The sequence below is a fragment of the Phocoena sinus genome, chromosome X (assembly GCF_008692025.1).
Source record: "Phocoena sinus isolate mPhoSin1 chromosome X, mPhoSin1.pri, whole genome shotgun sequence".
In the NCBI taxonomy this organism is placed as follows: domain Eukaryota; kingdom Metazoa; phylum Chordata; class Mammalia; order Artiodactyla; family Phocoenidae; genus Phocoena; species Phocoena sinus.
In genome coordinates this window covers 63,488,085-63,545,843 of record NC_045784.1, presented here as the reverse complement: position 1 = coordinate 63,545,843, position 57,759 = coordinate 63,488,085, and the positions used below count along the sequence as shown (strand labels likewise).

At 39.8% G+C, this 57,759-nt stretch overlaps 1 long non-coding RNA gene across 6 annotated transcripts; it reads left to right on the top strand.

The window, feature by feature from the left end:
• Positions 1–21,812: 21,812 nt before the first annotated feature.
• Positions 21,813–52,131, top strand: LOC116747609. Of its 6 annotated transcripts, none has more exons than XR_004348082.1 (9): positions 24,654–37,556; positions 39,010–39,097; positions 41,260–41,356; positions 41,466–41,603; positions 42,690–42,831; positions 43,104–43,426; positions 43,817–43,948; positions 45,073–46,672; positions 51,769–52,131. It is a non-coding gene; the product is annotated as an uncharacterized LOC116747609 (long non-coding RNA). The 6 variants fall into 6 exon arrangements; XR_004348079.1 differs by having other exon boundaries at positions 42,625–42,831; XR_004348081.1 differs by lacking the exons at positions 24,654–37,556; positions 41,260–41,356 and adding an exon at positions 21,813–22,557 and having other exon boundaries at positions 37,617–39,097; positions 42,625–42,831.
• The last annotated feature ends 5,628 nt before the right edge of the window (positions 52,132–57,759 follow it).

The following is a 57,759-nucleotide window of genomic DNA, read 5'->3' as shown; positions in this document are numbered from 1 at the left end:
CTAAGTTTTCTTCTAAGAGCTTTACAGTTTTAGCACTTACACTTAGATCTTTGATCTATTTTGAGTTAATTTTTGTATATTGTGGGAAATAAGGATCCAACTTCTTTTTTTTAAAAGCAATTTTTAAATTTATTTATTTATTTTTGGGCTGCATTGGTTCTTCGTTGCTGTGTGCAGGCTTTCTCTAGTTGTGGTGAGTGAGGCTACTCTTCTTTGCAGTGCACGGGCTTCTCATTGTGGTGGCTTCTCTTGTTGCAGAGCACGGGCCCTATAGTGCACAGGCTCAGTAGTTGTGGCTCACAGGCTCTAGAGCGCAGGCTCAGTAGTTGTGGCACATGGGCTTAGTTGCTCTGCAGCGTATGGGATCTTCCCGACCAGGGCTCAAACCCATGTCCCCTGCATTGGCAGATGGATTCTTAACCACTGTGCCACTAGGGAAGTCCCAAGACTAGTCTTTCTTTGTTGAAAATTAGTTGAACATAAATGTGAGAGCTTATTTCTGAACTTTCAATTCTATTCCATTGATGTAAATACATGTCTAACCTTACATCAGTACCATAAGTGTTTTTTTTTTTTTTTTTTTTTTTTTTTTTCGGTACGCGGCCCTTTCACTGTTGTGGCCTCTCCCATTGTGGCGCACAGGCTCTGGACGCGCAGACTCAGCAGCCATGGCCCATGGGCCCAGCCACTCCGCGGCATGTGGGATCTTCCTGGATCGGGGCACGAACCCATGTCCCCTGCATCGGCAGGCGGACTCTCAACCACTGCGCCACCAGGGAAGCCCAGTACCATAAGTCTTAATTGCTGTAGCTTTGAAGTAAGTTTTAGAATTAAGAAGTATGAGTGCTACAAATTTCTTTTTCCCCAAAATGTTTTAGCTATTCTGCTCTCTTGCAGTTCCTTATGAATTTTAGGATTAGCTTGGTAAGTTTTGAAATAATCAAGTTGGAGTTTTGGGGTTTTGATAGGGATTGTGTTGGATCTGTAGAAAATTGGGGGAAATATTGGCATTGTCTTCCAACCCATGAACAGGGAATGGATGTCTCCCCGTATATTGATCCATAGGTCTTCTTAATTTTTTCAATGACATTTTGAAGTTTTCTATGTACAAGCTTTGCACTTTTTTGTTAAATTTACTCCTAAGTGGTTTTATGCTGTTTTATTTATTTTTTTAAATACTGGTTTTTAAAATATTTATTTATTTGTTTGGCCACGTTGGGTCTTAGTTGAGGCATGCAGGATCTTCATTGTGGCATGTGGGATCTTTAGTTGCACCACACGGGATTTTCAGTTGTGGCATGCGAACTCTTAGTTGCAGTATGTAGGATCTAGTTCCCTGACCAGGGGTCAAACTGGGGCCCCCTGCATTGGGAGTGCAGAGTCTTAGCACGGGACCACCAGGGAAGTGCTGGCTTTATGCTATTTTAAATGGAACTTTCTTAATTTCACTTTCAGAGTTTTCATTGCAAGTGTATAAAGCTACAACTCATTGTTGTATATTGGCATTGTATTTTATGACTTTGTTAAAATGGTTTATTAGTTCTAGTTCTAGTAGTTCTTAAGGATTTCTTAAGATTTTCTATATACAAGATTATGTCATTTAAAAATAGATATAGTTTTATTTCTTTCTTAATATGGATGGCTTTTATTTCTTTTCCTTGCCTAATTGCCCTGAACCTCCACTACAAGGCTGAGAATATACATCCTTGGCTTGTTCCTGATCTAAGGAAGAAAGGGATTTCATAGGAGCTCTATTAGCTTCCTATTGCCACTATAACAAATTATCGCAAAGTTAGTGACTGAAAATAACACAGATTTATTCTCTTTACACTTCTGGAGGCCAGAAATCTGAAATCAGTTTCACTTAGTTAAAATCAAGGTGTTAGCAGGCCTGTGTTCCTTCTGGAGGCTATAGGGGACAATCAGTTTCCTTACATTTTCTTGCTTCTAGAGACTGCATGCATCCCTTGGCTTATGGGTCTCTTCCTCCATCTCCAAATCCAAGAGTGTAACATCATCTCTAATCTCTCACCTCTGCTTTCTGCCTCTCACCTTCTCTCTTTGACTCTGATCCCCTGCCTTCCTCTTATAAGGAACCTTGTGATTACACTGGGATCATCTGAATAATCCAGCATAATCTCCCCATCTCAAGATCTTAATCACATCTGCAAAGTCTCTTTTACCGTGTGAGATAACATGTTTACAGGTTCTGGGAAATAGGACAAGGACCATTATTCAGCCTACCAAAGATGCCCTTTTTCAGTTTGGGTAAGTTCCCTTCTATTCCTAGTTAGGTGTTTTCTTTCATAAAAGAGTTTGGATTTTGTTAAAGGTTTTTTTCTACATTTATTGAGATGATCATGTGTTTTTTGTGCTTTTTCTATTAATAGGGTGATTGATTTTCCTATGTTGAACCAACTTAGCATTCCTGCAATAAATCCCACTTGATTATGACATATGATTCTTTTTATATTTCCAGGTTCAGTTTGGTAGTATTTTGTTGAAGACTTTTGTGTCTATATTCTTAAGAGATATTGGTCAGTAGTTTCCATTTCACATGTTTTTACCTGGTTTTGGTATCAGGGTAATTCTGGTCTCAGAGAATGAGCTGAAAATTGTTCTTTCCTCTCCTGTTTTTGGGAAGAGTTTGTGAAGGACTGTTAATTCTTTAAACATTTAATACAGTTGACCAGTGAAGCCACCTGGACCTGGGCTTCTCTTTATGGGCTTTTCTTGATTACTAATTCTCTCTCTTCACTTTTAAAGGTCTATTCAGATTTTTTATTTCTTATTGAGTCAGTTGTTGACAGTTTTTCTCCTTTTTCATGCTACTTAACTATTTCAGATGAAATTTCTACAGGATTTAAGTCATCAGAATAGTTATGAGCCAAGTCATTGGATGCTTTTTGTAAGTCAGAAGTATTCATAGAAAATAATTTTTCTCTTCTTAAAAATGAAAATTGTGAGGGTACTTCACTTAATTTTTCATATTTCCACTTCAAATGTGAAATTAGGGCATCTATAATTTCCTCAATTTCTATTTGATATGCATTTTCTCCACAATAATTGATGCTCTCATCTGGTGATATGAACATTTACAATTTATTTCCTTTTTTTACATTTATTTTCAAATTCAGGAAGAATATTCATATCTGTTGATAAAGTTTTACATTCATAAAACATACTTTCAAAGTTGATTTCTTTCATTAGCATTAAAAATATATAGAAATATGTATATGTGAGCACACATATTTTCTTTTGCTTCAGGCTCTAATATGGCTCAGCACAGCACTGCCAGTTTCTGTCTTTACTTAAAATTTCAGTATTCTGTTCATCATGGATCTACTGCACTAACTTTAATTTTTTTTAAATATTGCATTTACAACTTCATGTCCACTAAGGATGACTATAATAAAAAAGTCAAGCGTTTGTAAGATTGTAGAAAAATTGGAACTCTCATATATTGTTGGTGGGAATGTACAGTGAGGGATAGTTTGGCAGTTCCTCAAAAAGTTAAACCTAGGGTTACCATATAACTCAACAGTTCCACTCCTAAGTATATGCCCAAGACAAAACATATGTCCACACAAAAACTTGCTCATAACTGCATTATTCATAACAGCCAAAAAGTAGAAATAACTCAAATGTCCATCAACTCATGAATGGATAAATGGAATGTAGTATATCCGTAGAATGGATGAACCTTGAAAACATTATACTAAAGAAGCCAATCACAAAACTACACATATTGTATAATTTTACTCACATGAGGTGTCTAGAATAGACAAATCCATAGCGACAGAAAATAACTTTGTGGTTGCCTAAAACTGGGAGGAAAGGGGTTGAAGTTGAGGGGAGTGGGGACTGACTCCTAATGGGTACAAGGTTTCTTTGTGGGGTGATGAAAATGTCGTAAAAATATATTATGGTTGTGGTTGCGCAACTCTGTAAATATACTAAAAACCATTTTATTGTGCACTTTAAATTTAAAATAAAGCTATAAAAAAGTAAACAAATACATTAAAATATTATTTATCTTTATTACTGAGTTTTTGATGCTTTCTTAAATTTTGCATCCAAGGCAAGTGCCATACCTTATCCTAATCCTGGCTCTGACATTCTTTTTTTTTTTTTCCGTCATTTTATTTTCTTTTTTTAAACATCTTTATTGGGGTATAATTGCTTTACAATGGTGTGTTAGTTTCTGCTTTATAACAAAGTGAATCAGTTATACATATGCATATGTTCCCATATCTCTTCCCTCTTGCATCTCCCTCCCTCCCACCCTCCCTATCCCACCCCTCCAGGCAGTCACAAAGCACCGAGCAGATCTCCCTGTGCTATGCGGCTGCTTCCCACTAGCTATCTACCTTACGTTTGGTAGTGTATATATGTCCATGCCTCTCTCTCGCTTTGTCACAGCTCACCCTTCCCCCTCCCCATATCCTCAAGTCTGTTCTCCAGTAGGTCTGTGTCTTTATTCCTGTCTTACCCCTAGGTTCTTTGTGACATTTTTTTTCTTAAATTCCATATATATGTGTTAGCATACAGTATTTGTCCTTCTCTTTCTGACTTACTTCACTCTGTATGACAGACTCTAGCTCTATCCACCTCATTACAAATAGCTCAATTTTGTTTCTTTTTATGGCTGAGTAATATTCCATTGTATATATGTGCCACATCTTTATCCATTCATCCGATGATGGGCACTTAGGTTGTTTCCATCTCCAGGCTATTATAAATAGAGCTGCAATGAACATTTTGGTACATGACTCTTTGAATTATGGTTTTCTCAGGGTATATGCCCAGTAGTGGTATTGCTGGGTCATATGGTAGTTCTATTTGTAGTTTTTTAAGGAACCTCCATACTGTTCTCCATAGTGGGTGTACCAATTCACATTCCCACCAGCAGTGCAGGAGGGTTCCCTTTTCTCCACACCCTCTCCAGCATTTATTTTTATTTTATTTTTTTTTTTATAAATTTATTTATTATTTATTTATTTATGGCTGTGTTGGGTCTTCATTGCGGTGTGTGGGCTTCTCATTGTTTCAGAGCACCAGCTCTATGTGTGCAGGCTTCAGTAGCTGTGGCACGCGGGCTCAGTAGTTGTGGTTCACGGGCTCTAGAGCGCAGGCTCAGCAGTTGTGGCACACAGGCTTGGTTGCTCTGCAGCATGCGGGATCTTCCCGGAACAGGGCTTGAACCCGTGTCCCTTGCATTGGCAGGCGGACTCCCAACCACTGTGCCACCAGGGAAGCCCCTCCAGCATTTATTGTTTCTAGATTTTTTGATGATGGCCATTCTGACTGGTGTGAGATGATATCTCATTGTAGTTTTGATTTGCATTTCCCTAATGATTAATGATGTTGCTGGCTCTGACATTCTTGCATTAAATCATGCATTGCCCACAAGCTACTGATCCCTGAAGTTGCAACCATTAGAAATTGTTACTTTACCCTGAGGCTTTCATTCCTATTAGAATGTTAATTTCCCAAGAGAAAGAGAAGCAGAGAATATGCCAGTAAGTAGTGTCCACCATTTGCATCTTGTAAGTGAAGTTATTGGTTCTTTTCCACAGAACATTTTTTAATGGGAAAATGTGAGACATTAGGGCTCTGAAACAAAGAGGGAACTGGGGATGAGAGAAGTCCAGAAAAAAAAATTGAGGGCAACAGAAGCAAATTGTGCCTTTTTAATATAAGTTTCCTATGATTAACTTATCTAGTATTTATTGAATACCTACTCTGTGTCAGGCTCTGGGGTAGGTACAGGAGTACAGCAGTGAACAAAACAGATAGGTTCCATGCTTTCAATGACTTCACAATCTGGTAGGTGAGATAGACCAGTAAAGACTTGATTTTGTATAGTGCCAAGTACTGTGATAAAGGCATGAGATAGTGCACAGAGGAAGGAAAGTATTAGGGTTTGCACAGTGCTTTATAGTTTACAAAGCACCTTCTCACCCATGATCTTGCTTGATCTTCACAACAACCCTCTGAGTTTTTCAGAACAGAGATTGGTATTCTCATTTTACGCATGAAAAAAATGAGGTTAAGCTGAATGGTAGTCAAGACTAGGATCCAGGTTTCACGATCTTTTCACTATATCCTGCAATTCTTGCACACAGAGGCCTGTCTACTCTCCTCAGGTCATTGTACTGGAGCTATAAGAGGAGTGACTGAATGAGTTTAATTTTCTATCTTCCTTCACACCCTCAAAATCTGCTCTCACAGATATTCCCAAAGCCTTACCCAACACTAGAAAAGGATGAGGGAGGCAGGAGTGAACAGGTCCCTAGCCAAAAGATATATACACATCGTACTTGGATATACTAGAGTTCCCCTTCATGAATTTTGTGCCAGCCTCTTGCTCTTTGCCAAGTAGACTAATAAATGGCATTATTGATCATCTCTAAACAAACACCTCAATCTATGCAAATGTGAACTGAATCTGTCTGCCTGTTACACTCTCTGTAATTTCAAGGAAATCCAAAACATGTTTCTGGTTTATTTGCATTTACCTCATAAAAATGTTTATAGAAAGAGCTATGTGCTAGACTTCCCTGGTGGCGTAGTGGTTAAGAATCCGCCTGCCAATGCAGGGGACACAGGTTCAATCCCTGGTTTGAGAAGATCCCACATGCCACAGAGCAACTAAGCCCATACACCACAACTACTGAGCCTGTGCTCTAGAGCCCTCGAGCCACAACTACTGAGCCCACATGCCACAACTACTGAAGCCCATGCACCTAGAGCCCATGCTCCACAACAAGAGAAGCCACCACAATGAGAAGCACATGCACTGCAACGAAAAGTGGCCCCAACTCTCAGCAACTAGAGAAAGGCCACGTGCAACAATGAAGACCCAATGCAGCCATAAATAAATAAATAAATAAATAAATAAATAAATAAATAAATAGCTATGTGCTGCCCCAATGGCTTTTTTGGCTTCTTAATAAGCCTAAGTTATCTTTTGCTATTCTTAAAACTGGACCCTTCTGTGCCAAGGATGGCTATTTGATTTTGATACGCCAGAATGCTGCAGTATGACTCAAATAGGCTATGCAATTTGAATTTTAGGTTCAAAAGCTTTGACCAAAGATTGAAAAGCAAAATACTAAGTTTAGTCATAATAACCTCACTCAGATCTCAGGCTTCCCAATCAGATCACCTTCATATTTTGAACTTAGATTCTAGGCATACCCTCGAGACTGAGATTTTAAAACTCACCTCCAGGTTCACTCTCCTCATCTTTACACTCTTCTACTTAAAACAAACAAACACACAAGAATTGTTCTTCCTCGGTGACCACACAAAAAGATGTTGAGCTTCTACTGAGTTAGATAGAATTTGGCCTTAGACTAGAGAAACTTTGGCTGGTATGGTATAAGGATGCCCCTTATATTCCAAGACTGTAAATGCCTGGATGCTAAAATAGCTAAAGTTTTAGAGATTAACTGAATTACATTAGCTGGTAAGGCTAAGGAAGCTGAGGGGCAAAAGAGACTATAAAAAAAGTTTCTGAGGATTTATAACAGTAATAACTAACGCTTATGTAGTACGCCAGGTATTAGTTTAAGAGCTTTACATATATCTGCTCTTTTATTTGTGCAGCAATCCTATGAGATTAGTACTATAATCACATTTTATAGATAAAATCCAGAGGTTAAGCAACTTGCCCCAAGGTCACACGACTAACAAGTGACAGAGATAGGGTTTAAACACAGGCAACTAGGATCTAGATCCATGATATGCTATGATATATATGGCTTTGCTAAGAAACTGGTCCCTTCACCCTCCCAAATACCAGCTCTCAGGTACCTGGAACTCTACAGATAGATATAGATATAGATATCTTCTTTTAGCTTAAGGCTTTATATTCTATTAAAAGGAGTACAGTCTGTTTTCAGAATGAATGGGTTTTGCTTCAAAGGCTTGCTTTTAAGTTCTTGGGAACTCAGAATGCATTTTCCCATAGAAACAACGTTATACATAATAGTTAAGTTCTCAGGCCAGACTGTAGAAATCTATTTAACTTTTGGAAAACTGAAAAATAATATAACCGATCTGAGCCTTAGGTATTAGAAGAAGAAGGTCCTGTTGTTCATGGGATGGAGTATAGGGGGAGGAAAGGAAGAGAGTTACCTTCCCTTTCTTGAGCAGAGAGTCAGTCCATTGGCAAAATATTCAAATAGGTTGCTTTTTGTAGCCCCTTGCTTTATAGAGCCCCTCCCTCCAGATTCTTGAGTGCCAAAACCCTCAGGCTCATCCTAGGAGATCACATATGTACTTTTACCACACAACAAAATAACACAAACATAGAGGCTTAAAATATTAATTACAGCCATTTATTAGCTCACAGTTCCTGTGGGTCAGGAGTCTGGTATAGCTTAGCTGGATCCTCTGCTCAGGGCTCACAAGGTTAAAATGAAGTTATTTTGAGAGTCTGCCTGCCGATGCAGGGGACACGGGTTTGTGCCCTGGTCCGGGAAGATCCCACATGCCGCGGAGTGGCTGGGCCCGTGAGCCATGGCCGCTGAGACTGCGCGTCCGGAGCCTACGCTCCGCAACGGGAGAGACCACAACAGTGAGAGGCCCGCGTACCGCTGAAAAAAAAAAAAAAAAAGAAGTTATTGCCCAGGGCTGCAGTTCTCATCGGGAGCTCAGGGTCTTCTTGCAAGCTTACTCAGATTGTTGACAAAATTCAATGCCTTGCATATGTAAGACTGAGGTCCCTGTTTTCTTGCAAGCCGTCAAGCAGGGGCCACTCTTGGCTCCAAGAGACTGTTCACAATCCTTTCCACATATCCTCTTCCATTTTCAAACCAACAACAGAAAACTTCTCAATGCATCAAATCCCACTAGTACTTCAGTCCTCTGACTTCTTGTTCTGCCACAAGGTGGAAAAGATATTCTACTTTTAAAGAACCCATTGATTAAATCAGGCCCAACTAGATAATCTCTCTATTTTATGGTCAAGTGATTTAGGACCTTAATTTCATCTACAAAATCCATTCACAGCAGTACCTAGATTAGTATTTGATTGAATAACTGGCAGAAGGTGTGTGTACACCAGGAAACCAGGAATCATAGGAGGCCATCTTAGAATTCTCTCTATCATGCCACTGAAGTCGGCTAGGCCTCACAGAGTGACCTACCCTCTCTACCAGAACCCAAAGTCCCAGTCCCTTAGATCCTAATATTTACATGTCATGGGGAAAAGTAAGCTGATTATTAGCTTGTATGCAATGGGCCTTTATTTGGCATAGCAATACTAATAAGTAAAGGTCAAGTGGCTGCCCTAATCCTCCTAGAGACATTTGTATACATAGAAAGAAGGTGCTTATTAATCTAAACACGTTCCCATATAGTTTATTTTCAGGCAGTATAACAAATTTATGAGAAAAATTCAGGCCATTTGGTGAAAGGTATTTTGGGGCAGAGGGCCATCATGAAGTCAGGTAAGACCTATTTGGGAACTTACTCCTACCCTCTTCATGTCCCCTAAGTTGTTTTTATTTATCACAGCTTTGTTCCCTCCTCCCACAGATTTTCTGCAAATTCACTTTATTTTCTTCTTTATGGCTCAACTGCCAGTGGCATCAGGAGCCTTGGAGAAGAGGGAGAGAGATAAAAGAAAGGAAGGGCAGAGATGGCAGTAGATGACTTCATGAAAGTGTCATTTGTGAATCAAGCATTTGTAAGTTAGAGATTGTACAAAATATGATTTCAGAGGTTGCAGGAAGGCTCCTTGCCCTACAATGGCTTCACATAACAGTTCACAAATGCCCAAGAATAACAAGTCATAAGACCTTTAGTTAGGGCCTTGAGAGCAAAGTTTGAATTCCTTAAGGATACTTGTCATTCCCTGAAGAGGCTTTGATTTCATACGAAGGCAAGGGATCTCTCTCTCTGTCTCTCTCTTGCTCTTGCTCTCACTCAAAGTTCAACTCAATTTTTCAGTTGTTTTTCACTTACCCTGAATTTTTGAGCGGATAGTAGGACGTATTTCTGTTTCACATACCTAATTTAACATATGGCGCAAGCAAAATCAGGAATTCAACTCATAAACCAACTACCAACTCCTCCTTCATATTTCTCGTACTTTTATTTACACTGCTAAGCACTCTGGAGTTATAAAGAGATAGAATACCATTCTCACTTTAAAGTAGCTTAGAGTTCAGTAGAGGAGGCAGAATATATATCAATAGAAGCAATAGTGCAATCTAGGCTGTAAATACCAAACAGCTGCCATTGCTTCCTGGCACAAAGTCTAAGCTCTTTAGCCTAGAGGTCAAACCACCTCTGTGTACCTATGTGTGTTCCAGTCTCATCTCTTTTTACTCTCTCTCCACTTCACCAAAACCAGTTTACACAGTATCCTGTCATACCTATTCTATGTATCTTACTTTTGCCTGGGCAGTCCTTGCCTCCCACTCATTCTTCACCACTCTAAATTTTACCCATCCTTCCAGACTTACATCTTGAAAACGTTTGTGACCACAGCAGTCTTTCCCTTCTCTGAACTGTAGCATTGATGATCAGTACCACTCATTTCACCCTTGGAATACAACTGCTTTTCATGGAACCTCTTTTTTTATATTCGATTTAGTCTTTTCTCCCCATAAGATCCTAAGGGGATGGAGCCTAAATTTTTAAATCTCTGTATTTCTCATAATGTAGCCTGGCTCAGTACTCAGTTAAAACTTGGTTAATCTACTGATCAGAGTCAGGAGAGGGAGTGAGAGTGGTGGGAAATGACTTTTTTATTTGATTTTGTTTTATTATTTTTTTTTGGCTGCATCGGGTCTTAGTTGCGACATGCGGGATCTACGCTGAGGCATGTGGGATATTTCACTGCGACATGCAGGCTCTTCTTTGCAGTGCATGGGCTTCTCTCTGGCTGTAGCTTGTGGATTTTCTCTTCTCTAGTTGTGGTGTGCAGGCTCCAGAGTGCATGGACTCTGTAGTTTGCGGCACGTGGGCTCTCTTGTTGAGGCACACAAGCTCGGTAATTGTGGCATGTGTGCTTAGTTGCCCCGCGGCATGTGGGATCTTAGTTCCCCCACCAGGGATGGAACCCATGTCCCCTGCATTGGAAGGCGGATTCTGTACCACTGGACCACAGGGAAGTCCCAGAAATGACTTTCTAAAGGACCCTGAGGCCTCTTAGAGAAGAATATACCCACTGCTCATGAAATACTCAGTCTAGGTAGCTATTTTAGATAGAAAAACCACAGCAGGATCAAATTTTTCTCTCAGAAGAATAAGTCTGTCTCTATAGTACGTCTGTACAGGCTGTCCTGAGGAGGCTATATTTGCTTAAGGCCATGTCATTTCTTGACTCCCCACTTCCATCCATCAGGAAAGACGAAGCCTAGATCTTAAAAAGCTTATTTCTAGAAAGAAAATAACTTTAATAGAAATTTAAAACTTGTGCTGCTATCATAGTAACTTTCAGAAATGGGTCCAATCTGATGTTTTAAATGAAAGAGAGAAGATAGAGTCATTTCCCTGTCAACGTCCCAAGTGCCCGATACAATGAAAGAGAAGCGCTTCCCAGTGGCAACCTGGGAGGAGGACTCTGCCATGGTTTGATTCCCTAGGTATTTAATGGACTGGTCCCTGAAAGAACAATTGTTTCTGAAACTACTAAAAGAGAGATAGTGAGTCGAAAGCCACATATTTAGGCCCAGATACCTCAATATTAAGGCTGAATACTGAGCAGGAAGTCCAGAGATTCTAGATGGAGAACAGGAGATAATTCCTGTTTGAAACTTCCTTGGCATTGTTTATTCATTATGCCTATCTCACAAAGTGTAAAAATGGTACACCTCCCACATTTCTGAATAAGGCCTTCAGATTTGTGTGTGTATTTTCACTCCAAGAAGTCAGTTTCTCCATTACTTGGAAAAATAAAACAAAATCAGAAAACTTTGAGAGACCTCCAAAACCACATAGAATCCATGTAATGCCAAGAAAATCAGATGGGTTCTTTTCATTCAAGTATTTTAGTGTTTATCTCCACATTGATCAACTAACTGCCTATGAAAACAAATTCTGTTTACACCATCCAAGTAAACTCATGGCCAGTTGTCCCATCAATGTTATATAATAATTAAATCATCTATTTCTCAGGCATTTGCTATGAGAATGGTATTATATTTAACACCAAGACTTTCAAGACATCGTATTTCAGAGACTCATAATGTCTCAGTCATCTTGAGAAAATTCCTTTAGATAATTCTTCTAGAGTTGAATCACTGTAGGTAAGATTTAGTGGAAAAAATGAATGTAAATATATTTGATTAATAAATTTAATTTCCTGTCAAATGTATAAAACTAATACACAGCATCCTGCTCAAAACAATGCTAAATATTCAAAGATATTTCAGAAACATCTAGGAAAATGAATAATAGCTTGTTCATTTTATAATTAGTTCTAAGGCTGCTCTGAAAGCCTTTAGTCATTAAATATCTGAAATCTACTTTTTAAAATGGTACACCTCATTTTATGAAAGACAAAATAACCTCCCAGAAAGTTTCAGTATATTGTCTATAGATACTGGATGAGATTGCAATTCCTACTGAATCGCAATTCACATCACACTTTCCTCCAGGCTTACTTACTAATTTACTCGTTAAAAAATTTACTTATTACTCATTAACCGAAAAAAAAAAAAAAAAGCCTGAGGGGCTTCCCTGGTGGTGCAGTGGTTGAGAGTCCGCTTTGCCGATGCAGGGGACGAGGGTTCGTGCCCCGGTCCGGGAAGATCCCACATGCCTGGGAGTGGCTGGGCCCGTGAGCCATGGCTGCTGAGCCTGTGCATCCAGAGCCTGTGCTCCGCAACGGGAGAGGCCACAACAGTGAGAGGCCCGCGTACCGCAAAAAAAAAAAAAGGCTGAGATGCATGTCTGGGTGTTTGTTCTACTATCCTTAACTTCTATTTCTCCAGCTATTTCTTCACTTGGCTTGAGTGGATGGGTCATAATTTTCATCAAACGACCTTTGACTGTTCCTTAGTCTTTTTTTTTGACTGCACCCTACGGCTTGTGGGCTTGTGGGATTTAGTTCCCCAACCAGGGATCGAACCTGCACCCTTGGCAGTGAAAGCACGGAGTTCTAACCACCGGACCGCCAGGGAATTCCTTGTTCCTTAGTCTTTAATGCCACAACCTTGATTTTAACAAATAATGCCACTTGTAAATGAGACCTGGAGAAGAAATGCAGAGGAGAGAAGATAAAAGGAAAGGAGACTGAGTTTGAATTGTGTTTATCCTTCTTCTTGGATTGATCTTTTTCTGATGAAGAAGAAAATTGCTACTCAGTTCAGGTCCCACATAAGGCTAGAGATTTGGGATTGTGTAGTGGGGGAAAGTAAGGGATGACAGAAAAAAGATAGGAAAGAAAAGAGGAGTGAGTGAACATAAGGGGTAGGTGAGTGCGGGTGCAAGTGTGGAGAGTGAGCAGGATCCAAGTATCAGGGTAGAATGATAGAAGCAAGTGCTGAGGTGAGTGTCAAGGAGTAGGAAGGGAGGTGGGGAGCAAGGAGAGATAAGTGTTGAAGGAGAAGCCCTAAGGTTTTAGTCCCAAGCACTGCACATTTGAGCTACTGCAGCTCAGAAGTATGTATGTTCGTGTGTGCGTGTTTGTGTGTGTGCTTAAGAGCTGGCATCTCAGAATTCTGTGCTTGATGGCACACTCAAAAATGAATCTCCCTTCTGTATAAAAAATAAATAAAATTAAAATTTAAAAAAATGAATCTCTATTCACCTGTTTCCCCAAGAACCAAAACAAGAGAAAATGAGTTAGACGGATATTTGCAGTTTTTGAATAGAGATTTACACTTGAGATTGGCCCCAAGAAATTCCAAACGATGCACAGCTGATCAGAGTATTAGTGGTGGAAAATACTCTATTAGCAAATGTAGCCTTAAGGACTTTTCAGAGAAGTTGTTCAGTGTTTGTTCAGAGCAGCAACTTCTAATCTTCTTCAGCCAAGGAATTTGGAAGTGGAGAGTAAGCAAGAACATGAATATGGACCTGTAAGATGTTTTTCTTCTTCAATGTGGTAAGGGTAAACTCAGCTTTGTCCTATCAACAGATTTTATTCCCCTCACTATTGCCACCCAGGTTACCCCTACCTTCAGCTGAAATTTTCCAACTCAGGTATTTGGACACTTTTGCCTATAAGAGCTCCAGGCCAGTATTGTGCTGCCCTCGGGTTTCCCCGTACAAACCAAACTATCTGGAGCTCAACCATATTTCATTCTACTTCTCACTCTCACCTCCTTCTATTTATGCAGGAGAACAGTAACGGTGTCATCTTCCCGGAGCAAATCAATTGTTCCTTCTCATAGGCTGGTGGCTTTGTTTGTGTCTACTCTGTCACTGACCATAAAAGCTACCACCTCATGTACCTCCTGTTCCTTGATTGACATGAGTCTCAACATCCCCATGCTGCTGGTAGCCAACAAGGATGACCTGCTATGGAACCACCTCCTGTCTTCAGAAGACATTGTGCAGGTTTCCAGTAACTTGGATAGCAAGCTCTCTGCCAGGGAGTATGTATCATACCTTCCAGAAGCTATGTCAGGAAGAGGACCACAGGCATATTCAGCTTGGTGACAGGGCCAACCACAGTACTCAGGTCAGTGGGGATCAGGAGGCAGTAATAACAGTGTGAACAGCAGCAATGAGGGCAATGCAGAAAAACATTGGTTCCTGTTGGTTCCTTTCTCACCTCAAGTCTCCCAACATACAAGCAGGCAGGCACTGACCTCTAACAGCAGGGCATCTACTACCCATACTTGAAGAGTCAGAAGTAGTGGGCTGAGAATTGGAGCATTTTTTTTCTTTCTCTTCCTATATTACTGAACTTCTTGATTTTGAAGTTTGTGGTTTTCTGCTCTCATTGATTATTTCTTATGGAAGCAGAAACTTTCTGAGAAGATCCATCCCTTCACACCACCGGTTGCCTCTTCATCAGACTACATCTGCCCTTAGCTCAGAAAAGGTAGAATTGGGTTCCCTGAAATTGTCACTGTTGCTTAGTAATATAGGGATTACCCCGTTATTGGTCTTTAGGTCTTTTTTTCCTCCTCTCCATCTTATTCATTTACTTTTAAAGTCAAATAAATGACCTTGCTCCTGAGATTTTGTTTGGGTTCCTCTTCTTTTCCTCAAGATGATCCCAGGGATTGAACAGCTACATGTAAAAGAATGAAATTAGAACATTTTCCTCATACCACATACAAGAAAGAACTCAAAATGGATTAAAGACTTAAATGTAAGGCTGGAAACCATAAAACTCCTAGAAGAAAACATAGGCAGTAGACTCTTTGACAGAAGTCTTAACAATATATTTTTTGTATCTACCTCTTTAGGCAAAGGAAATAAAAGCAAAAGTAAACAAATGAGACCTAGCTAAATTTACAGGCTTTTGCACAGCAAAGGAAACCATCAGCAAATCAAAAAGACAACCTACTAAATGGGAGAAAATATTTGCAAATCATATGTCTGATAATGGGTTAATATCAAAAATAAATAAACAGCTCATACAACTCAATATCAAAAAAACAAACAACCATATCAAAAATGGGCAGAAGGGGCTTCCCTGGTGGCGCAGTGGTTGAGAGTCCGCCTGCTGAGGCAGGGGACATGGGTTCGTGCCCCGGTCTGGGAAGATACCACATGCCGTGGAGTGGCTGGGCCTGTGAGCCATGGCCGCTGAGCCTGCGCGTCCGGAGCCTGTGCTCCGCAATGGGAGAGGCCACAATAGTGAGAGGCCCGCAAAAAAAAAAAAAAAAAAAAAAGGGCTGAAGACCCAAATAGACATTTTTCCAAAGAAAACATACAGATGGTCAATAGGCACATGAAAAGATGCTCAATGTGGCTAATCACCAGAGAAATGTAAATCAAAACAACAATGAGATATCACCTCACAACTGTCAGAATGGCTATTATCAGAAAGACAACAAATGAAAAGTGTTGGCGAGGGTATGGAGAAAAGGGAACCCTAGTATACTGTTGGTGGGAATGTAAATTGGTGCAGCCACTATGGAAAACAGTATGGAGAGTTCTGCCTTTTGGCTATCGTGAATGATATTTTTAATGTCCTTCTGAAATTGTTCATTGTCAGTGTATAGAAACACAACTGATTTTGTATCCTGCACTATTGCTGAAGTCTTTTATTAGTACTAACATTATTTTTCTGAATGCTTTATGACTTTATGTATATATATGTATAAAAGATTGTATCACCTATGAATAGAAATAAGCTTACTTCTACTTTTCCAGTTTGGATGTCCCTTACATCTTTTTCTTGCCTAATTGCTCTGGTTAGAACTTCCAGGACAATGTTGAATAGCAGAGGTGGAAGTGAGCATCCTTGTTTTGTTCTTGATCTTAGGGCAAAATCTTTCAGAATTTCACCACTGAGTCTGATATTAGCTGAGTTAAAAAAATAAATAAATGCTTTTTATGATGTTGAGGAAGTTCCTTTCTATTCTTAGTTTGCTGAATTTTTATAATGATAAAGCATTGGATTTTATCAAATGCTTTTTCTGCATCAATTAAGATGATCATGTTGTTTCCTTCATTCCATCAATGTAGTGTATTACATAGATTGATATTCCTATGTTGAACCGCTCTTGCATTCCTGGGATAAATTCTGATTGGTTGTGATCATTTTAATATGTTGCTGGATTCAGTTTGTTAGTATTTTGTTGAGAATTTTTGCATTTTTGTACATAAGGAATATTGGTCTGTAGCCTTTTGTAGTGTCTGTTTAGCTTTGGTGTCATGGAATGAGACAGGAGGTATTTCCTTCTCTTTTAACTGGTGTTAATTCTTCTTCAAACTTTTGGTAGATTTCACTAGTGAAGCCATTTGGTCCTGGAGTTTGCTTTGTTGGAAGGTTTGACATTACTGATTTAATTGCCTTACTTGGTATATGTTTGTTAAGGTTTTCTATCTCCTCTTGAGCCAGATTTTGTAGCTTGTGTGTTTCTTGGAATTTGCCCATTTCATCTGGGTTATCTACATTTTTGGTCTTCAGTTGTTCATAATAATCACTTATTACTATGTAACCATAGTGATCGCATTATTATATGATAATAGTGATCGCTTATTATAATCTTACAAACATAAAAAATAAGGTCTTTTAATTTCTGTTAGGCTGTAGCAATGTCTATAAGGTTTTTAAAAATTATAAAACAAGGTCTATTTTCTCCCTTCTGACACAATAGTTGTGAATGCTGCCACCCCCACAGAAGATGCCCAGCTGAGAAATGGGGAGTGGTAGGTGGGTAACCAAAGATGCCATAATGCTCTCTTACTGTATTTGTTTTTAGCAGTCTTTCTTCATTAAGCACTCCTCTAGTTGCTCTTAGTTGTTTTTTATTAAATATCAGAGTTCTGAAAAAGTTGATTCTGACTGTTTTTCCCAGCCTAATGGTGGTAGCTTTAGTGGATGGATGAATCCCTGGAGCTTCCTCTCTTTCATTCTTAGTGATGTCATCCCTCCCCTCAACATTTCATTTTGATTATGAAAACTTTCAATCACACAGTAAAGATAAAAGAATAGTACAGTGAAGACCTACCACATAGATTCTACCACAGACATGTTTTATACTTGTTTTTAATCATATAACCATTTATCTATGAATCCCTCTATCAATCCATTAACTCATCTTATGCTTTGATGCATTTCAAAATAAATTGCAGACTTCCATAAACCCTCTGACACTTCCATATGTATATCATCAACAGAGTTCAATATTCCTTTTAGTATTTTAAACTCTGATGTAAAGTATACCTATGATGAAATACACAATTATTAAGTATACATTCACTGAGATTTGACATGTGTAACTTTGACATTTGAGGAATGTCCCAAATACTCTGATGAGGTTAGTAGGATCTTGAGCTAGTTAAAAGATCCTCAGGGCATGTGGCCCAACTTTTCTATCTGATGATTCTCTCCATAGCATCCCCACAAAATCCACTATTGGCTTCTATACCTTCAGGGATTGGCATCTCACCAATTCTGGAAGTAGTCTGTTCCATCTTTGGACAGCTCAGAGTATTCAGACATCCTTATTCAGACATCCTAGAGCCACATACAACAAGATTAATTATATTTCTCCCACTGCAGACAGTCCTTATGAGCTGTAAAGAGCCCTTCCCCAAGTATTCCCTTCTCCATAGTATGTCCTGGTTCCTTTAACTGCTTTTCACTGTACCCACCAGCCTGCTAATTAGACTTGGAATGCTGTATCAGTCTTCTTTAAATGGCACTGTGTCGAAGCCAAGGACAAACTCCCACTAAGGTGGGCTGTTCAAATTAGAGGGAGTTGAGTACTTTTCTTTCACTCTTTCCTCTGATGCTGAACGTCTATAAGACGTTTGCCCCTTTGACTCAGACCCTAGTCGAGCTTAGTATAAGACGTTGACTCTTTTCCCCCAGGCGACTCAGTGTTTCTTTGATTATTCCATGCTGCCATCTGGTGGCTAGATCAGATAGTTCATGCTTTTTTTTTTTTTTTTTAACTATTGGAGCAGGGGAGAGGAACTATAGGTTAAGAAGTAAAATAAGCGGAGTCTTTTAAGAAGAGGACTTGATTCCTTCCCCTCATATAATTCCTGCTGTATGTCATGCATAAATACTTTGGGAGCCCAAAGTAGAGGGCGTGGACACAGCTAGGTTATAGCCACAGAAAGTATGTCGGGAACATGCCATTTCGGTCCAAATCTGACTAATTAATTTTCAGCAAGTCACTTTTCCTTCTAGTGTCTCAGTTTCCACACCTTGATCCCAACATATTTATAAAATGAAGCCAAGCAGAAGTGAAGGCAAAGCCAGGTTGTGAAAGGAGGAATGTGAAGTGGAGAATTGAGGGCTGAAGGTGGGGGAGGGGGCAGCAGGAAAGGGATAAGTAAAGCCTGAACATGATAAACAGTAGGAGAATGAAGGGCTGCTGCAGGGCTGCTACAGGACATGCTGGGCCCTAGGCTCATATTTCGGGGGCGTGCCTTTCTATATAAGTAGTCCCTTTCTATAAATGTCATGGACCCATGAAAGGTGTAGTGATTTAACAATGAAGATTTAGAATGATGGGTAGAGGATAGGTACTTATACACTTGTTTATTTAACAGTTCATGTGGAAATTCTCCATAATGTCTGAGTACTATCTCTTCATTTTTAGGTCTAGAAACCATTTCTTCATGTTCTTTATTGTCAAATGCACCATACCTGGCTAATTTGATGTCTTCCATTACTAGAAAAAGTAGCAAAGCTGTTACCATTTCCAATGTAATGGCTCTTTGGAATCTGTTTCTTTCCTCTGCAGTTCTTTTAGCCCAAGTCTTGGCAGTGGACCTTGGTAGCCTAGAGCCTTAAAATATCCTGTGTCTGATGTGAGTGAGAGTCAGCCCAAATCAACATGTCAACACCATTTTGGCGGCCTAATCTCACCCGATCCCATGAAAGATTACTATGACAGCCAATGGGAGTAATCTGCTAGTCTGGCCACCCTCCCGGAACCAGAGCCTGCCTGTAGAATCCCGGGACAACCAGTTTATAACTTTTCTTTTCACCTTTTAAAGTGTTTTTGTGAAACAAAAGATTTTGATTTCAAAAATTCAACTTTATCAATTTTTTAGTAGTGGATGCACTTTGAGTCTTGTTTTAGAAAATTTTTCCTAACCCAAAGTCTAAAATGTATAGAACATTTCCACGATTGTAGAAAATTCTATTGGACAGGCCTAGTTACCCTAATAATTGGTACCCTGTGCTAAAGACAAAATAAGCTGAAACAGGTTAAATTCTATAATGAGATCAGATTCCTGGTGATACTATTAGTTTGTGGCCTATAGAGAAGGAGCTTAGGACCTGATAGTGTTGCTACTAGTGATAGTTGACTTGCTTTTTAGGTCTTGCTGGTTAGTCTAGGCTGAGATCACAGTAGTTGTTACATAACAACCACTTATATAATCATTTTTTCTCTGCTGACTGAAACGATATCAAAATGTTTGTCACTATTTACTGCCTTTTACAGGTATGGTTACTTTTCAAATATACCGTGATCACTACAGTAATTTTAAACTCCATTTAAATTCCACAATTCTCACTAGAGAGATTTGACATGCAAGGCAGTTTTCTCAACAGGGATATTTCACTAAAGTGCAACCAAAATTATCTGAGTCCAAGGACCTCTACTGTGGGATCCTCTTGCTGCCACTAGTTTTTAAACCAAAAGCAAAGAAAACAACATCCCTCAATCTCAATTTACTACTCTATGCAACGAAAGACTCCTTTTTCTCTATTTGTCTCATTAGAAACTTGTGAAAGACTAAATTAGGGTGAAATTTTAAAGACTTTCAGAAATATATATATATATATATAAATATATATATATATATATATATATATATATATGAATCCCATTTCCTTCCCCAAATCTGGAAAGCATAACAAATTTGTTTGTAGGCATTTGCTTCATAGTTTAAGTTTTGAGTGTTGAGGAAAGGTCCTATGGAAAATTATACTACTTTTACAATGCAATATCCTTCATTTGCTATAAGTCAGATTACCTTTTTGTGTGAACCAAGAGCACTTAGAAGATGGAGTGTGTCCTTTAAGGAAGAAAATTTTGCATACCTTATTACTTATTTGGAGACTGGAGGGCATCCTTACCTGATACTATTTGGGTTAATAGTTACACTTTCCAGTTCAGCCACTGGGAGGGCAATGTATCCTTTGATTTTCTAGGAGTTGTGTGTAATACTTAGTTTCCATCGTCTCCCTCAGTTTCTCTATTGTTTCTCTGATAAACCGTATAGGATGGTTTAGGAGATTAATTGCTTCTCACCTAAATAGCCAGATTTCTGGGGGAAGCTTTGGCTTTTATATGAACATTTTCCTACCAGTTACTGGCAGCGGGTGAACTTCGCTACTCTACACTTATGACTGCTTCATTGTTGGGGTCATCAGATTCACGGAGGAAGTAGAAAATACTAAAGATTAAGGTTTCACAGTTTAAAAATTAAAAATAATATAGATTATTTAGGGGCTAAATCGACATTCTGTGAAATGTCTTTTCCTTCCTCTCTTGTTCACTTAGAAGCACTTCCAGTCTTCTATTATCAGGGGCCACACAGGCAGAGTGCTGGAGTAGAAAATACACTGAATCAGAATCATGGTGTGTGACTTTGAGCACATCGTGTAACCTTTATGGGTCTCTTTTTCGAGTAAACCTTCACTATCACATTAGATAACGGAAGGGAAAGTCCCTTGAAGAGGGTTCTAACCTTAATGTATTGCCCCTTCCTAGCTTCTTTGGTTCAAACGTTTGGTGGGGCAGTTATACATTCTGGCTAAATGAGGTATTTGGATACTTTATTAACATATCAAAGCTCTACTTCCCCTTTCCTCCTACTTCAAAACCAAATTAAACTAAAACCTTTTCATTTGCTATACTGTTTGTGGAGAATTTTAACATCAGTTATCTAATTTGATTTACTCAACGTCCCTATTTTACAGATGCGAACCCATTGAAAACCCTTTGAAGTCGTGGCTCCTAGACTAGAAATGAAGCCTACCTCCAGTCTAATGTTCTTTTTAGTATGTTGCTGTTTTTTTGAAATCTCTCTTTTTCTTGTTACTGGGTAAATTTTTGAGCTGGCTAAACTACAAATATGTCTGGCTTTCAATCTTCTAGGCCACTCCTCTTCTACTCCCTCCGCCCTCAGTCCCCTCCCTCTCACTTCTTAAAGCGCTGCACTTTGCTGCGACCGCCATATTTCTTCTTTTCCCGGGGTAGAAGCTTGCTCATATTGGATCTCTTTGCCCTTGTGGTTCTTTCTGGAACATTTTCCAGCCCCCAACCATGCCTTATGGCGTATTTCTTTTAAAAAAATCACCAAAAATTCATAAAATATTTTTAAAAATCTGAAATTTCTCCTAGTATTTTCTTGACACCTCGCTATTTTACAGATATTTGGGATATTTTTAGGCAGTTTTCCATTTTAAAGGAATTTTTCTTTGGAATGATTTTTGGTTGACTCCTCTGGTTTTTTGTGGTTTAGCCTTCTTTTTCTTCCCCTTTTCTATATTTTGCCCATCGGGGCTTTGGATACCTGGTTTTAATATTATTTTTTTGCCCATCGGGGCCGCGGATACCTGCTTTTAATTTTTTTTTCCCTTAGCCCATCGGGGCCTTGGATACCTGCTGTGTACCCCCTCTCTCTCCAACCCTCTGGCCCAACGGGGCAATGGATACCTGCCTTTTTTTTTTTTTTTTTTAATTTATTTTTTGGCCCATCGGGGCCTTGGATACCTGCTTTGATTTTTCTTTTTTTCCTTGCCCATCGGGGCCTCGGATACCTGCTTTAATTTTTTTTTTCCTTGCCCATCGGGGCCGCGGATACCTGCTTAGATTTTTTTTTTTTCATCGCCCATCGGGGCTTTTTATGGATGGAAAAGTGTTGGGTTTTGTGGTTCGTTGTACTATCTGGAATGTCTACAAAATGTTGCTGCTAATCGTTTGGTGTTGTGTGAGTGGACCTACGGCTTTGGCTGGGAGATGACTTTGCAGTTAGGCTAGGGGGTTGGTTAGGCTGGGGAGGAAAGATGGCGGCCACTTTAGAATTGCCGCCCAGCTTGGCTGAGAGCTAGTTGTTTGTGCTAAATATAAACCAGGAAGGTAAGATGAATAGTGGGACAGGCAGAGGAAATGATATGCATTGCATGAGTTAAGTGTTTTGAATGAGCTGATTTGGGTCATGTTAGGAGTTTTGCATGAATTGTGGTATCATGAGGTGGAAAAACAGGATCATCCTGTGTCACATTACAAAAGGCTAATCGAAAATGAGAGGGAGAGGACCTAGGCGCAGGGTTCAAAATGGCGATTTTGACTTTGCAGCATTGCTTAGCATGGCTCTCTGCTTTGTTAGAGTGCTCAAAATGGCGGATCTATTTTGCCGCAGTGTTCCAGTGGCGGGAAGCCACATCATGGGTGTCTTTGTTCTAGTGTGCAGCATGGCGGTGGAAATATTCTGTTACATAGTAAAAGATGGCGGCTTAAGTACTTGCCGCAGTCTAAAACATGGCGGGCCTTTGTCTTTGCCGTGTGCATTTCCTGACAGGTTTTGCTGCAGGGACAATATGGCTGACCTTGTCATGTGGATATCATGGCAGTTTGTCACGTGGATGTCATGGCAGGGGTGAGCGACCGTTACATTCTTGGCGGGCTTTGCACCAGGAGGGCCTGCCGCATTGTTAAAGATGGCGGGCTTTGCCGCGAAAAAGTGAAAGGAGGGATTGGCAATGTTGGATTGCCGCATGACCCACCCAATCAGAAAGGATGGTGGAATTGGTCGCAGCCAGTTAGTGGAGGATGGAATTAGACCGAGTTAGAATAGCACCTCGCTACCGTCTCTATTCAGCCAGTCAGGACGGGCCACGTTTGTACTACTCCCAGTGGGTGGTACCAAGGTCTTTCCAAGGACATTTGGCCTTTCCACCTCCCTCCCCTTTCACTTGCTCCCTCCCCTCCGGCATTGCCACTTGCAGTGCAGGATATTAGGTTGTGCGGGCTGAACTTCACGCCATTCCTCTGCATTGGTGCCGTGGCCTAAGGCTAGTGTACTACCCGCCCCCGCCAACCCCGCCTCTGCTCTTCTGCACTTTGGCCAGGGGCAGTGCTCCATGCCTGCCAAGTGTGAAAATGGCGGTGAGTCGTGGCAAGGACCAGAATGGATCGCAGATGATCGTTGGCCAACAGGTGGCAGAAGAGGAATCCCTGCCTTCCTCAAGAGGAACACCTACCCCATGGCTAATGCTGGGGTCGGATTTTGATTTCTATTTGTTTCTTGGATGTCAGTCATACATAGTTTATGTGGTTTGCTAGTGTTCGATTTAAGCCTTAAGGGACTACTATGAAAATGTATTTAGGGGCTTTATTTGTAGATTTCATTTCAGTCACATTTAATTGGTTTTCATGTTTGGGTTCCTTTAAAATTCCTTAAAGTTTTCAGTTTCTTTTTCTACAAATTGCTTAAACTTTTTTTGTCTTTAGATATTCAAAGTAAAATAATAAGCCATTTTAAAGTTTTTACTATTTTTTACTCTGGGACTGACTTAATAAACTACTTCCCTTTGGATTTTTGAAGAGTCTTATAGCACAGAAGTAGTTAATTAAAAATTTAACGTTATGACTGAATGTAAAAAGGAATATTTGAAGGTCCACTCCGGTCCAGGCCTTGCTTTGTTCTCACCCTTAATGCTGCACTAATTGACTAATGACCCACGTATCTGCAGGAAACTTGAATTGCTGTGGACTTGCTTCTTCTATTCGAACTTATTATATTGGAGTATTATTGCTCATAATTTCAATTTTCTGTGGTTCCTTGACTCCACAGCCTCTAGCTCCACCCCAGCCCTGTTCCCAGCAACCCCCTTTCTGGCCCCAGCCCCGGCCCTAGCCCCAACCCCGGCCCCAGCTCTGGCCCCAGTCCCGGCCCCAGCCCCAGCCCCAGCCCCAGCCCCAGCCCCAGCCCCTGGCCCTGGCCCTGCCCCAACCCCTGGCCCTGCCCCTGCCCCTGCCCCTGCCCCAGCCCCAGCCCCAGCCCCAGCCCAGGCTCAGTCCTGTTTCTCCCTAAAGCCCGTGAAATTTGCATTGATTCAGTGCTAAAAATAAGTTGTCCGTTGCTCACCCAGTAGACTGGGATACCCTGTCTGCCTCTAGCATTGCAGATCTTGAATGCTGACTACCTGAGTCACCATTTTCAATTAATGTACAGAATCCCTTTTGTCCATTGTCCCATGTTAGAACAAAGAATCCACACACCCTTTGCATTAATATTAGGAAATGTTAATTAATTGAGAGCTTTCATAAGTCTAGTTACTCAATCTTCTCAATCCCCTGTCCTTAAGGAAGGAGAAACCATTCCTCTGTCATTGCTGCAGTAGTCACAATCCCAGTTTTCTGGACAGTGCATATATACTGTGCTGACCACCTAAACTCTTTGCACTGAGTGAAATTCTACTTGTTCATAATCCTGCCCATTGGATTAGATCCCAGTCAAAAACCCTTTTGCATTCAGCAGGGGGCACAGAAAACCCAGATTTTTTGTTCCACAGTTAATGTGCTCAGTCCCAATTGTCATAGCCTTGTCCATTAAACAAAGGCATCCTACCAATTTTGCTCTGCTTTTCGGGAGTCCTGCTGTTCTTGGACAATTAAAGTACCAAACTGTACATCATCTTCCCCATTAATCAATGACCCTCCATCCCATTCGCATTGCTATTAGGCAGTGCTGACTACCTGAGACCATCTTCCTCGAATTATTAATGAGAAGAATCCCAGTTGTTCATTACACAAGTCCTCTGCAACTTTTTTGCACTACAGCAGAAGTGCTCATCCTCAAAGTCCTTTACTTTGGTATATTAATGGGTACAACTACTGTTAGTCATGGTCCTGCTTAACAGGTTAAGACCCACCCATGCTCTTCATTGCTCCTAGGCAGTTCAGACTACCTATCACTTTGCATTAATATGTAAAATCCTCATTTCCCATGGTCCCATCCATTAGTCTAGGATATCCCTTACTTCTGTGCCATTTCTTCTGAGGAGTTCTGATTACCCAAAGTCCCTTCTCTTATTAAACAATTGATGTGCATAATTACATATATCTATGGTCCCATGCAATAAAAAATGAAATCCCACACTCGGTGGACTACTGCTAGGTCATGCAGATTATTCAAGAACTCAGCTTTTGGACAGTTAATTTGCACAGTTGCAGTTGTCCAGAGTCCTATCCATTTTAATGGGCCACTGTATCCCATTTGCATGCTATATGGGTCAGACTCTCAAGGAACCTTCTCTTGAATTGATAATGTTCATAGTTGCATTTGTCAATGTCCTGTGAATTAGTCACACCCACCCACTTTGTATTCTGGCAGAGGACCCTTACTACTTAAGAACTCTGCACTAGGACATTTTATGTGCACAAACCTAATTGATTACGCCTGAGCCTTTTGTATCAGGAACCCTGCACCATCTTTACTTCTGAAAGGTGCTAATTATCTAAGGCCATTTCCTGACACTGTTCATGTGCAAAATTGCAGTCCCAATGACTCCTTTCTTTAAACTAGAATCCCATCCCCAACTAACTGCCTTTGCATTACAGCAGAGGATACTTCCGGCAGTTAATGGGCTTGATTGCAGCTACAGACCCCTCTGTTAGTCTAGCACCAATTCCCCTCCTAGATGATTTGCGTTACTACAGGCAGTACAAGGGACTGATAATGGACTTAGACAGCTGTAGTCCCTTATGTTAACCTAGGAACCCATCCCCACCTAACTCCCTTTGAGTGAGGAGGGTACTGCGGAGGGTACTTGGAACTGTTAATGAGCTTTATTACAGCTACAGTTCCTTTTGTCACTCTAGAATCCATTCCCTTCCTACTCGATTTGCATTACCACAAAGGGCACAAGGGACTGTTAATGTGCTTAAGTGGAGCTACAGTCCCTTACGTTAACCTAGGAACCCACGCCCCCCAACTCCTTTTGCATTAATGCAGAGCCTACATGGACTTATTAATGGACTTAGTTGTACTGCCGTCCCTTCTGTTAGTCTAGAATCCCATCCCTCCTACTCAATTTGTGTTACCCCAGAATGTATGAGAGGCTGTTACTGTGCTTAAATGCATCTATAGTCTCTTATGTTTACCTATGATCCCATTCCTGTCTAAATCTCTTTGCATGACTGCAGAGGATACTTGGGACTGTTAATAGGCTCAATTAGAGCTACAGTCCCTTCTGTTAGCAGAGTCCCATGCCCTCCTACTCTATTTGTATTACCAAAAGGGGGACAATGGACTGTTAATGGGCTTTATTGCAGATACAGTCCCTTCTGTTAATCTAGAATCAGTTTCCTTCTTGTTGGATTTGCATTACCACAGAGGGTACAGGGACTGTTAATGTCCTTAAGTGCAGCTGCAGTCCCTTATGTTAACCTAGGATCCCATCCCCAACTATCTCCCTTTTCATTACTGCAGAGCCTACATAGAACTTGCTAATGGGCTTAATTGTACTACTGTCCCTTATCTTAGCCTAGGATCCCATCCCCTCCTAATTCCCTTTAGATCACCAAAGAGGACACAAGGGACTGTTAATGTGCTTTTAAATGCATGTACAATCCCCCTCCCCCGTTTTTAAATCTAGGATTCCATTCCCACCTCACTCTCTTTTCATGACTGCAGAGGGTACTTGGGATTGTTAATGGGTTTTATTGCAGCTACAGTCCCTTCTGTTAGTCTAGATTCCCATTCACTCCTACACGATTTACATTAACACAGAAGGCACAAAGGACTGCTAATGTGCTTAAATAGAGCTACAGTCCTTTATGTTAATCTAGGATCCCATTGCCACCTAACTCCCTTTTCATTACTGCAGAGCCTACATGGACTTGTTAATGGGCTTAATGGCACTGCTGTCCCTTCTGTTAATCTAGGAGTCCATCCCACCTACTCAATTTGCATTATCCCAGAGTGTACAAGAGACTGTTACTGTGCTTAAATGCATCTACAGTCTCTTACGTTTACCTATGACCCCATTCCCACCTAACTCCCTTGCACTACCACAGAGGGTACAATGGACTGTTACTGTGCTTAAAAGCAGCTACAGTCCCTTATGTTTATCTAGGACCCTATTCCCACCTGACTCCTCCCTTTTAATGACTGCAGAGGGTCCTTGGGACTGTTAATAGGCTTTACTGCAGCTACAGTCCCTCTGTTAATCTAGAATCAGTTTCCTTCTTACTGGATTTGCATTACCACAAAGGGCACAAGGGACTGTTAATGTGCTTAAATGGAGCTATAGTCCCTTATGTTAACCTAGGATCCCATTCGCACCTAACTTCCTTTTCATTAATGCAGAGCCTATATGGGACTTGTTAATGGGCTTAATTGCTCTGCTGTCCCTCCTATTAGTCTAGGAGCTCATCCCTCTTACTTGATTTGCATTACCCCAGAAGGTAGAGACTGTTAACATCCTTAAATGCATCTACAGTGTCTCATGTTTACCGATGATCCCATTCCCATTTAAAGCTCTTTGAATGACTGCAGAGGGTACTTGGGACTGTTAATGGGTTTTACTGCAGCTACAGTCCCTTCTGTTAGTCTAGATTCCCATTCACTCCTACACGATTTACATTAACACAGAAGGCACAAAGGACTGCTAATGTGCTTAAATAGAGCTACAGTCCTTTATGTTAATCTAGGATCCCATTGCCACCTAACTCCCTTTTCATTACTGCAGAGCCTACATGGACTTGTTAATGGGCTTAATGGCACTGCTGTCCCTTCTGTTAATCTAGGAGTCCATCCCACCTACTCAATTTGCATTATCCCAGAGTGTACAAGAGACTGTTACTGTGCTTAAATGCATCTACAGTCTCTTACGTTTACCTATGACCCCATTCCCACCTAACTCCCTTGCACTACCACAGAGGGTACAATGGACTGTTACTGTGCTTAAAAGCAGCTACAGTCCCTTATGTTTATCTAGGACCCTATTCCCACCTGACTCCTCCCTTTTAATGACTGCAGAGGGTCCTTGGGACTGTTAATAGGCTTTACTGCAGCTACAGTCCCTCTGTTAATCTAGAATCAGTTTCCTTCTTACTGGATTTGCATTACCACAAAGGGCACAAGGGACTGTTAATGTGCTTAAATGGAGCTATAGTCCCTTATGTTAACCTAGGATCCCATTCGCACCTAACTTCCTTTTCATTAATGCAGAGCCTATATGGGACTTGTTAATGGGCTTAATTGCACTGCTGTCCCTCCTATTAGTCCAGGAGCCCATCCCTCTTAACTTGATTTGCATTACCCCAGAGTGTAGAGACTGTTAACATCCTTAAATGCATCTACAGTCTCTCATGTTTACCTATGATCCCATTCCCATTTAAACCTGTTTGAATGACTGCAGAGGGTACTTGGGGGAGTTAATGGGCTCAATTAGAGCCATAATCCCTTCTGTTATTTGAGATTCCCATGCCCTCCTACTCCATTTGCATTACCAAAGGGGATACAAGGGAATGTTAATGTGCTTAAATGCAATTACCTAGGATCCCCTCCCCACCTAACTCCCTTTTCGTGATTGCAGAGAGTACTTGGGACTATTAATGGGCTTTGTTGCAGGTACAGTCCCTTCTGTTATCTAGAATCTGTTCCATCCTACTCCATTTGCATTAACACAGAGTACAGGGACTGCTAATGTGCTTAAATAGAGCTACAGTCCTTTATGTTACTCTAGGATCCCATTGCCACCCAACTCCCTTTTCATTACTGCAGAGCCTACATGGACTTGTTAATGGGCTTTATTACACTGCTGTCCCTTCTGTTCGTCTAGAATCCCATCCCTGTACTCAGTTTGCATTACCCCAGAGTACACGAGAGACTGTTACTGTGGTTAAATGCATCTACAGTCTCTTATGTTTACCTATGATCCCATTCCCACCTAACTCCCTTGCACTACCACAGAGGGTACAAGGGACTGTTACTGTGCTTAAAAGCAGCTACAGTCCCTTATGTTTATCTAGGACCCTATTCCCACTTAACTCCCTTTTAATGACTGCAGAAGGTACTTGGGACTTTTAATGGGCTTAAATGCAGCTACAGTCCCCTGTCTTAACCTAGGATCCCATCCCTAATTATCTCCCTTCCATTACTGCAGAGCCTACATAGGACTTGTTAATGGCCTTAGTTGCACTACTGTCCCTTCCGTTAAGTCTAGGATCCCATCCCTACCTAATTCCTTTTAGGTTACCAAAGAGGATACAAGGGACTTAATATGCTTAAATGTAGAAACAGTCGCTTTATTTAGGTAGGATCCTATTCTCACCTAACTCCCTTTGCATTACCACAGAGGGTACAAGGGACTGTTACTGTGCTTAAAAGCAGCTACAGTCACTTATATTAACCTAGGATCCCATCCCCAACTATCTCCCTCTTCATTACTGCAGAGCCTACATAGAACTTGCTAATGGGCTTAATTGTACTGCTGTCCCTTATCTTAGCCTAGGATCCCATTAGAGCTAATTACCTCCTAATTCCCTTTAGATTACCAAAGAGGACACAAGGGACTGTTAATGTGCTTTTAAATGCAAGTGAAATCTCTCCCCACCCCCCTTTTAACCTAGGATTCCATTCCCACCTCACTCTCTTTTCATGACTGCAGAGGGTACTTGGGATTGTTATTGGGCTTTATTGCAGCTACAGTCCCTTCTGTTACCCTAGATGCCCATCCACTCCTACATGATTTGCGTTACCACAGGCTCTACAAGGGACTGTTAATGGGCTTAAAAACAGCTACAGCTCCTTATGTTAACCTAGGATCTCATCCCCACCTAACTCTCTTTTCACAACTGCAGAGGGTACTTGGGACTGTTAATGGGCTCAATTAGAGCTACAGCCCCTTCTGTTAGTCCAGATTCCCATGCCCTCCTACTCAATCTGCATTACCAAAGGGAGTACAATGGATTGTTTATGTGCTTAAATGGAGCTACAGTCCCTTTTGTAACCTAAGATTCCATTTCCACCTAACTCCCTTTCCTGACTGCAGAGGGTACTTGGGACTGTTACTGAGCTTACTGTAGCTGCATTCCCTTCTGTTAGTGTACATTCCCATCCTCTCTTACACGGTTTGCATTACCACAAACTGTATAACTATTAATGTGCTTAAATGCAACTACAGTCCCTTATGTTAACCTAGGATCCCATTCCCACCTAACTCCCTTTTCATTAATGCAGAGCCTACATGGGACTTGTTAATGGGCTTAATTGCACTGCCCTCCCTTCTTCTATTAGTCTAGATTCCCAGGCTGTCCTCGATTTGCATTACCAAAGGGGGTATAATGGACTGTTAATGTGCTTAAATGCAGCTACAGTCCCTTTTTTTTTTTTTTTAACCTAGGAACCCATTCCTACCTAACTCCCTTTTCATGACTGCAGAGGGTACTTGGGACTGTTAATCGGCTTAATCACAGCTACAGTCCCTTCTCTTAGTCTAGATTCCCATCCCCTCCTACAGATTTACATTACCACAGAGGATATAAGGGACTGTTAATGTGCTTAAATGCAGATATAGTCCCCTTTATTGTTTCACCTAGGATCCCATTCCCAACTAACCCCCTTTGCATTACCACTGACTGTACAAGGGACTGTTAACATGCTTAAATGCAATTATAGTCCCTTATGGTAATCTGGGATCCCACCCCCAACTAACTCACTTTGTATGACTGCAGAGAATACTTGGGACTTTAAATGCGATTGATTGCAGCTACAGTCCTTTCTGTTAGTCTAGGATCCGTTCCCTTCCTTCTTGATTTGCATTACCAGAGGAGGGTAGAAGGGATGGTTAATGTACTTAAATGGATCTACAGTCCCTTTTGATAACCAGGATCCCATTTCCACCTAACTCCTTTTGCACTACCACAGAGGCTACAAAGTACTGTTGAAGTGCTTAAATGCAGCTACAGTCCCTTACGGTTAACCTAGGATCTTGTTCCCACCTAACTCCCTTTGCATGACTGCAGAGGGTATTTGGGACTATTAATGGGCTTTACTGAAGCCACAGTCCCTTGAGTCTAGGATCCCATCCCCTCCTACAGGATTTACATTACCACGGAGGGTACAAGGGACTGTTATGGTGCTTAAATGCAGGTAGAGTTCAAGGATCCCACTTCCACCTGCCTCCATTTGCATTACCAAAGAGGCTACCAGGGACTGCTAATGTGTTTAAATGCAGGTACAGTGCCTTGAGTTAACCCCGAAATCCCACCTAACTCCCTTTTCATGACTGCAGATGGTAATTGGGACTGTTAACAAGCTTTAATGCAGCTACAGTTTCCCTCTTAGTCTAGAATCCCATTCCCTCCTACTTGATTTACATTACCACAGAGTGTACAAGGGATTTTTAATGTGCTTAAATGGCACTACAGTCCCTTATGTTACCTATGATCCCATTCCCACCTAACTCCCTTTGCATGACTGCAGAGCGTACTTGGGACTGTTAATGCGTTTACCTGCCTATACAGTCTCATCTGTCCGTCTAGATTCCCATGCCCTCCTACTCAATTTGCATTATAAAAGAGGGTACAAAGGACTGTTAATGTGCTTAAATGCAGTTACAGTCCCTTTGTAAGGTGGGATCCCATTCCCACGTAACTCCCTTTGCATCATCCCAGAGGCTACAAGGGACTTTCAATGTGCTTAAATGCAGGTACAGTCCCTTATGTTAACCTTGAACTATATTCCCACCTAACTCCCTTTACATCACTGCAAAGGGTACTTGGGACTCTTAATGGGCTTCATTGAAGCTGCTGTCCCTTCTGTTGGTCTAGATTCCCTTTCCCTCCTTGATTTGCATTACCACAGTGTACAATGGACTGTTACTGTGCTTGAATGCAGGTACAGTCCTTTTTTTTTAACCTAGGATCCCATTCCCACCTAACTCCCTTTGCATTTCTGCAGAGGGCATTTGGGACTATTTTAATTGGACTCCTGTCCCTTCGTTAGTCTGGGATCCCATCCCCTCCTACTTGATTTGCGTTTCCACAGAGGCTACAAGGGACTGTTAATGTGCTTATTAAATGCAGGTACAATCCCTTATGTTAACCTAGGATCCCATTCCCACCTATCTCCTTTTGCATGACTGCAGAGGTATTTGAGACCTTTAAAGTGGTTAGTGGCAGCTGTAGTCCCATCTGTTAAGTGTACTTTCTCAAGCACTCCAGTTCCCTCACGTAACTTGGGAACATATTTCGGACTGTCACTGTGCTCGTTTTTTGGCTGTGGTCCCTTTGTAATTCTAGGATCTCATCCCTTTCTACTCATTTGTATTACTTGTTGGTATTGGGACAGAAAGGTGCTTAAATGCAGCTGTAATCTGTTTTGTTAATCTAGGATTCCATGCCCTCTAACTCCCTTAACATTACCTAGGAGTGTATTTGGGACTGTTGAAGTGCTTAATTGCATCTGTGGTCCCTTCTGTTAGTCTCACTTCCCATGCCCTCTTACTCCCTTTGCATTACAGCAGAGGGCACTTGGGACTATTAAAGTGTTTAATTGCAGCTGTGGTCCCTTCTCTTAGTCTGGGGTCCATCCCCTCCAGCTTTGTTTGCATTACCACAGAAGGTACTTGGATCTGTGAATGTGTTTAAATGCAGATGTGGTCCCTTTTGTTAGTTTCGGATCCCATGACTCCCTTTACATTACCTGGGAGGGCATTTGGGACTGTCATGATGGTAATTGCACCTGTGTTCCCTTCTGTTGGTCTAGAATCCCGTTACCTCCTACTCCCTTTGCATTACATGGGAGCGTTTTTGGGACTCTTAAGATGCTTAACTGCAACTATGGTCCTTTCTGTCAGTCTAGTTTCCAGTCCCTTTCTACTCTCTTTGCATTACCACAGAGGGTACTTGGGACTGTTGTGGTGCATCCCATTCTCTCACACCCTGTCAGCATTACAGCATAGGGTCCTGAACACCAAGGCCCCTTCTTTTCACTGTTAATGCACAATTGCATTTGTCCTTCTTCCTCTGCAGTATATAAAGACCTCACTAATTTCCCTTGTATTCAGTGGTGGATGCCCTTTACTCAAGACCTTTGTACTAGAATTAAGTGACCCATGGTAATTGACCACAAATATATCTTTCACTTAAGTCCCTTGTACTCTCTTTGTTTTATAAGAAGATGTATTAATTACCTCCGTTACTTTTTCTGGGAGTATTTACATGCAAAATTCCAGTGTTCAAGGCCCCTCTCTTTAAATTAATATCCCTCCCTTTCTGTATTATATCAGGGGATGTTAGTGACTCAGAGTCCTCTTGGGACTCACTGTGCATGTGCCCTCGTGACAAGCTAATATCTTGAGTTCTTAGTATTATAGGAGGGACTACTGACTAGTTTCTCTTTTGGACAGTTAATGTGCAAAATTACACTAGGATCCCATCACATTTCACCTCCTTTGCATCAGGGGTCCTGATAACTGTGGCTGCTTTTCCTCTAGAGTTTAAATGTGCATAATTTCAGTAACCCATGCTCCCTTATGTTAGATTAGGATCCCATTTCCTTGCCCCATTTACGTTACTGCGGGGGCTTCTGACTAGCCAAGATTCGTTTTCTTGGACTGTTAATGTGTATACTTACATTTGCTCCTGTACCTGTACACCAGGTAAGGACCCTCCCCATTCTATTTATATTCCAACAGGAGGTGCCTACTACTCAAGATCTTACACACTACTGCAGTTAATGTGCACAATCTTAGTTGTCTTGTATACATTCTCAGTTGTCCACAACTGTGCTTTTTAGATCAGGACTCCACTTATTGAAGCACAGGTTACTTACTACCTTAAAGCCCTTGTTTTGGGACTGTGACTATGTGTAATTAAAATTGTCCATGGTCCTTTGAGTTAACTTGTGTCCCTGACTCTTTTCACACTCTCTTTGCTTTACTGCATGGGGTACTGTCCACTTAAGGCCCCTTTCTCAAATACGTGTAATGACAATTACATTAGGATCCTTCCCCTTCAAACCCCTTAGAAGTACCACAAAGATTTTGACCCCTAAGTCCCATTTCTTGTCCTGTTATTGTATTTGTCTGAGTTCCTGTGCACTAGACAAGGACACCTCTCCATTCCCTGTCCTTCCAGCAGGAAGTGCCCCCTCCACAGGACTGTTAAATTTGGACAGTCAAGGTGCACAATTGTAACTGACCACAACCAGTCACCTTGGACATTAATGTGCATAACTGCACATGGCTCATCCCATATGGATAAGATCCTGTCCTCTCAGACCCCTTTTGTAGTACAGCAGGGGTAATGATCACTAAGGCCTCTTTTTATGGCTTGTTATTGTGCATAATTGCATTTGTGCATGTTCCTGTACAGTTGATGGGGGCACCTATCTCCCCACTCCCTTTGTCTTTTAGCAGGGAGTGCCTGCTACTTTAAGATCCTTATATTTGTACAAGGTATACGATTTTAATTGACCACACCATGTCCCTTCAACATTAATGTACATAACTGCAACTTAGTTCATCTTATCCTGTTGCCCTCCATTTGCAGTATATCAGGGTTGCTGACCCCTAAATCCCCATTCCTTGGCCTGTTAATGTGCATATTTGCATTTGGTTCTTGGGCAATAGACAAGGATCCCCTCCTCCCCCACATTTCCTATGCCTTTCAGTAGGTTGTGCCCACCACCAAGACCTTTCTATTTGGACAGTTAATGTGCGGAGTTGGAGTTTTTCACAACCCTGTTACTTCTAGGACTATTTTATCTCCTTTGTAATACTGCAGGGGATACTGTTTTCCCCCAAGGTCCCTTCTAGTGGACCGTTAATATACATAATTGAAATTGTTGTCTTTATCAGTAGACTAATGTCATATCCCCTCAGCTAACTATCATGACCTCAGCTCTTGGACAATTAATATGCACCAATAACATATCAAAAGTACAATCATTAGATAGGACCCGTGTACCCTCACTGTATACATCAGGGGTACTGACTAAGGCCCCTTTTTTGGACTGATAATGTGAATATTTGCAATTATCTATTCTCCCTTCTTTCTAGAGTCGGATAGCATCCCTTTGCACCCCCTTTGCATTACTGCAGGGGCTGCTAATGACACAAAACTTCTACTGGGACTGCTGATGAGCACAATGGCATTTAGCAATGGGTTTTTCCTCCCTGGCTTTGTTAGGCAAGCATTCCCAGCTCCAGCTTCCCATGGCATAATAAAGTATAAACACTGCAGTATGCTGTGAACTTGTCCATCAAACAACGACCGATACTCCCACTCCTTTTGCACTGGCTCCAGTGTATCAAGCTCTAAGTAGTCATAGTCTTGCCATTATCTTCCCTCTCCAGACCACTTGCCTGCCCTTGGACCCTTCTTATGGAATATTAATGCTCACAATTTCAGGTGTCCATGTATCCAGATAAGATTGTGCTCTCTTGCCCCTCCTGCTCCTGCCCTGCCCCTTTTGCATAGTTGATGGGAAATGTTGACTGAGCAAAATGCTTTTCTCTTGGACTTAAAACGTTAACAATCTCAGATGTCATTGTTTTGCCCATTTTGAATTTCTGTAATACCTTGGTTGCACTTTCTTTGGTCCGGCCCGTTAGACATGGACCCTTCCACTTCCTTCTTTGCATTACTTCTGAGTAGTGCTGACCTCCTACAACCCCTTCGGTGTTATTAACACAGTATTAATTGTCCAGTTTTTTAGCCCATCAGCCCAAGATCTCCCTACCACTTTGATGTTGTGTTTGTGCAGTATTGACTACCAAAAGCAGGCCTGAACTAGGTGGCTGGGCCTTCACTCCTTTTCCTGCATTTGTCAATGATCCCAGTTCCAATTATTTTTACATTCTGGGGACAGGAACCATTCCTGCCCCCCTTTTACTGCTTTACTAGGCAAAATGCCCAAGGCAAGTCAGACCCAAGGGAACTGGATTGCTACCCTTTATTTTGGGTTTTCATTATACATAAGTATCAATTGAAAATTGTCTCCCCAGGAAGGAAGTTTAGCACTATCTGTGCATTCTTCCTTTCAAAGCAGATTGCCTGGCTAAGACTCTCTCTCTCTTCTTGTATATTGCCATTGTATGGTGTCAACTGCCAAGATACAATCAGAAAGTTGCTGTTAATTTTTTATGTTGTAAGGAAGATTGCAAGGTAGAATTGATAACCTGGTCATTGAAATTTTGAAGTCTAAAAACCTATTTATACCATGTACCTGATGACCAGTGTCTCTCATTTTACTAAGGGTGGTGGGTCTGTGGATAGACCACTGTGACTTTGATATTTTAGTATGATCAAAGGAGTTCTAGAGTGGAACTCTTAAGACCAGTATCTTTGGGCTCTACCACCATTTTCAAACCGTTCCTTGTTTGGGCTTTAACAATTTTCACTTTTAGAAAAACTACCTAAACCTCCTAATCCTTAAATTTTTTCATCTGGAGCTCCAACCAGCCCCTACTTATTTCAAGAAGATTGCTGTAAAAGGATAAAAATGAGAGAACATATGCTGAGGTGCTTTTGAAAACCATAGATCAATTTATTTGATTAATCTATTACATAAAATGCCCCGTTTAATTCTGCTAATTTAAAGTAGCCTAAAGCACAACACTGAAGTGAGGACTTAGAAATGATGGAACCAGTTTCCCCATTTTATATGAAAAGAAAAATAAGCCAAGGTCTAATCATTCTTTCGGATATGAATTTCAACAGTGAGGTAGCTGCCTGGTAAAAATGAATAATATTCCAGCTCTAGTGTACAGGGTGTTTGGTGGCAGAGGAGTATTTAATATGGAACTGCTGGAGCAAATAACTAGTTATCACTACAGCAGTTCTTTGTAATCGCTGAGAAAGGATACTCTTCTCTGAGAAGGATGTCAAAAGATTCGCCCAGCTCAGGGTGCTGTTTGCACTACTAGCTCCTTGGACAGCTGTAAGAAGTCTCTGGCTCTTTAGAATACTGTAAGTACTACTTTGCAGTTATTAAGTAATCTTTTCCCTGTTCTGTTTTCTTTCTTTTAGATGCTACCCATAGAAAAGTCAGAGGGTCCTATAAGTCTCCTTCCATGTTTCTACCTCATCTGCAATTTATATATCACCATATGAGTTAACAAACAAAATAACAGAGTTAGTATTGTGTATCTGGCCCTATGCTCGGTTACACTGAAGTGAGGGGTAGAAATGATATAGTCCTATATAATCTCATCCCCAAGATGGTTGTCTTGTTAAAGGAGCTAATATAAGCACACTTGAAATAACTCTAGGATATGATAATCAAGTGCTGTCTTGTGTGAATTATAAGTTATAGAGCTTTAAAAAGGGAGCACACTAGGGTTTGAAGTTAATAGGATAAACTTAAGGGAGGTGGGTTAACTTTTTGTCTTTGGTCTAGGACGTGATTAATATTGCAGCCATCTGGGTAGTACAATTGGTTTATTTTAATGTCATTTGGTTTTTACCTCTTTTGGAGGCATGGAAAGTGATTAGAGATAAGGCCTAGCCAGTGTGTTTGGCTATATGCCAAGGCTGACAAATTGTTGATTGTTAATTGTTTGAAGCTTACGCTTTTCAAGCTCTAGGGATTGGGGGTATAAATCTGATATGTTAGATCTCTGCCCAAGAACAGATGAGAGTAGCAGTGTCTTTTTAGTTTGAGATATTTGTGGAACCTGTTTGGCAAGAGGGCAATGGAGAAGTATGTTTTATAAGAAAACCATGACCTCACCTACTTTATGATGAAGTTGATATGTTCTTTCCCCTCACCTTTTTCAACAGATACTTTGGTAAGCGAAAAAACTTAGCCTCTTTGATGTTAAACAAACACAAAGATCCAACTGAAAAATATTAACATCAAATTTGAAGCACTTTTCTGTGCATATACGTGTATCCCAGCAGGAGCAAGAAGAATCATACTAATGAGTTGGGCTTTTCTTACTGCCCATTTTAATTCATATCCGTATTTCCTAACAGCTTGTTTTCCCCCCTGCCAATGCCTAAAGACATTATTTGTCTGACCGATTGGAGATAATATACGGATGGTCCTGAGCCTTCTTGGAAACGTGGTCTATGCCATTGTTTCTCAAACTGAAGTAACTTGTCAGGATTCAACACCTTTTAAAGAAACAAATTTTTTTTGAGATCCTAAAGAATATGTGTTTTGAGGAACACTGACTTAAAGTTATTTGCAATATAAACATGTTTTCCAATTTCAAGATATCTTTGTCAAGATATATAATTTTTAAAATAATTTATGTAGAACTTGGGAATCCATGAGAATATATCCATAAACCCCCAGGGATCTTATCACCCCAATTTGAGAAACACTGGTCTATGCTTATGAAATCTGTTATTGCTGCTAATCAAATTATCATTCAATATTAATATACAACTATATTTATTGGAATTTGTTTTAAAGGGATGAATTCTGAGCTGGTACCCCCACTCAAGAGGAAGGATGGATCGATTTTAGGTGGATTGAAGCCTGCCCTAGACAGCATCCAAAGGTTAATCTTGGAGTTGTATTTCAGTTCATTGCTTGAAATAAAATCTCTAGCAGTTGTAGAAAGGGATGCTCTGGGAATGTGGGCATCTTCAAACTTGCGATAATCCTTATGCAACAAATATTTATTGGACCAGGCACTGGAATAAATAGCAAAACCAAAGACATAGTTCCTGTCCAGGAATTTGCTATCTCATGGAGGATGCAGAAATGAACAAATCATTATGGTGTTGGGCAATTTGATGAGTACCATAAAAAGTTTGGGAAATTCTGTTGGGCATAGAGGAAGAAGAGTAGGGGAAAAACACTCTTACTAAGCAAAGTGATAGCAAGGGGAAAATGCAAGGTGTGCCTACGGAGCACCTTGATCAGTTGGGTCAGGAGCTGTGTAAGCTGAGGGCTTACAGGCACTACTCCAGTATTCCTTACTTTTTACAAATGCATTTTAATGAAGCACTAGTTTTCTTGGATGGAGTGAATCACTATTCTTTTTCATGGGTTTGGGGGTAGAAGGAGTGAGATGCTGGCAAAATTATGAAAAAGTTCTGAACCGGGAATAAGAACACAGCTTTTGGTCCTGGCTCTGACTTTGGATCAAATCACCATCCATCTCAACTTCAGTGTCAAGGACTGCTGATGAATTAAGACAGGGACTTGAATTAAATACCTCAACCCCTGAAAATTACATTTTATCATTTTCAAAGGATGAAGAAAGGAAGCACTTAAAATTTTTTGTCATTTCTCTAAATGGTTATTGTGATTTCTGATTTTCCTCCTTATAGAACCTTAATATATAGGATTGGAGAGAGTTTTCTGACCCTGGTTTTGTGTGTCTTTTCCTATAACCCCCTTGAGCTTTTCTACTATCTTTCTGTAGCTTATCTATACATTTCTCTAACCACCTCCCTAGATTATAGAAGATCTTAAGACCCAGGGCTGCTATGATATAATTTCTTTTCAGGGTAGCTGGGCCCTGATCATCAAATGTACACCTGGATGGGAGTTTGTGACTTGAAGTAAAGAATTAAAAGTTGATCTGTGGCGGCTGCTAAAATATTATATGTGAAAGCGTCCTGGGAAAATTTTTTTTAGCAGCTTAAAGAGAAGGAAACTGATATCTGAACTTAACTAACTGTTCCACCAAACCTTATAAGCTCTGATGGCAAAGAGTATAGTTGTGTATGGTTAAACAGAGTTAATGCCTTCTTCTGCCTCAAGTCTTAAGGACTCATTTGGAAGAAAACTATTTTCCCGCTACCATATTTTTGGCTACAGACAATTAGCACTTAACACTGGTGTCTTTCAAAATCTAACTCAAGTTGGATCTCAAGTATTTGTATGAAACTTAGCTGACATGCTAAATTTAACGAAACTAGAGGGCTTTGATGCTAAAGTAGCCATACTCAGTAAATATGTTTCAGAGTGGCTCAGAAGACCTGGAGAGACTGAGCAGTTGTTTCCTTTTAGGTACCTTAACTAAGCAGTGTATAAATGAATTTGAGCTTGGATTCATTAATTTTAAGATTCTCTGGGTAAATTTGATTGCATATGGATTGTCCACTCAACTATCATTAATGGAGTTTCAAGAAGGAGCCTGAGTAGATATGTATAAATATGTATGAACTGCCATGTTTAACTAGAAGGCTTTACTTAGCAATGAAGTATCTAATCTTAGGTTAAGTAAGTATGGGGAAGGATGTTACCAAAAGACTTTGAAGCTTGTTCTCATATTGGGAACATCATAGAATACCAGTTTAGCTTTATTGGACATCTTATCTAGAGAATAGAGTTGAATAAGTGATCTTTCACAGACTAGGATTTGTTTGATATTGACACAAATGTCCTTATAATATGGTAATTCTTGATCAGGGATCTGGAAGCCATACCTTGTGCTTTCCACACCATACCATAACATAAAAAGTGCTTTCAAGATTGCAAACCTGACTTAGACCTGTTTCAGTGAGCTCCTATCCTATAGTAAGGGCAGGTAGCCAATTATTAAAAATGGTCAAGGCAATTGTACTTCCAGGCAGTAGTAGAAATTGCTCTGCTACCTTGTATCTTGAAGTATTTTCAGCATCTTTAGGCCACAAATTTAGTCAGCCCTTAAGGTGGCTATTGGTTTGACCCATATTTTCATTTAGTTCTTTTTCTATACTTGTCTAGTCCTTCTGTGATACTGCCAGTGCTTGCCATTACAGGACCTTAAGGAGACAACAGGCTAGAGAGGAGAGACAGGAGACACCTGTATCTAATGCTTCAGGTTAATGCTTCTTAATGGCTTTTTTTTTGTTTTGTTTTGTTTTGTTTGATTGTTGTTGAGGTTTCCTCAGCAGTTTTGTATCTTACTGAGCCCTGTCTTTCTTCTCAAGGACATTCTGAGCATGTGAGACCTGAGGAACTGCAAGCAGCTTTAAGAAGCTCTACATTCAACAGGTCTTTCCTTTTGAGAATCTGGATAAGCTCCAACCAATCAAAGAGGATGGCTTGCCGGCTCCCTGGAGAAAAAGGTAGTGTAAGGAGCTTATTATTGTGTGAATTCTGTCTTTGGGTTTAAGGGCTTTAACTTCCTGCACTTCTCCTTTTTAAAACAGAACATGGACCAGTTTTCATCAATTTCTATACAGTTTTTAATTTTTTTTCTTTTTGGGCATAAGGGTAGAATAACAGAGACCCAAGGGCCTGTGTAAGCTACTTATTGGACCCCTAGCATTCTGTACCTTGTTTTTCCTTTTGCATAGATTTGCTTAGTTATTGTAATAACTGGGGTTTTGTACACCTGTAGCCATTCTTGATTTTTCTGAATATCCTGGCACTTTGGTGGTGCCTCATTTTTATAAGCTGTTCAAGAAATGTACCATGTAGACTGAGTAGAAAACAGTTCTGTTTACCTTGGCAATGCTCCAGCATCTTACTACTTAATACACAAATTAAAAGAGGGGAATGCTACAAAACTAGGTGAGAGAGAGGCACTTTGGTTGAGATAGATTGCCCAGTTCTTAAGATAGATAGTACTTTATAAAAGAAACCTGAGGCAATGTGAAGAAGAATTCTTACAGAACTCATACAGTCAGACCACATTGGAGCTTTTCTAAAGTGTCTTGATGGCTCTCTTGGTTGAGAAAGCTTTAGCTTCTCCTTTTATTATTTTCAGCCCCTTAATTTCTTGACCTCCATTGTATTTTATGAGAATACCAGGACATTAAAAATCCACACTCTCTAGAGGACTGTTCATCAGTGGAGACTGGCGACTAAAACACAATACGGGAATTTTGGTAATTATTCAGCTCTAAATTGCTCTTGGAGATGAGGGGAAGTACAAGGAATGGAGCTTGAATGAGTAGAAGAATTTGCATGTTGTTAGACTGGTAGCTAGAAAATAGAGTTCTACATAGTTCTAAATCTCCAGTCCTCAATCCATCTGAAGAAAATGGTAGACATAGTTTAATTTAACCCCTAGTTACTCATTGGGGCAGACTTTCCCAGTGTACTGCATTTAAGTAATTTATTTTTCTTTTATCTCTTCTCCAGATCTTCCTCAGAAGAGGCTTGTTGCTTTACAGTGTTAATGACCCATTCCCTTTGACGATCCCTAGGTGGAGATGGGGCATGAGGATCCTCCAAGGGAAAAACTCACTATCACTGAGCAACAACCCTAGGCCAGGAGGTTCTACCAAGATTCTTTCCTGGGCCCAGTTAGGAGGATGAAATCTCAAGACAACCACCACACATCCAGAGGTGAGTAAGCTGTCCCTAAAAGCATAATAAATAGTCTTTAATTTCTTGTTTTTCAGTATTCATTGCACTTAGCTTTCCATTTAGATTATTTTCATCATTGTCAACTATGTCTGCTTTGGTAAAAACTGCTTCTAATTAACCTGGGAAGCAACTGGGTGTGACATGGGTGAAAATGATGATGTGAAGAGAATAGCAGGCTGTATGAGTTAGGGTGTTTAGGGTGGGACTGTAGCATGTGGTAGAGCCTTTCAGCTAAATTTTTTTTCTTTTAGGAGAACATGGACAACAACTGCCACATCTGTGACATTGATCATGGGCAGATCATCATTCTGGACCCTCTGGTCTCCAAAGTCTCCCTTGAGGCCCTGTTGGAGAACTTTGCCAATCATTTACGTACTTCAAGATGCCTTGGGATAGCTGTTGGACAAAACAAAAAACAAGCTGTTTGAGAAGATAAAACAGAGCTGTGTCTTTTTATGCTGTGCCTGCTAATTGACAGAAACTTCACAACTATGAGTGGGAATGTGACTAGAAGTGGCACAAAGTTATCTATCGTCAGGCTGGATCTAAAGAACTAGCACCCTGCGTATTCTAGGTCAGTGATGAGAGAGGGTGGTTAGGGGGATGTAGGTTGGGAGATAGAGGTAACTGTTCAGTGTAGTAAGTCCTGATTGTACAGGCTTTATACTGATTACTATCCAACTAAAGGAATAAGGCTGTGATTGATGGTGTTGTTTCCAGTGGCTCACCAAGTGTTATTAGGCAAGACATTTTCCTATTTATGCCATAGTTTCCTATTCTGTTGAATGAGGCAGTTGTGTTAGTTTTATCTCTAAAGACATAAAAGCTTCAACTTTATACTTTTCTAAGCTCCGTAGAGATACTTTCTATAGCTCATTAATTTGAATCTTCCCATAACTCTAGCACAGTACTCAGTTAATACTTCTTTATGGCATTTACATGGTTTCCTTCTTGTTTTTTGTAGCTCCTGATTGTTCCCTTCATATCTGTCCAATCATTATCTTTCCCAGAAGCAGTGCAAAGAGCAAGACATTTGAACACACCAAAGGAAGATCAACATGCCTGGCACTCTAGAATTTTAGAATAGCAGAATGAGGTAAGTTGGTGGTGGCGTAATCTTGTGAGGATCACTTTAGAGCTAATAGCTGTTTGTTGGAGGTTTGTATGGGATGGGGTATGGTGATCTAATGTGCAAGGGGAGCTGAATGTGAGATGGGAGGATGACCAGTAATCTACTTGCTAATTGGTTTCCCTGAAGCAACTCAAAGATGATATAGTCTGTCTACCAGTTGTGTCACAGGGTAATTTAGTTTTACCTTGTCTGTTCTTTATCTTCACTGCATAAATCTTTTGCCACCCTTAGAGGCCTAAACATATAGAAACTTAAACCAAAAAAGTTTTTGTTTTTTGCTGAAAGGGTGGGCCTTTCTCACCTCTTTTTGTGAGAGAATCTGCAGTTAAGGTTTAGTGTTAAGGAAAACCCAGTCCCTGAAGCTGCCATTATAATTGTGAAGGGTGTGAAAATCAAGTCAGTTTTATAAGGGATGGGGAAAGGTGAAGATATAAAATGAGAGGGTTAACTAGGTGCTCTCTAAGGGCCCTTTATTATAATATTCACTCACCTGTGGCACCTCATTTGGCTCTCCTGGAAATCCTAGGAAACAGTTGTAACAGAATGTTAAGAGGCACATACTGTGTTTAAATCCTCTGCCACTCATTAGGTGAACAGCCTTTGGCAATTTAGATTCTGATTAGACTTGTCTGTTTGTGAAGGTTAAATGAAATCATGTATATAAAGAGCTTAGTACAGTGCCTAGCACATGGTAGGTTAAAGGTAAAAGGTAACCTAAGAAGTTTCATAAGTTCATTTGACACAATACAAGTGACCACTAATACCATCTAGTGGCACAGAGTTGGTGTGGTTTGGTCCTATGTAAGAAATTCCTAAGTTAAAAGTTTAAGTAGAAGAGTATCTGTGTTGTTGGTGATTGTTGTTGTTCTTATACTGTTATTATAATTATTATTGTTAGTAGTAATATAAATAGTATTGGCACTTATAATAGATTATTGCAATTATTAATGCACTTTTTTGTTTTCTTTTGTTGTCTTCTCTTTGTGATGCTTCTTGTGCCTACCATGCTCCTCACTGTATTTTGTCTCTTCTATTTCTTATCCTCTTCCACTGAATGTCTGCCTTTGCTTATCTTTTAAACTCATAAGTGTGTCTTTGTTTGCTTATCTATTTCTTCCTTGAATGTCTTTGATCTTTCTCCTCTAACTAAAGGGTGTCTTACCCATTTCCATGATTCTCTTACTAGTTTCTTCTCTGTATATCTTTGTCTCATTTTCTTTCTTGTACCCAAGAGTGGTCTGTGTCTTGTCTTAGATGTCTCTCTCTAGTTTTTTCATTTTGTTACTGATTCTCCTTGCTCTCCTAGATCTGGCTCTTCTTTCACTGCTCGTCTCTTTGTGTCTCTTGAGTCACATGCTGTGTGCCTTTTGCTCATTTCTTGCTATGCCTACCTCTCTTCTTTTTCTCTTTGTGAACTGTTTGTCACCCCCTCCCCTTGATGGTTTGACATTTCACCTTTTCTGATACTGGCCACCCTTCTGCTGTTTCTACTCTTTATCTTGCATTGCTCTTCTCTACATATTCTTTCTGCCTCTCTTGGGCCATTTTCTCTTTTTTTCCTGCTTTGTGTGCCCCAGTGTCTCTTTGTTCTTTGTGATTTTCCATGTCAGCATTCATCTCTGTGTTCTCTTATTTCTTCTCTGCTTTGCCTTTCTACTTACCTTTGAGTATTTCAGTCTCTTCTTGAGTCTGTGTCTCCCCCACTTTGATTTCATGCAGTCCTCTCTCCTTGCATATTCTTTGTGCGTGTGTGTGTGCATGCTTTTGTGTGTGTGTGTGTTTGTAACAAAGGGGACTCTTAACCCCTTCCTAATAGGTGCAGAGTGTCAGCTATCAAAAGAGCTGTTCCTTATGCCAGGCCGCCTGTGAGATGATCCAAGACCAATAAAAGGCCCAAAGGTCTAGACTGGAGTTGGACGGAAGACTCAAGTCTCAGTGAGACAGAAGGCCAAAAACCCAGGATGGGATGAAAAGCCTTCGCTTGAAGACCTATGACCCAAAAATGGAAGGGCCCAAGCACACATAAAGACCCAGAACTCAAGCCTGTCTATACAGACAGAAGGCCCAAGAGAGACAGATATCTCCAGACTAAGTTAGGCGGGAAGCTGGAGGCCCATGACCCAGAATCCAGGAAGGATAGAAGCCCCAAGACCAAAGGAAATTCCAAGATGAGAACCCCAAACCACAGCTCTTTTCTATTGTTCTCCTCCCTACTCTTGGACATTTTCAGTTCTCCCTTTCCTGTTCTCATATCTCCATTTAAACCCACTTCTTTTGAGATGTCATTTTTGATGTTGCTGCTACTTTAAAGAAACACACCTTTAGATCAGTAATATTATGCCTGGGCCAGTCTTAAGCCAGTTTTTATCGCACTTTTAAGCCATTTATTAAGGTTTTGGTGTTTTGCAAAGTTCCATTTCTCTTCACCTCCTCTCCACTTGAGAGGGATACATAGGTGACTTTATATTTCAGTCCCCTCTTTCCTCAGAAGCTCTAGGCTGATGAGAGAAGTAAAGCATCAGGTTACTGAGTGGAAAAGAAGTGCCAGGCTATCTAGAGAAAATGAGAAGAGATGCTCCAGGCCAATGAGAAGAACTAGACAAGAAATACACAGATGTGCCAGCTTGCTGAGAAGTGCCAGCTTGCTGAGAAGCACCAGCCAGCAACATGTTACTTCTTTGAGCTTGGGTGAGCAGGATTCCTGAGGTTTGGGGTTCCTACTGATAGTTATGAAAAAGGAGGATTGGGCCTGGGAAAGAGTGAGGCCCCAAGGAGGCAGCCTGAACTCCCTGCTCATAGTAGTGGCCTAATAATGTGGTAAACTGTACCAATCCTGCCCCTGGGTTTAATACCTACCTCTAGGCATAAAGATGAGAGAAGCTGGGAATATTTAGGAGGTTTAATCCCTTCCTTGATATTTTTCCTCTTACCATGAGGAAAGGTAATTTTAATGATTGAGAATATATATGAAAGCACTGTAAAACACAGAAAAAAAGCAAGGCATTCTCATTAATGGTGTATTGGCATCCATGCACAGTTAACATTTGAAAATGCACTGTCAGTTGTGAAGCATTATGTAAATCGGGGTCATCACACCCTTTCTGAAAGGGTCGGATGGTAAATATTGTAGGTTTTACGGGCCATTTGGTCTCTGTTGCTTTTTTTAAAAACAAGTGAATTTGGTCTGTGGGCCACAGTTTATCACCCCTGATGTAATTGCCAGGGACTGTGTGCTGAACAATATTAATTTCCTTCTGTGTGCCTGTCCCTGTGTTAGACACTAAAGATGCAATGACTATGATTATATCTAGGTGATCTGAAGAAAAATATGTGAATGTGAGTTGTAAACTATAAAGCACTTTAAAGACTTACAAGTTTCAGTTGATGAATGAACATTGATTACATAGTATATACATTCTAGGCACTGTAGATACAAGGAATAAAAGAAGCATGAATAAAGTGCTTTGTCAAAAGTATGTAATACTGTACAGATATTAGGAATTAAGTGTTTGATAAATGAACAATTCATGTATTTCTGGCCATTGTGTTTCTGTGGCTATGGTGATTTTGAGTAAAAATACAGTATTCCAAGTCGCAGAAGAGAAAACATAAAAACTGCTTTTAAACTATAAAATACACTGGAAATACAAGGGATTTAAGCTATTGTGATCACTTATAATGTGCCAGATACCATGCTAGGCACTACAGATGTCAAAGGGAAAAAAATGTTCTCATTATAGAACAATTAAAATTTTTAGATAGGCAATACATATTAAAGTGCTTTGTACTAAAGCACTGTATAAATACCAATGGGCTATATGTTTATGATGAATGAATAAGTATTAAGTGCCTTATATGTACCAGCTATTGTTTCAGGTACTATGAAATCCAAGATAATGCTCCCAAGTAATAAGAGGGAGGTTTATGTCCTATACTATTTGGATGTAAAAATTAGATCTTGCTTATTTTAATCAATAAAGACTTTACTGGTGATATCAAATTAAATTATTACCAGTATATTTTCCCTGGTAGCAGGAAAATGTAATGAATGAGATTGAGCTTTCTAACTATAACGTGCTGTATAAATATAAGACATTAGATGTTTTCTATGTGAACAAACTTATGTGAGACAGGCATGGTCTCTACAAAATTCTCATTGTGTGCTTGACCCATATGAGAAAGGTGGTATAAATAGTTATACAAACTGAGGGTTTAAATGCTTGTTAAATGAATGGATTATTAATATCAGTTGCCTGCTATGTGAACTCACTGTTATAGGCATAAAGAGATATACAAATTTATCATTTTATTGTGCCTAAAGCTGAGAATAAGGCAATGTTAGCATTTTGTGGACTCTAAAGCACCATATAAATGTAACTGTTGATTTTTTCATTTGGTGTGCCTAGTACTAGGTTTACAAAATTATATCACAGTTACTATACCATGAAAAAAAGTCAAAAAATTTGAGGAAGGATTGTTAACTATTGAACATTTTTATATGTAAAGGATTAGATATCTGATGAATGCAAGACTGGATAATAATTATTATGTGCCAGTCTCCTTGATAAGCATCAGGGATATGAAGATAGTCCATCTTTACTGTGTTCTGGGCAGCAGAAGGTAATGTATAAAATCAATTTGTAAGTCTTAAACTGGCATATATAAATATATAAGCCATATCTGCTGAATGGACATTGATTACTTACTCTCTCTTATTCCCAGAGATAGCAACTGGGGATGCAAAAATTCACCGTCATTATTATTGAATTACACACAGATTATTATAGATCTGTGTGTAAATTTTACAAAGCCTACTGTTCTATACAGATATAAGGAATTAACTGTTGGCTTAATGAATGATTACTGATTCCTTTCTATGAGGCTCAGAACTGCACATGCACTAGGATATAAAAATGATGTTATCCTTATCAGATGGTCACAGGAGGAAATGAGGTAACAGGTGTGGGAATCCAGACTGAAAGTTACTTAACCACTGCCAAGCCTATTTGATGAAATTTAAAAACATGGGCAAAATGGAATTGTGCAAGGCAGTATGCTGAATGCTGAGCTAGGTGGAAAGATAAAATCTATACCAGAAGGCTACTTGCTCCCTGTCCTGACCAAAGAAATGGGAATTTTTTTTTTTTAAAGCAAGGTGTTATGGTTCTCCATTGGTCTTTTAAATGCTGAAGATGGAGGTGAATTAGATCCACCCTGGCCTGGCTTAGAGACATTAAAGGAGTAAAAAATGGCTCAGGTTGGCTTTTAGATTAATTTGATTAACAGAGCATCTTTTATGTGGAATACATCATTCTAGGTCCTGAACATAACAGAATTGAAATGGGCCTAGTCTAAAGGGCATTAGATAGATCACAGATCATAGCTGAAGATCCAGAAACACCTTTGATTTTTGAGTAAATACTTGAGTTCCTGTTCTCTGGATGAATTAGTAGATTAAGTCTGGTCCAGAAAACCTATTGACTTGTCTTGGAGATTGAAAAAATAGGAAAAAAAAAAAAAGATATGGTTCTTTCAATATAAAATGAAGACATTTTTCCTGGCTCTAGAAAGTCCCAATGTCACTTGCTCATTGACCTAGCTTGAAGCCAGAAGACTGATAAAAGGCCTTAGGGTTTGTCCTTTAATTCTTTAACATTCTGCTTTTATTATAGTTAAATTAAGATGAGAATTAAGATGAAACAACTAGTTTTAAAAGTATTTGCTCATTGGCTTCATAAGTCAGGAAGCCACTTAACAAAAAAGATTCTTCCTAAATTTTCCATATTTTGTAAATTATTCACTTGAATGAAATACTGTTCTGCTGAGGAGAATGAAGAGATTTAAAAGACCTAGACCAAAATACACTTTAATCTAACTAGCTTATGGAGGAAACACAAGAGCAAATTTAATAAGAGACTGCAGTTCTTTCATTAGTTGAAAAAACTTCATTGAGCAGCTGTGATATTAAGACACTGAGATGGAATGATTAATTAGATCACCTTCTCTTTGGCATGTTTTGTAGAGTAGGAATAAGAGAGCTTTTTAGTTATTCATTCATACAAACATTGAAGAAGGTGATGCTAAATGAAATTGATCTGGTACAAAATGCACTTGGAGATTCAATTATAAAAAACAAGAAATTGAGTGAAACTCTTCATTGAATAGAAGTGTCTATTCTATTTCAGATCTTGACTGAAAGACACTTGCTTGGCTTGGAAATTGGAATATAAGAGGAGAGGTTACTGTTCATTCATTTTTTTCATTTATTCATTCACTCTACAAGTACGTTTGAGTGCCTATTGTGTATAAGCTCCTTAGCTAGGTTCTCAGTTGGCCCCAGAGACATGAAAAAATGAATACCTTCCCAGAGAACTTTTAAAACTTGCCTCTTGGTCTGTTTTCTGGTTAGGGGTATGGCTTAGTTCCTCAATAATAATGTGTGGTTTAATTCCTACTCCATATTTCTTCTACCACTCTGGCCACTACAATAAGCAAGGGTTTCTACTGAGCTTGCTCCTTAAGTTGCAGGAACCTTCCTTATAATAAACACTTCAGTTTTCCTAACCCATCCCTCATGAAAAATGGCTGTGACTGTTGGTGGGCAGAAAGAGGGATGAAAAACAACTGATTCCCAAACCTCAGTCTCATTGGTACAAACCTCAGTCTCATTGGTACCAGCCTTGGGGAACCACTCATACTTAAGCCACAATTGGTTTTGAAACAACACAGGTTTTGTCTATTTTCAATTCTTTACCTTTTACATTCTAACAAATATACACTGCCTAAATAGATCTCTTTAAAAAACAATCCTCTGGTAGTACTTAGCAAGTTTGGAGATGGAGACATGATTTCTGTTTTGCAACAGCTTCTCAACTTACAACTTAGAAATCGTTTCCTTTTTACCAGCAAAACCTGATTAAGAAAAGACTTATTATAATTAAATAATGCAGTGAATGAAAATAGGTTAACAATTTACCATGCTTAAGTTTTAAGAATGATAAAAATTGGAAGTAATTGGCAAAAATTGGACGGAAAAATTACCAAAAAAATTAAAAAATCTTCTATATCTAGGCCCAAATGGGTTTTGGCCTTTTCTATTTTTTAAATCACTCACAGAGGGTGGGATAGGAGGAAGAGTGAAAGAAAAGGTCAAACCTGATTCTAAAAAGGGTTGGTCTTAAAAGCATTGCTACCTCCGAATCTAACTCGGGGATTGCTGTTTTTAGTTTAATGCAATTCCAGTAATTGGTCACTGTTGAGATGAGGACAAAGTCCTTTGTCCCCACTCATTTCTGTAAGTTTTTGAGAAACAATTTTTTGTTTAATGGTTATTGATTAAGCCTTGGGTTAGATAATTATGGAATTTATTAATTAAATCTATGTTACCTCTCCATCATAAGGTAGTCTTAAAGCTAAAGTCAAAATTCACTGCAGAGGAACAGGACTTTATTGTTCACTATAATTCTTACATACTTTCAAACCATCTAAACTTTAGTTTACATGGCAAGCCAACAATAACATAAGTAAATGGAGAAGGAAATAGATGAATGGCAAAAGATAGTTGCTGGAGGGAGCAAATTTGAAAAGGATTTGAAGGTGATGTTTCTAGTTTTTGCTTTGTACATTTTAATTTAATCATCAGGTATATCTGACATGTTAATAATGTTTGGTGTTTAATATGTGCTATTAGCTGGATTCAGTAACTCCCCTTTCTTCAGATGGGGGTGGGGGTGCATTATTGGAAAGTAGAAAGGAGAAAGTAACTAAGAGCCTTCCTTTCACAGTTTCTGGCATCCCAAGACTACCACTACTGCTAAACAAGAATAAGAGAACATGCTATCATCTGATTTTTGTGGCATAAATGAAGTTGTGAAAAAATCATTTTTTACAAAGGAAATGGCTTCATCTTTATCCTTCTACCTCAAAGGGAATCTATGCCAAAATGCTCCGATGAATGGAAGGCACACTTGGACTTGTGAACTGAAGTGAAACGCAGAATCTCTGAGCCATGGCTGTTTTGAAGATCGAAAAGTCTTGTTCAGCATGGGTGACCAGCAAAAAAGCAATCTAGAGCTGTCTGTATGTCACAACTGAGACAAATTGGGGAGTTTAATGCCAAATAAAAATGTACTGTTTTGAAAACTTTGTATTTCGATGTAACAAGTTCTACCTCACTGTCCCTTCCTAACCACATTAGTTACCTCAATTTTTTAAAAAAATTAATCACCCAGTTTGGGTAAGTATTTGAGGTCTAATTTTTTTTTTTTTTTCTAGCTTCAGTTGCTTTGGTCAGGAATACTGAGAAGCACAAACCCAATTTTAAAAATGTGAGAAGCAAAAATTATTGAAGAAGAGGGATGGGATAGGAATAGTGCATAAAAATATTTTTAAGGCTGTGGGAAGTAGAATGTATTCAGGAAGGTAATCACTGTAATTAAAGAAGGTAACAGGTCCAATCCTTGAGTAGGTGAAGGGATCTTTGATGTTCCTATACTTAAATACCTGAATGTTAGATTGGTGACTTCACAGGCACATGACCCCAGTGTTTATAGGCAAGAGTTTCTACTCCTTTGTTGGTATCTTACATCATTTTTTTTTTTTTTTACTATTTATTTATTTGGCTGCACTGGGTATTAGTTGGGGCATGTGGGATCTTTAGTTAAGCCATGCGGGATCTTTTAGGTGTGGCTTGTGGGATCTAGTTCCCTGACCAGAGATCGAACCTGGGCCCCCTGCATTGGGAGTGCGGACTCTTAACCCCTGGACCAGTGGACCAGCAGGGAAGTCCCTCTTAAATGCCTTTTTTTTTTTTTTTTTGCGGTACGCGGGCCTCTCACTGTTGTGGCCTCTCCCGTTGCGGAGCACAGGCTCCGGACGCGCAGGCTCAGCGGCCATGGCTCACAGGCCCAGCCGCTCCGCGACATGCGGGATCTTCCCGGACCGGGGCACGAACCCGTGTCCCCTGCATCAGCAGGCAGACTCTCAACCACTGTGCCACCAGGGAAGCCCGATGCCATTCTTAATTGAGCCAGAGACAGTGCTCAACTTCCTCTTTCCAATGCCAATCCCTATGCACTTTTTCCTCCAACAAAGTTTTGTTTTTGTTTTCACCTGTCCATCTTTGGAATAAGACATGCTGGAGTAATGGCCAGTATTAGAGGAAATAAACCTGTAAGGGAAGTCATAGAAGAGGCAGAAGGATTTAGGATAGCAAGGCACAGAAGGACCCATTATTAAGCAAGGGCTCTCATATCCTAGAGTCCCAAAACATGTTAATTTAGTGGGGTGGACAGTCTGCACATTTACTTGATAGGCTGATTAACCAGGTAACAATGCCATTTAGTTGCTTCTATAACCCTTGCCTATATTCTGATCCTTTCTCACCTTAGTGTTTGCAGCTATTATCCTGCCAAGTGCTCTCTGCCCATTTCCTAATATCTCTGAAACCACATTCTCACTTTTATAAAGCTAGACTTATATATAGGTAGAGCTGTATAGTACCTGTGTGATGTGATTTCCAAGGTACAAGAAGGCCTTATTTCTCAAGCTTGTGTCTCCCCTTCTTCATAGCTGATGTCTGATATTCCATTATCTGGAGTTGAGTCTCTGATTCTTCAATATGTGATAAAGCAGGACTGTTTATTTTTGTACCTGCACAGAAACGTTATAACAACAGTGCCTTGCCCATAGGAGATGCTCAACAAATACCTGTTGAATTATACTTAAACTTCAGGACACTCTAGGGGAGAAAACATGACATTCCACACCTAAGGCAAGAACAGCTAATACATCACAATTTCTTTCAATCCATGGCAGATGGTATTAAACAATCCTAACATTTATTTCTGCTAAGCCTAGTCCCTAGAAACTGCTAGTTTCCCACCAAAATATATTCTCCCTTGTTTAACATGTGGCTGTCCAGCTAGACTACATTTCTCAGCTTCCTTTGCAGTTATGCATAGCTAGATGATTATAATCAACGAAATGTGAATGGGAAGTGATGGGTGCCAGTTATGGGCCTGGCTTAGGGTATGATCACCTCTCCACTCTCTTATCCCTTCCCACCGGCTGCAACCTAGACACTGGCTATCCACCTTCAACCTTACAGATGACAGACCCTTCCTTATGAGATGGAAGAACAGTGACTTGGAAAGAAACCACGTCCCTGAACAACTAAGAAACAGAGATGTCCTTCTGCTCTGAACTTTTTACATTGAGACTGTCATGTAAGGAAGAAATAATATTTCTTTAAACCACTGAATTTTATTCTTACAGTAGCCTATTCTTTTTCCCATAACTAAAAACAACTGGATGCTGCCCCACAATCCTTTATACAGCATTTCAGATAGCTACTACTAATCAATAAACTTTCAGTTATGACCTCATAAAAAAGTCTTTCTTTTGTTCCTCATCCTACTTTTTTTAAGATATACAAGATTTTAGCTGTGCTGTTGAGGCCAACTACTAAGTTTTCTACTTTGTTTCCCAACAAAATCAGGGGAATTTTAGAACTCAGCTATGGTAACTTATAGGTTATAGATCTACCATCAAGTTGTCATCCATGATGTGCAAAGAGGAAGCAAATGAATCTAGGTTCATCAAGCCATAGACTTGGTACTGCTTGACATAATTAAGCCTTCCAAGTGTCTTCAGTAAATCCATAATTAAAGCAGTCAGATGGATCAACACCTTCATATAAGCAATTAAAGCGAAAAGGGCAGAAGGAGATTGAGTAGTACATTTAAGAAATATTTATTTAATCCTTACTAAATGATAGTTTTAGGCATTGGTGAATAAAACCCCAACAGACATTGTCCTTGACCAAATAACTTAAAATCTATTAGAGGAGACAGACAATAACCAAGGAAACATGAACTTATACAATTTGATAAGAACATTAAAAGGAAATAGGATGCAGTGACAAGGGAGAGAGACATATTTACTTTAGAAAGTGTGGTTAAGAGAAGGAATCTGTGCAAAGGTCATATTTAAAGACAAACCTAAGGATAAAGAAGTCAATCCAAAGGGAATGGATTGTACTTGCCATGTAATGTAAGTAAACTGTGGTCAGCAAACTACAGCTCATGGGCCAAATCTGACCTGCTATATATATAGTATGGCCTGAGTCCTAAGAGTGGTTTGTACATTTTTAGTTAGAAGTAAAAAAACTAAAAATGAATAATAGTTCATGACATCAAAATTATATGAAATTCAAGTATCAGTGTCCATATATAAAGTTTTTTTGAATATAGCCAAACTAATTAGTGTTGTCTATAGCTGCTTGATGTTACAACAGCATAGTTGAATACTTGTAACCGAAACTATATGGCCCAAGTTTAAAATAATTACTATCTGGCTTTTTACAAAGAATGTTTGCCAACCCCTGGGCTAGACTATAGAAAGTAAGGATAATGGCATGAAATAAGGTTGTAAAGGTAGGAAAGAACAAGATCATGCAAGATCTTATAGGAAAAAGAAATGAGAGAGAGAGAGAGAGAGAGAGAGGATGAATGAATTAGTTTAAAATGTATTACTTTAAAAAATTTGCTATACGATGTGAAACCACAGAAAGATAGGAAGCAAAGGAGTGTCATGATCCAATCTACATTTTAGGAAGATTATTAGGACACTTGATTTTAAATCATAATGTAGAACATAGTGAAAGATCATCATTCCCATTATAACAACTATAGAAAAAACCTAAACAAATAAGATACAAACAGACTTCAGGAATTTCTAGATTCCACATAAGACATAGAAGGCTGGAAAAAGCATCACTCCTACAACAACAAGAAAAAGCCAGATAAACTATAAAATCATAACTTGAATCCATTAGAGAGCTGAGATTCCAGGGCAACCAACTAACCTGAATTGTGAGGAAAGATGTGTGCTTTCAAGACAGAATATGAGGGACTTCCCTAGTGGTCCAGTGGTTAAGAATCCGCCTTCCAATGTAGGGAACAGGGGGTTCAATCCCTGGTTGGGGTACTAAGATCCCACGTGCCATGGGGCAAGTAAGCCCACGTGCCACAACTACAGAGCCCACGTGCTCTGGAGCCTGCACGCCACAACTAAAGAGAAGCCCACGTGCCACAACGGAAGATCCCACCTGCTGCAACAAAAACCTGACACAGCCAAAAATAAATAAATATTTTTAATAAACATGAGCACTGGTTGACCTCTGGCAATGGGAAGAAGATGTGGCCTTCATATAAGCAGGTTATAAGTATTTGACTAAAAGTTTCAACAAATTTCTAAAGGTCAAGTGTGGGTTAGTATAAAAACATAGAGTCCCTGGGAACCACAGATAGAAGGCGAATTCATACCCTTGCAAGTTCTCCTCTGTAGACATCATTGAGAGCTTATGAGAAGAATTGGGGGATAGACAAGAGAGTGGAAATAATCACCCTTGGGTAAAGGATTGGAGGAGAACAGCAGACATGTTTATGAGAAAGGTATGAAGTTCCACCAAAAATCTTTTCCAATAAGAAAGAAACGTCTTTATGACACTGGGGAAGGAGAGTAAACTATTGCTCTTAGGTCACTCACTGCAACTGCAGGAAGAAAGATTTTCTACTCCTGAAGAGGGCCAAGAAATGCTACTAGGACCAAAGCACTAGAGGTTTTTCCTACCACTGGAGATTACCATGAAGGTACCACCTTTGTGAAAAAGGGTTATAGTATCTGTTAATGTTAAAACTATGCCTGAACCAGGAAAGTGGAATATCTCTCATTCCCTAACCTCAACAGGATAGGAAACATTGAGCAGCAAGAAACTGCAACCTATACTGGTGGAGGGGCAAGTATACAGAAGAGATCTCACATAGGGAAAGGCATACTTAGGGAAAGCCTTAAAGCCTTAAAGCTTTAAAGGAGTAGGAGCACTGAGAAAAATCTTCAGGTAAACCAATTACCACCCTAGGTACAATGTGATGCTAGAGAAATTTGCAGCTGATGGTGAACTGACAGTGATTAAAACAGTAACAAAACTAACTCAACTCCCAATTTAAATTGAGACAACATGTCGTACTGAAGACCTAACAGAAGGGTCATTTCAGTTTCTAGATAATCTTTACTTCTATCTCTATTGTTCTATATACTATGTACAGCAATCAATTTAAATTACAACATGCAGGAAAAGAAAAAGCAAGAGAAACAACTCAAGAGACAAATCTCTCAACAGAACCTGACTCAGAGATTGCCCAGAATCTAAAAAGTACTAAAATTAATATGTTAAAGGGGCTGGTGGAAAAGGAAGATAGTGTGAACAAAAGGAGAATTTTAGAATACAGTTGGAAATTATCAGAAAGCTTCTAATAATGCTGGAAACAAATATGGGAACAGAGATTAAGAATGCTTTTTATGAGCTCATCAATAGACTAGACAAAGACAAAAAGAAAAAAAAAACATTCAGGGAACTTGAATATAAGCAGAAAATGACAAAAACTGAAACAGAAATAGAAAATGTAACAACAACAACAACAACAACAAAATCCACAGAAACATGCACCCTAAAGTTGTGGAACAAAGTAAAACCGTTAAACATATGGTTAATTTTTTTCCCTAAGGAATGAAATACACTAACCCACAGAACCAAAAAACAAAAACAAAACAAAACAAAAAAACAAAATACCCCAAGCAGGATTAAAAAATAATCTAGACATATTATATTCAAATTGCTGAAAGCCACAGGTTAAGAGAATATTTGAAGGCATTCAGGAAAAAAGTGACATTATATACAGAAGAACAAAAGAATTATAGCAGATTTATCAGAC